We start from the raw sequence: 62,099 nt of genomic DNA on the forward strand, positions 1-62,099 counted from the left end.
TGGGGCGAGAGAAACCCTCGACCATATAATTTGGGAGTGCCCTTACTCCCCAGGCAGGGCGCAAAACATTAGCAGTAGGGAAGCCTGGGAAACCTTGTTGCGGAACTCGGACCCTGAGCTCCAACTCACCGCCGTCCAACTGGCAGAAGAGGCCGCCGGCGAAACGAACCCGGCCAGCATCGACTGCGACCATCCCGTGCGGCTGGGCCGCTCCTGAGTCCCCTCCCCCGTAAAGGGGGGTGAGGCAGAGCGGCCCAGGCGGTGTGGTCCTTATCTGTTGGACAATAAAAGTTTTCAACATTTCAACAACAACACTCAAATTATATAAAAATAAGCCCTGCTATAATTCATGTCAGCGAACGTTGTTGTCGTTCCTTTGACAGATTCAACTAATACAATGGGTCAGTTCACACAATTTAACACAACGAGAAAGATGGTTTGTCGTATTTCATGTTCATACAAGAAAAATGGCCGCGCATCATTTAGCATTTTGGGACAATTTTAGCTTGATTTTTACTAAGTGCAACAACAGCTCCTCAAAATAATTACCCAATTCATGTTAGAGAAGGAAATATTTTTCTTCCCAACGCAGTAATCGTTTCTGTATCCTGTCATATAAGTCTGCGCCCCAATGTGGATGAAACGCTTCCAACTAAGCCAGAGCGCTCTACAAAGTAAGTAGACAGGCCGCGAAGGGAAATATCAACTTGTAGCTCGCCGCGGTCGGAGCGGCTCTTGCGCTCCGCTATGCGTAACGAATTAGAAAATATTGGACAGACTTATAGCCAACCAATAAATGTCCAAACGAAAGAGAACATTCGAAAAGAAAATTATGAAGGAAAACAAAAAAAATGGCTGTGGCTTAGCTTGGTTAAGCCCGGTAATTGCGAAAGCAATATCCGTAGCTACGCCATGGTTCAGCTGGTAGTGTAGCTGGTGGTGGTGCTTGTGGTTAGACTTGTGGTGATGCATCGGTTATACAATCCTATGCAATCCAATCCAATCCAATGGAATCCAATCCAATTCATTCCATTCCGTTCCAATCGTATCCTATCCTATCCTATCCTATCCAATGCAATGCAATGCAATGCAATGCAATGCAATGCAGTGCAGTGCAGTGCAGTGCAGTGCAATGCAATGCAATGCAATCCAATCCAATCCAATCCAATCCAATCCAATCCAATCCAATCAAATCAAATCAAATCCGCTAGGCGCGCCGCGCGCGGCGGGCGCCCGAGTTTTTTTCGATAAGTCTGCCATGAGGAGTTAGGCAGCAGCTACCAAGCGCGGCCGCGCCTCGCGACGGCACAAGTTGGAGCCCTGCTCTTGCAGCTGTGACGTCACACCGCTAGGCGCACCGCGCGCGGCGGGCGCAGGAATTAGGCAGCAGCCACCACACGCGGCCTCGCCTCGCGCGGCACAAGTTGGGCCCCTGGTTTTTGCGGCAGATGGTATGACGTCATAGCAGAGGTCAAGCTAAAGGTCAATGGTAGCTACCGCGGCCTCGCCGCGCGAGGAGCTGAAAGTGAAAGTAGTATTGCTTTCGCAATAGAAGCAAATTGGGTTAGGTATAAGCAAAAAAAAATCAGAGCAAGACTAAATTCATTCTTCCTGTATTCTTTCTTCTGCAGTCCAGCTCACGCAAACCTATCTCTTTGTTTCCTCAAATAAATCAACGAACCCCAAAGCATGTTTTACTTTAGGAAAAATCATTCAAAATTATACACGACAATGCTCAATTACCTGCCTACTCGCCGCCGTGATTGAAGGGTCGAGAAAATAAGGAAATCCAGTCGTCGTATTTGTTCTTCCCCAATTTCTGACGAAGAGCAATGAAGTCGCAATTTCTTGAAGTATGAAAACCTTGCACATTACTTGCGACAGACTCTATGGGCATTTACTAACTGAGCATCGTCATGTCCCCAGAAAAACAGCGAATAAGAGTTAACCTGCTTTTATTCCCTTCATATGTGCCACCTCCACGTGCCAGTAAATAGAGATTAGTTTTCCGCCAAGAGAATGCCCTCCAGACTTTAGCATTAGAATATGCAGCTGCATTTATCTACTCCTCTGGGCAACTTTTGTGTACATTTCTTGAAAGTCTTCCTGAAGGCCTAGGAAATAATGTAGCGTTGTATGTGCCTGTAGGCAGTAGGTATAGTAGAGAAAAGTAAAAAAATCTGATGGCACTAGTCTGAGCCTTCAGACAAGGAAGGGAAAAATTTTTAAGGACTGCTCTATTGATCATCAAGAGAGAGAGAGAGAAAGGAATTTTAATGAGAGGAACAGGAGGAGAGGTCGGCCAGTGGTAACATGGCCCTGGTCTGCTACTCCACACTGGGGAAAGGGAAGGGAGGGAAGTGAAAGTTTGGATGAAGGTTGATGATAGCATAATACAATGAGTTTCATAGGCGATGTATAAACACACACACACACACACACACACACACACGCACGCACGCACGCACGCACACACGCACGTACGCACACACACACCTGCCAAGTCGCATGATATATTTGCAGCTGGCTGGTACGGTATACGTGTGTGTGCGCGCGCGCGCACACACACACACACACACACACACACACACACACACACACACACACACACTGGCTGGCACTCGCATTGCGGTTAGTAGACGAACGTGAAGTTCATGTCTTCAACACACACACCTAGACATGTTGTTAACACATACTGGAGTAGGGGCTCCATGAAAACAAAAATGTAAACCCTGTAAACTGTGTAAACCATGTAGGTAATGCACAGGCGATCGCAGACGGGCATACAGGCCTCTTCCACATAAAAACTTGAGCACGGTCTTTGTCACTCACCATCAATCAGAGTGTTTCGCCCTGGCGCCTAGAAGATTTTCTTCAGAGAGAGGGCGGCAGTCCAGTTGTCTCACGGTTGCTTCCAATGTTCTCCTCTCATCAGTGTAGTTCGGGCACTCACAAAAAAGGTGTCCAATTGTCTCTGGAGTGTGGCACTGTACTCAGTTGAGGTTAGTTTCTATTACGATCTCGTGAAAGTAGTTTTTGGTGTAGACAACGCCAAGCCGTTACCGGTGGAATAAAGACCCATGACGCCGCATTACCTTAGATGGCCGATGAAATTGTGAGCCGGCGTCATGCTTAGAGATGCGGTCCTGTTGATGGCTCGAATCGTTCCAGTGCAACGGCATTGCATTGATCATCAATGTTACTCGCAAATTAATAGCGCTGACCATCGAACGAAAACTAGGGCGCGATCAGAAGGTTTTGAATTTCGAACCAACATTTCACGCTCTGAAGTGCGCCGTAGGAGAGGATTTTAAGAAATTATGAGCGCTTAGGTTCTTTAACATACAAGAAAATTCCAGTATATAAGCATTATTGCTCCTCTTTTTATGGCAATGGAGCGCAGTGATCCTGAACGCAGTGCCGTCAGTGAGCACACAGGGTTTAGGCTCACTGCCACGGGCTGATTAGGTAATACCAAATGCGGTATACCACGCAGTGCGAAAACCATAAACAACACTTAAACGCTTTAAATGTAGACTGAGCGCATTCTGTAATGAAGACCAGTTTTCTCTTCGGACGCAGTTCGGGGGTTTTTAACATGGTCTTCTCCATAACTATTGACAAAATATTGTAAAATACGTACGACACCGCCGGCTGCGTTTTTATTTCTGCCGAGAAGCGACAAACGAAGATGGGTCTGAAGAGGCCTCCTGATTGGCACGTCGATCTAGTACATTCGTTTGCCGTGAAATATAACTCGAGCGTGGTAAGAGCATTCATAGCAAGCTTCAAATATTTCTGTATGATTAGTTGAACTACAGGATGCAGTTTAGCCAAAACTGCTGAGTGAGCGCCTGGCTCTTGTAAGAGTGTACATCATACATTATGTTGCTTGTACTAGCGCCGGGCACAAATTAATTTAGTGCGATCCCATTCGGCTTATAGCACGTTTTACAACCTCGAAGAAAGCCAGCACAGTGCACTGTTTTTAACAGACTCGATACTCCCTCGGCTCTATCATGGGTTGGAGGGAAGTAAGACAGGCGTAGAAGCAGGCGAAGTGAGACTGCAGGCGCTTTCTTTCCCGTAGCTTACCGACATTGGCGCCTAGCCTCCCTGCACACGAGACCAACATTCTGCTGGAATGTTTGCCTTTCGATCGAACTCCACCGCTTCGCTTTGACACACGAAACACAGGCCGGAAGGACCAACCTCTTTTATGTCGTGTGCTTCGAGAACCAGCTGAAGGCCAAGCACCCGCCCCCGACTGCTCCCAGTGCACCGAACAGTGAGCGTACAAAAGGTTCTGAACGGACATAACTGCCTACAGCGACGTAAGGCCTGAAAGGCACGGAAGCCAAAGCGAAGGCGAAAGGCGTAGAAACCCTCCGGGCTTTTTCTTTTTAGTTTTCCCTGAATTCCTCGCACGAAAAGATCGAAGAGCAGAAGTGAGCATCGCGGGAAGTCCGAAGCAAAACCGCAGGCGAGAAAAGATAGAAAGAAATGATAAAAAAATAGTCCTGCGAGACGTCGATATCGCCTGCAGCGCGCCTGCAGGAACGCCGTAAGGTAGGTTCGTAATCGATTTGCTCAGTTGCAAGACGACTTTTCTGCGGCTTCTTGCGTTTACTATATCTCTCTTTTTTTGCCGCATTGAACACATTAAGCAACCGGGTGAAAAGGATGTGCCCTTTGTGTTCCGTTCAGAATGTCCTGTTTTATTTATTTATTTTATTTATTTTAAGACACCCCTAAAGGCCCTCTTTCACGAGGGTATTACATAGGGGGTGGTAAAAATTACAAATTGTATACATAAAAAGAACATTTAACATGACTAACAGGGCAAAAAAGAAGCAAGACAAGTGCAATAACTGGTAGTCAGCAACAATCGAAATGTGCCGGAACAAGAAGACGCAAAAAAACAAAACAAAAAAATAAAAACATCGGAATAAACAGAACGAAAAGCGAAACTCAAACACATTACGGTGAACAGAACAGAACTAGAAGAAAACTACACATCGCTTTGATTTTTTAAAAGTTCATGAAATGATGTCGCGTTAGTTTCAGTTGCGATTGTGGAAGGCAGCCGGTTCCAATCAATAATGGTTTTGGGTATGAATGATTTGGCAAAACTTGAAGTGTGACATGTGATGCGTTTGATCTTGAAAGGATGGTCACGGCGTGGAAACACTGCTGTGGGTAAGTGAAAGAAATCGTCGTGAAGCAATGGATGATGGTAAATTTTGTGAAAAAGAGTTAATCGGGAGAGTTTACGACGATGGGAAAGGCTGTCAAGACCAACACGAGCTTTTAACGCCGTGACGCTAGTAAAACGTGAGTAGTCGGAATAAAGGAAACGAGCAGCACGGTTTTGCAGGGCATATATGTTATCTTTGATGTAGGCTTGATCTGGGTCCCATATGGCGGAAGCGCACTGAACTTTAGGTCGAATTAGTGTAATATATGGTCTGTTATGAAAGTAGTAGGACTCATTTTTTAAACAAAATTTATTCAAGAGAATAGTACAAACCATTACAATTTTTCAAGGTAGCACCCTTCCGCACCTACTCACTGCTGCTAATGAGGTTTACAATTTTCGTACGCCTCCAGGAACGCCTGGACCGGAATGCTGTTTAGCTCCCTCGTCACGGCCTGTTGAACCCCCTCTACCGATCCGTGATGTTTCCCCTCGAGCGTCGATTTTATTCTCGGGATTAGAAAAGAGTCTGGCAGGGCAAAGTCGAGGCTGTAGGGGGGCTGAGACAGCGTTGCCGCCTTGTGCGGGACAAAAAATCGGGGTCCTCATTCAGATGACGAAGAATATCCTACCGGTGGGCCTTTTCCTCCTCTGACAACACTCCCGGCACCAACTTCGCGCACGCTTTCCTCATGGGTAAGTTTTCTGTCACGATCCCAAAAACTTGGGTTTGAGGAATGCTCAAGTCATCAGGAATCATTTTGATAGATCACTGCTAAGTAAATGTTTCCCTCGCTACACATTTTCGTTGGTCTTCCTGGTCGAAGGGCGTCTGAAGCGGTCGTCTTCCTCCACTCTTTCCTTACATTCTCGGAAAAGCTTGTGCCTAACAAAAACACCTGATCTACCCATGGAAGCGTCACCGTAGGCCTCCTTAATCATGTTGTGAGTCTCTTCCCCGTTTTACCAAGATTTACTCAAAATTTGATCGCGTATCGCTGATGCAGTAAACGCTCGACGATTCTGCGTGACGAGACGTTTCGACAGGGGTTCACAGTACAAGCGACCTCCTCTTTTTAACGGCAAAGAGCCGACTGCCGATTATCCCCAGCGTTTCCAATATCCCCCTTCAACGATCCTGCACGCGCCGACCACCTCTCGTCCGCCCGTTCGCCCAGGAAAAAACCAGTCCTACTACTTTCAGAACAGACCATGTATAAGCAAGTTTACGCACGTGTGCCGGAGCATGTCGAAGGTTACGTTTTAAAAGGCCAAGAGAACGGTTAGCAGCTGCTAGAATGAAGTTAATATGATAGTTACAGGTTTAGTCTCATTGAAGGTAAACTCCTAGATACTTGTAAGTGGAAGTTGTTCTCTTTTATTTAGGCATTGGTGTGAATTCGTGGCGGCAGACGAGCGGTGAAACAAACGAAAAGCGGAGGTTTATTATGTAGAGAGCGATGTCTGCGATCTATTTATTTGCATAAAGCCTTTTTTGAAGGCGGATTTGCATGGTCGCGTTCTTTGAGGGAAAATGTGAAAAAGAAGGCATATTGCTTGCACATAAAACAGTAATTTAAGCACTGCGTTAGAGATTCAAGCTGTTGATATCGAGATTGCTTGCGTTTCATTCATCACGGAATCACAATTAAGCGCCGAACTTTTACCAATAAGCAAGCAGCTGCGCAATTACTTAAACACTAACTAGCAGTTCGCTTTTGCCCTCCCCTGTCCCGCGTCTCCCGTGTCTTGTGCTTTGTAGCAAAATTAAGCACAGAACTTTTACCGATAAGCAAGCGGCTGCGCGATGATTTCAACATTTTAAATGGTAGTGTGCCTTTCCCCTCCCCTCCCCAGTGAACTGTCTCTCGTTATCAAAGCTCTGATAAAATGAATAAAATGTGTATATTTGGAATGGGGATGCGAGTGATTGCTTATTAGTTAGTGTATAGGAAATGAATTTTGAAAAAAAAATAAAGCCAGGCAATATATTAGGCAGAACTAGAACACGTGCTCCAATTTTCTTTACGCGCTGGTTCATCGCTTATAAGCTACTTATTCTGTCTGTTAGAAAAAGAGGAGGAAGGGAACAAGCCTTCTTGACAGCACAACATTGATACAGCTTAGAAGTGGACGAAGAAGAAGTGCTCCGCCATCTCGCTTGTGACGAGGAAGAAGAAGTGTTTCGCCTGCTTGCTGGTGACCGCTCGGCAGACTGGAACAGTTCTTGTGTATCTAACGGTGTGCCGTGTAATATTCGTGACAAATCTGGTGGAGGTGCTGGGTTCGCTTCCAGACCCGCGTAGGCTACCGACCAATACGGATCTCATCCCAGTTCACCAGCGCCGCGGCCGCCGCCTCCGTGGAGCGTCCCCTGAATTTGGACTTCTTCCGGCTGCAACCAGGGCGACGCAACCCCGGCCTTCGGAGGCACCAGCTGCCATGGCAACTGAGACCACGCTCCAGGCGCACATCCTCTGTCATCAGCCACGAACACCCCCGTCGTTTCATGGCGACGTGTTCGAGGACGCCGAGGATTGGCTCGAGATCTTCGAACGGGTTGCCCGTTACAACGGCTGGAGTGACAACCGTAAGCTCCGCAATGTCTATTTTGCACTTGAAGGGTCGGCTCGGACATGGTTCGAAAACCATGAAGCTTCGTTTACGTCCTGGGAAGCTTTCTGCCGCAATCTTAAAGCCACCTTTCCGAATGCAGACCGTCGAAAGCGAGCAGAAGCTGCGTTACACTCGCGCAACCAGCGCCACAACGAGAGTGTATGCATGTACTGCGAGGACATGACTCGCCTTTTTAAGCGCGCGGATCCCAACATGACAGAAGACAAGAAGCTTCGCCACCTCATGCGGGGTGTCAAGCAAGAGCTCTTCGCAGGACTCGTGCTCAGCCCACCAAGCACTGTGGCAGAGTTCCTCACCGAGGCGGCAACTATGGAGAAGACGCTGGAACAGCGAGCCCGCCAGTACAATCGCGACGTCAACACCTTCGGGCCTGATCCCATCTCCATGCCTCCCGGAATCGACGCGGCCTTTCTACGCGAGCTGGTCCGATCTGTCGTCAGAGAGGAACTGCAGGCCTTCCGTACGCCGTCCGAGACGCCATCTTTCACGCCACTGAGCGAAGTCATCCGGGACGAGGTGCACCTGGCAGCACAACAGCACCAGATTTCCGAGGTTCCTCGCCAGCCTGATGCAAGGCCCACGTATGCGTCCTTCCTGCGCCAGGCCCCTGGGTACGACGTCACTGCCGCGACTCCAGCAGTGCTCTCGTCGAGCTCCCCTCGTGGTGACGCTCCGCCAGCCTATCAGCGACCGCGAAAGAGTGAAGTGTGGCGTGCCCCGGATCGTCGGCCCCTCTGCTATCACTGTGGCGAAGCGGGTCACCTCTACAGGGCATGGCCTTACCGCCGCGTGGGCCTGCGTGGTTTCGCGCCGGACGACCCGTGCCCTCAGAACGGGGAACGACCGCAGGAGATAGCATTCCATCTGTCGTCGCGCCAGAACCACATCACGTCAGGCCACCAGGAGGCTCGATCACCGTCGCCGAGACGCTACCGTTCTCCAAGCCCCCGTCAAGCCGCAGGCTACTCCGGACGCCGTTCTCCCAGTCCACGCCGGGAAAACTGATTCCAGCGGCCTCTGGAGGCAAGGCCGCTGATGCCGGGACTTGTGAAGATCCTCCTGCGCCACTACCACGCGACGATGTTTCTCCGGGAGCGAGTAGCGACAGCATCCGACGCGCTACCTCCGATTTGTGCGTCAAAATTGACGGAATCGACGTGACCGCTTTGCTGGATACTGGTGCCGACTATTCTGTTATGTGCCTGGCCCTTGCCTTACAACTGAAGAAAGTATTGACGGGGTGGTCGGGGCCTAGCATTCGCACTGCTGGGGGTCACCTGATTATCCCCGCCGGCAGGTGCACAGCTCGTGTCGATATCCGTGGTTTTGTGTACGTCGGCGAATTTGTAGTCCTCCGTGAGTGTTCGAGGGACTTGATCCTCGGTCTCGACTTTCTCCACACGAACGGTGCTGTCATTGACCTGCACGAAGCACGGGTCACGTTCTCGACTAAACGGGCCGTGGCGCGCACTGACACAGACGACTCACGCTTCACTGCTCTGCGACTTGTTGACGACGACGTAATGGTGCCACCCCAGTCCAGTGTGCTAGTTCTCGTAAGGAACGATTTATTCCACGACTGCGAAGGTGTCGCTGATAGCCACGTACCCCTGCTGCTCGAGAAGGGAGTAGCCGTCGCTCGCGGGCTCGTCCAACTACGAGACTGTTGTGCTAGTGTGCTCCTTACAAATTTTGCCAACGAGTTGCAGCACCTCGCCAAGGGCACGGCTGTCGCCTTCCTGTATGACTTCGCCGTGGTGCCTCAAGTGTGCGCCCTGGTGTCAAGCCCTCAAGACCAGGCTCCACCATGTCCTGTCGTTCCGTCCGTCAGAATCAATCCGGATTTGGCGCCTGAGCAGAAGGCTCTCCTCTCGGCGCTTATAACCGACTTCGCGGATTGTTTTGCCACAAGCTCTAGGGTCGGTCGTACGCCTGTCGCAAAGCATCGCATCATCACCGACGAGACTACACCACCCGTATGCCAGCGCCCATACCGCGTTTCTTCGACGGAACGCGAAGCCATTAAAAGGCAAGTGGACGAAATGCTCGCCGACGATGTCATTCAACCGTCGACAAGCCCATGGGCATCACCGGTGGTCCTCGTGAAAAAGAAAGACAACACCTTCAGATTTTGTGTTGATTACCGCAAACTGAACAACGTGACCAAAAAGGACGTTTACCCGCTACCCAGGATTGATGATGCACTCGACAGACTACGTGATGCCAGGTTCTTTTCCTCTTTAGATCTCAAAAGCGGCTACTGGCAGATAGAGGTGGACGAGCGAGACCGCGAGAAAACTGCTTTTGTGACGCCTGATGGTCTATATGAATTTAAGGTGCTCCCGTTTGGACTGTGCTCAGCGCCGGAAACTTTCCAGCGCATGATGGACACTGTCTTATCTGGGCTCAAGTGGCAGACGTGCCTCGTATACCTGGACGATGTCGTCATTTTCTCGCCCACCTTCGAGCAACACTTGGAGCGGCTGCGCACAGTGCTCCGGGCGCTCTAATGTGCGCAACTTACGATCAAGCCTGAGAAATGCTATTTCGGTTTTGAGGAGCTTCGTCTCCTCGGCCATGTTGTCAGCGCGCGCGGTGTTCTCCCAGATCCCGACAAGACCGCTGCTGTCTCCAGTTTCCCGCATCCCACTGACAAAAAGACTCTTCGACGTTTTTTGGGACTGTGCTCTTACTATCGACGATTCGTCCAAGATTTTTCCTAAATAGCTGAACCCTTAACAGCGCTGACCAGAGACGACACACCCTTCTTGTGGGGAAGCGACCAAGAGGATGCTTTCGTGGTGCTCCGACAACGCCTGCAACGTCCACCGATACTCGCCCATTTCGATGACGCCGCAGCAATCGACATACACTCTGATGCTAGCAACGTAGGCCTTGGGGCGGTCCTGGTACAGTGGCAGGATGGCGCCGAACGTGTCATCGCTTGCGCAAGCCGTACACTTTCGCGCTCGGAATGCAACTATTCAACGACTGAGAAAGAATGTCTTGCGGTAGTCTGGGCCATCAGTAAGTTCCGCCCATACCTTTACGGAAGACCCTTTCGCGTTGTCAGCGATCACCACTCGTTATGCTGGCTGGCCAGCCTAAAAGATCCATCTGGGTGGTTGGCGAGGTGGAGCCTCCGTTTGCAGGAGTACGACGTAACGGTCGTGTACAAGTCGGGGCGGAAGCACCAAGATGCGGATTGTTTATCACGCGCGCCAGTGGACCTGGCTTCCCCGGAAATCACTGAAGACTTCTCTTTCCTTGGTGCTGTTAGCGCAACCAATATGGCGCAGCTTCAAAGGGAGGACCCAGAGTTAGCGCCGCTCATCGCGTACCTGGAAGGCTGCGATGGTCCCCGCGTTCCTCGTGTTTTTCTTCGTGGGCTCAAATCTTTCACTCTGCAGAACGGCGTCCTCTACAAGCGCAACTTTGAGAGCAACACCGCAACATTTCTGCTCGTAGTCCCGTCCCAGTTGCGACCTGATATCTTGAGCGCTTGCCACGACGAACCATCTGCCGGCCACCTGGGGGTCAGTCGTACCTTAGCGAGGATTCGGCAGAGGTACTACTGGCCCAGATTACTTCCATCAGTGCGGACATACGTCAAAACCTGTCGCGACTGCCAGCGCCGTAAGTGTCCTCCCTTAAAACCTGCAGGATTTCTTCATCCCATAGCGCCTCCGAAGACGCTTTTCCAACAAGTGGGAATGGACCTACTCGGCCCTTTCCCGAAGTCATCCACTGGAAAACGTTGGATTCCTGTCGCGACGGATTATTTGACGTGGTACGCTGAGACAACGGCGCTTGCAAACGGAACTGCTGTCGAAGTAGCTATGTTTTTGTACACAACATCGTGCTGCGTCATGGGGCTCCGGCGGTAATCATTACTGACCGTGGAGCTGCTTTCACGGCCCGCTTGACTTAGGCAGTCCTAGATCTGACCCACACCAGCCATAGGCGTACAACAGCGTACCACCCACAGACAAATGGTTTGGTAGAGCGCCTTAACAGAACCCTGGCCGACATGCTCTCCATGTATGTGGATGTGGAGCATAAAACGTGGGACCAAATTCTCCCATACGTAACGTTCGCTTACAATACGGCCCTGCAGGAGACAACGCGGCTCACGCCCTTCCAGCTTGTCTTCGGTCATCCAGTTGTTACTTCTTTGGATGCCATGTTGCCCGTCGAACCTCAGTGTGACCTAGAGCCAGATCTTGACGTCGCCACTTTCGTTCAGCGGGCTGAAGAAGCACGTCAACTGGCCAGGCAGCGAATACACCGTCAACAGCACGTCGACGCTGACCGCTACAATCTGGGACGGCGATTTGTTACGTACGAACCAGGCGACCATGTGTGGGTTTGGACACCAGTTCGTCGCCGTGGGTTGCCCGAAAAATTACTGCGCCGATGCATCGGACCTTACCGAGTTCTCTGCCGCATTAGCGACGTGACGTACGAAGTTTCACCGACAACCCCAGGCCGCCCATCGCGCAGACCACCGCATCCGGATGTTGTGCACGTCGTTCGTATGAAGCCGTACTACGACCGTCCTGCTGATTGTACTTTGAGTGCCACCGGTTCTGTGTCGTGATAGCTGTGTTTAACTTTCCGTGACCAACCCATTTTCCCCTCTATGAAAGCGGCCCGCATCGAGGCGATGCTGCAGAGGAGGGAGCAATGATACAGCTTAGAAGTGGACGAAGAAGAAATGCTCCGCCATCTCGCTTGTGACGAGGAAGAAGTGTTTCGCCTGCTTGCTGGTGACCGCTCGGCAGACTGGAACAGTTCTTGTGTATCTAACGGTGTGCCGTGTAATATTCGTGACAATATAGACCAGATTTTTGAGCCTCTCCTGGGCGCGGCCATTTTGCACCGACTGGCGCGCCGCGGTGCGGGCGTTTCTTTGGGGACTGCGGGGCTGCGGCAGTTCCGCGGCCGCGCCTGCATATAGCCGCGCTTCGGGCGCTAAAAAAACATTGTCGAGCATACTTCCGCTGCGTGGCTGTGTTGCAGGAAGTATTTACGTTATCAAAGCGATAACATTGACGCGTTTTAATGACATTTAGTTTGACATTCAGGTTAATTGTGCCGGCGCTTAGAACGCGCTCGTGCTTATATCGAATTCCGTCTTGGTGCTCCACCGCAAAGAAACTTTTTATTCAATATCAAGAATTAGGTGTGCGGCTAGTATGCAGTTCCAATAGACCGATTTCACAAGCAGTTGCGCTACGCCACCGCCGCCGCGATGCACTCTGGGAGTTGTGGTACTCCGGCCGGCGGCCGCGTCGGCGCGGTGCGTGGCGCACGCGCAAGAAGCAGCCCTGTTTGCGTCGCCACACGATGTTTCTCTGCTTGAATGCCAGATTTGCGGCACTGTGGACACCTGAGGGGTGTCATGAGCTCCGACAACTGTGCGAAGCAGAGGGTCCCGGATTTTCTGTTTTGTAGAAGAGAAAAAGTACCCAAGACATTGCGTAGAAGCTGTTCACGAAAGGCAGGGGAAGAAGTCCTGTTCAGTGCATTTAGCCGTATTGTCCCTGTTGATCAGTGGACATTGAAAAATTTTCAAGTTCTGAAGCTCTATGAAATGTCTTCTACGCGCCGCTCAGCTTTGAGGCGGTCCCTTAAATTGTTAAAAAGAAGGCGATCGGATTTGCCTTCGTGCTGCGTCGTCAAGCCGTCCTTGCAGAGATTTCTGCCCGGTGCAAGGTTGTAAGGGAACAAGTGTGCTCAGATTTATTGTCATATTCAGGAACCCACAATGTTCTTTTGATACACATATTCACTCCTTATGTCTCGAGCTGCCATACTAGCGATAATGCTTTCTCTATTTCACGGAATGAGAAAGCGAGGCTATAAAACTGTAGAAATGTGAAATAATTCCAGTTCACTGGTCGTTGAGCATAAGTGGCATTCCAGTATCAGCCACATACCATTTATGCCGGGATATCATCCACATTTTGCCCGTTGTTTTCGAAAAAAACGGCCATCTACTGTACTCGTACTGCGAAAATAGCGAGAGTGAGTCGTACGGCAGACGCCCTGGCAGAAGATTATATTAACATAAATAAAAAAGTAATTAGTGTAGCAATAATCAAAATAAAACTGTTGGTCACGAAATTAAAAACCCCTAAACCCTAATTAAGCGTACTCAAAACCTCCCCGATTGGCTTATCTTTTTCTCATTTTGTACTGAACGCAAGCATTTGTCACATCTCCATTTATAAAAACGGCATAGCTTGCTCGAATGCTCATCTTTCCTGCTGGTGACCCGCCGAGCACGTCGTGAATACACTTATGTGTTTATGTGAATAAAAAAAACTATCGCATGGCCAGTTTTCAGCAAGGGCTATGACGAAAAAATAAACACAACAAACGCTGTGTGACACGTCTATAGCGAATGCCTAGATGAATACAGCGATTACTGGAACAGCTAAATGTGGTGGCAAGAAATGTAAATACTGTCCGAAGACGTTAATAAAATCGCGTGCATCGCTATGCGTTGAAATATTCTCCTGACAAAATTAACGAAAGCGGCGGTCAAGCGCATTTGCATCGTCACCTGCCGCATTTTCCAAAGCAAGGTTCTAGTAACAAGCGCAGCGTCGCCACCACGTTCACTCCACTTCAAGGGGGAACTGACCACCCTCTCTGCGCTGCTCCTACCGCGATCAGCATTGCACCCCTCGAAACTCCGCCGTGGAGCCTCTGTTTCCTTTGTAGAGCTCAACACAATAAACGAAACTGCGGAAAGTGCGGCCGGGTATAATGCTTGTCAAGGCGCAAAGTAATGTGGGCTGTCGTGCAGACGACACCACGAAGAACTACAACCAAGATGGCGGCTGGCTACTTCCGGTAAACGCGCGCATGCGCAGTAGGCTTTGTGAAATCGGTCTATTCTCATGCACTCTTATTCCTTCCTGCCGGCCATAAAGCCCCCCCCCCCCCCCCCCCCACTTCCACAAACGGCTTTCTTGTCGCCGCGCCAGTTTATGAACAAATTACCGCTGTGAGCTCAACTGAGTCGCAGCGCCAACAGAAAACAAATTTTGTCATGGTTTATGCAACCTTGTGCATAAAAACGTACTTTCGCTTAATTTATAAAAGCTTGAATAGATATGAGCAGCTAATCCAGCTTTCACTAATTCTGAGGCCCGAAGTCGCGTTATGTTATTCAGGAGCTCTCGCCGCGTGTGAGAGCGTTGCGTAGGCGTTTGGCTAAGTGTGGAAAATGTAATGAAATCGCGCATATTTTCCTATGAATAATGTAGATACCGCACCGCTGCGGTGGCTCAGTGGTTACGGCTCTCTGCTCTGGCCCAAAAGACGCGGGTTCGATCCCGGCCGCGGCGGCCGAATTTCGAAGGAGGCGAAATTCTAGAGGCCCGTGTACTGTGCGATGTCAGTGCACGTTAAAGAACCCCAGGTGGTCGAAATTTCCGGAGCCCTTCACTACGGCGTCCCTCATAGTCTGAGTCGCTTTGGAACGTAAAACCTTAATAAACCAAACCAAGCTAAGGTAGATACCAACAGCAGAAAGATACTATAGATAAACCTTTACCCCCCAGATACCTCTGACATGTGTGCGGAAAAAGCAGCTGGATTCGGTAGCGGTCGTGCTTACAATCCTGTGCATGAAATGTGTTTAATGGGAACAAGAGCAAGCTCAGCGCAAGGATGCCGAACACGTACTAGTGATCGAAAACACGCGCTCCGTCGGGACAACCTTCAGTCTGCAGCTCGCCTATCCAGTTACTATTCCACTGAGTCAAATCAATAGATCTATATTCTGATGCATAAAATTATCATAGATGATATCGCACATAAAAGGCGACAACAAACGACACGACAGCGCAGAAATCTGCTTCGAAGTGCCGGTTTCCAGTCGGTACACTACCTGGTCGACTACCCTCGGATGTCACGTTAACGAGTAACTGCGCGCAAGATAACCGCAGCACTGTCTGGAAGAGGGCAAATGTGAGTAGTGACGCACAACACACACCCTCATACGTTAGCTGATGGAGCACAAAACGGCAGAAGCGAACACGTAAACATGCGTTCTATGCGCGGCGCCGGCGCGACCCGCAGTCCCTCGGGCCGCGCGCGCCGACAGATGGCGACTGGCGTAGAGAGTAGGCGCGCGTCCGCAGCCTGCGTGCGAGGGTAAAAAAATCTGGTCTATAAAGAGAACAAGTGTCTAGGGGGGACCCTGAGTTGGCGTAGCCAATGTTTCAACAACAGCTATTTTGTGCGAAGCATATTAACGTAGGTTTCGGGCCTTCGCGCGACGCCCGGCGGTGGCCACCATTGACCCTGAAGTGGGGTCACGTGACATGACGTCACGTGATGACGTCACACCGGCTGCAGATGGGGCCTCATATCGCGCCGTCGGTCGCCTCCCGGCGGTGGCCACCATTGACCTTGAAGTGAGATCACGTGATGTGACGTCACGTGATGACGTCACACCGGCTGCAGGTGGGGCCTGATATCGCGCCGTCGGACGTCGCCCGGCGGAGGCCTCCACGCTTCGGTTCGCGCCGTCGCGCGCGACGCGGCGGCGGCGCCATCATCGCTGCATCACGTGATATGTGACGTCACGCCAGGGATGAAGCGGCGCGCGCCCGCCGTCGCGTCAGTCTCTGTGCCCGCAACCGCGCCAGCGTCTTTGCGCCGGGCGTGTATACGGTCAAGATGCCTCCAAGCGCTAAGGACGTTAATAATAGGATTGCAAAACGAAGGCTGCAGCGTGCTACGGAAATCGATGAAGAACGCGCAGAATAAATAACGTGCAAACCAAGAGTCATGCATTTACGGACCATAGGAGTGTGTCTGTCGGGCTGCAAAGAATAAAGTACGACGATTAACAAAAAACCACGTCTCCGTTACTTAGCCCTATCCACACTGAGGCAGCTGCTTAACATGCTTCGCATCCACTGGGCTTAACCTTGATAAGCCTCCAATTTTTTTGTTCCTGGTATCTTCACAAATTCATCCACTACTCAGCCTGCCGCAAAGAGGTAAACCAAGCGGATTAAGTGTCAAGTTCCTGACGATGATTTACGTTATTATTTGCGCCTCAAAATACAAAACAGAACTTTCTGTCATAACAACAAACATTCTATAATTTTTTTTTTGTTTGACACGCCGTAATAGAGGACAACGGTAAATTCGACCACCTGGGGTCCTTTAATGTCCACTCTCATCGCACATTACGCGGGCCTCTAGCTTTTCGCCTCCACTAAAATGGGACCACCGCGGCCAGCATCGATCCCGCGACTTTCGGGTGAGCAGCAGATCGCTGTAGCCGCTGAGCCACTGCGGGGACTGCAAGGTTTTTTGCCCTGAACTTGTTATAACAGAAATTGCGGTAATAAGATCAAAATTTTGTAGTTAATATGACAAAGGGATACTCAACTACAAACTACAGAAATCTACTGCACAATAACAACAGCAGTACAGCATAATAACAGTATCGCTACGACAGAAGAATACTAGAAAACAGAGAGGTCTCTAGATACGATGAAACCAAAAACGTGGTTAAACCGAGTAGACCTGCGAAAGCAGGTGTTCATTCTTCAAATGGAGGGGCCACTTAAACTCCGCCTTAGGGGTGTGGCACGATATCTTTAGTGTGTTAATGCCCATGTATGCTGAATTGGTAATTCCCTACGTAATATTCATAGATGGCGGCGAGTCCTCATATACCATACCAGCGCAGTGGCGCAGTGGTTAAGCGATGTTCCACGTATGCGCCACCATTTCTCAACTGCGAGCCATGTATTCCAGCCTCGGCATCTGGCGCCCCAACACCTTCCGATACGGTGGGCGCCGACAATTCTGAAGCTGTCTCTTGCAACTAGCGAGGAAAGACCACCCCGCAAAGCCGACGCCTCCTCGCGGCTTCACGCACGTCCCCCTTTTCGGCTATTTTGTTTCGTTGGCGGTCGTTCGGTCGTTATCAGGGTGGTAGTTAGGCCCATGGTTTTTCGGAGCTGCCTACACCCCGCCGGAAGAGACGCGAGCAGCAGGTCTGTGGTGTTGAGATTGGGCACTTTAGTGTACTAGAATACTCTTATTCTAGATCACTATAGTATTCTAGTTCACTATAGTGCGCACACACTGCTGCCCACCTATTCCGTAACCTCGCACGAGCTGAGCAGTCTCGTTCAACGCAACAAAGGGCTTTGTTCACTCGAACTTGGCGTTTGCACAGCCGCGCGACACGTTTCGCTAGGGAGTTAAACATGGCGCCACGGGGCGGATGCGGACGCCGTTTCCCCTCCCGCGACCTACGTTAAAGGCATGCGGAGTGTGTTTCGGAAATTATGCAGATCCAGTGGAACCACCCAGGCTTGTTGTCCAGCGCACATCGTCTCGCTGCCGTTTGCTGATGCGAAGCTGCCTGTAATCCAGTTTGGCGCATCCATCCGGGACAGCTGTGGCAAGACCAGTCAGCAGTTACCTACGGCTGCTGTTGCCCTGGCGACAACTTCAGAATCCTGGCCTGCAGTTTTCAACAGGCCTTCTTTTCGCGGGCCTGCGGACACGTAGTCCCCCGGGCCAAGCGAGTGGTCTCGGCGGATACCTTCACGCCGCCTTCAGAACACCGCGGAAGTGTACGTGGATGTTATCGGCGTGACTTCCGCTGCAACACCTGCCTCAAGCCCATGGACTAATAGACGCCTCCGGCCCTCCAGCCAAGGGTGTGGGCTGATCCTCCAGAGATCATGTTTAATCCCTGGTTAATCTCTTGGCACGTGAAAGCCCCCTGGGGGTCACGCTTCCAGGTTCAAGCGGATTAACCATGACGTCATGACAACCAGACTATGAAATCTTTTACCGGATGACTGTGGCTCTTCCCTTGCTGTCATGTCAAACATATGCCAAAATTATAATCCGACGCGAGTGCAACGTTTCGCAAGCATTTCCGACACTTTTGGAAACTACCCAGAACCATTGCATTGAAAATGCAACTTTGAAAAAATTAACTGCCCGCGGCCGGGAATCGAATCTGGGCCACCCGCATGAACGATTGCGAGAGCAACACAATTTCCCCTGCAGCATCGGCGTCGGTGGCTACAATAAAGAAAAAAAAAAATCGGCGTCGGTGGCTCAGTGGTAGAATACTCGCCTGCCACGCGGGTGTCCCGGTTTCGATTCCCGGCCGACGCAGAGAGGGTTTTGTTTTTTGCACTCCGTCCGCCTGCAATCCAATCGAACTGCTGCAACGAAAACTCAATTTAACAAAATCGCAACTGCTTCGGCCGGGAATCGAACCCGGGTCACCCGCGTGGCAGGCGAGTATTCTACCACTCAACCACCGATGCCGATGCTACAACGCATTTGCATTGCTCTCGCAGTTCTCGTATGCCATGAAAATTTAATAATGACATTTATATGCCAGCAATGATCACGACGGCGCAGAGGACCCGAAACGTCTTGAAGCGATGCCACGCGCACGCCAGATGGACGGTGCTACGCCTGCCACTAGAGGCAAGGGAGTGGAAGAGGAAATGCAGCAGCTGGCGCTACGGCTTCGACAACGAGAAGGTGGTGATAACTGCACACCTTCCGATACTTGCGAGAAGGCGTGGAGGGGGAAGATAGGTGGAGACATGACCGGTTTAAGTAATCATGGATGTAAGTAATAAAGCCGGTCGAGGGTGGAACAAAGCGCTACCTTGCAAGGAGCTGCAGAGGTGACAGAGGCGCTGCGATGTGCGTTTGATCTTTTTTCACCTTCCGCTCTTCAAGTACCCGAGTTAGAAGCAGGCCGTGGCGGCTGGGTTTCGGTGGAGGTGAAACGCAAGGCACCCGTTTGCTGAGCGAGGCCAGTGCACGTTCCCCAGGTGGCCGGAATTATTCTGGAACCCTCAGATATGGCACACTTTTTTTTACTTTGTGTTGAGGCACGGAATGTAAAAACAGGCGGCCACTTTGTTAAAGCAGGGAGCAGGGACCTACATACCACGATAATTGCGGAAGCCAGCTGCGAGTGGCGTAGGAGGGTTTGGGATTGGTCGCTATCCACATCGTATGGTCTGAAGGGGGTGACGTAGAGTACTCTGGAGCTAACAGGCTACACAGAGTTCCCACCCTGAAGCAATGCAAAAGAAGGCGATAACACCATGCTGACGCACAAACGTGACACCTCCAGCTTTCGCTGCACCCCGAACTGCCGAAACCGTGGCGTCGATTTTTACAGCGAAAGCTCTTACATGGAGCCCTTTCCGGTATACCGGCAGATTCATGACTAACAGCTATGACTGTCAACATCCGGTTATTGTGGAAACCATGGGCCAGTACGACGCGCGCACCGCCATGTGACTGTCAACATCCTGTCATGTGATCGCAGATTGGCAGTCAGGTGACGGTGCGCGCCTACACAATACTTAATACTTAGTACTTCATACTTAATACTCTATAAGGTACAAAAACAAAAGGTTGGTTGGTTGGTTTATTGTGGTTTAACATCCCAAAAACAAAAGGCCTCTGTGAATCAATTCGACACTATCAATATATTGATCCCTGTCAAGAAAACATCTCGCGGCACGTCAGCAGCACACGGACACTTGGAGAAACGTAAAGAGCGTTGTAGACAGTTTGACAGCGTGGAGAAGACAATCGCATATTGCACGCATGCAAATCATGGGGAAACTTAAACAGCGTTGTAGACAGTTTGACAGCGTGGGGAAGACAATCGCATAATGCACGCATGCAAATGATGCTAGCCATACAGTTCGGATTATACAGTGGCCAAGACGCAGCAATCTGAGGAAGCCAAAACGACACAAATGCGCAGAGCTGAGAGCAACATACACGACGTCATGTCCGCGTCCGAGCAGCGCGGCCACAAGTCAGCAATGACCAGAAAAAAAATGAAAACAGCACTAAAATTCGTCCAGCGTTGCTCTTGATCGTAACCCACGTTTGTGTAAACGGCCAATACGGTGGCCACGGCTGCAGCGCTGTGTACGCCCCAGATCGCCCGGACTAAGTCAGAACACAATTTCTTGCTGATTCAACCTAGAAATCACGACAATATAAGCGCTTTCTCAGCGGCATATACGTAGCCCTTGATTTACGCCTGGCCTCATCATTCAGCAAATCGGAAAGCGCGTGCCATTAGTGGTGTCAGCTCAGGGCAATTGCCCGAAATCTGCCCATTTTGAACGCAGCAGAACTTCCTCTTCGCTGGCACTGTCACAAGTTCTCAATGAAGGCTGTCCCGAGCACAATAATAGCTGAAGTGGTAACATTATTCTAACTAGAGATGAAGGTAAATTGTTTCAGGAGTGACTGCATGGTCATTAAAGCACAGCGTAGTCTATGATGCTCATCAAGTTCTATGCAGAAAATCAGGTGAAAACGAAACGGTATCTCATGAAACGTCATGGCATCCGGAATATGCAAGCTTTCCAGTGGAACTGGTCAACCGAAAAAATTGCACTTTTTCTGGGGATTCATCTTGGAAGGATTGGAACAGTCGAATGCTCTCGCGAATGCCGCAGAATTGCGCATGACGATGTTACAGTCTGACGAGAAGGCGCTCTGGAAGCCACGTACAGTGCAGGACATGTAACACATGGTCATGAAGAGGGCTTTGTCCGGCGAAATGTCCTTTCCGACGTAAACACCTTCGCCATTATCGGCTTCTTCCATTGCCGCGTACGCAATCTCCGCCGCCGGCAACTCCGGAAACACGCTTGCCAAACCGTGGAAGTTGAGGCAGCTGTCTCTCTCCTGGTACGCTTTTCTCGACTCTTCGGAGAAAATGCAGCCTACCTCCGTGCCGTTCGGAAGCCACCGGATGCCCTCTTTGTCCAGAGCCCTCACTAAGTTAAGAGCCAATAAGTACCCGAGGCCGCCGAAAAACATGGAGTTCGTGCCGCCACTGTAGTAAAGCGGAGGGTATATCATGTAGATTGGTACATCCAAGATGTCCAGAACGTAGTCAAGCCTGGGGTAGGTCGGCGGGAAGTTGGACGCCAGCTTCAAAGCATCCCAGTGCACCTGCGAGTCGTTTATGCGACGCACTCTCTCGCTGGCACGATGCATGACCCTGTGTGCCTGAATCCAGAGTTCGACGAACAGTTCCCCCGTGCTCGGGTAGTCATTGTAAATTTCCTCCAGCGCTTCGTTGTTCAGCAATTGCTCTTCGGGCCACGCTCGCATCTTAACCGACCTCAGCTTCTCTCTGGCGACGCGTTTGCTGTCGTCGTCAAGCCACGCTACGCTCTCCACCTTCTTGATGGCAACGGAGACCAGCCTCCGGAATCCGGCGCCAATGACTTGCCGGTCCTTCTCCCTGTTGTCGATGGCGACTTCGAGGGAGAGGACAAGCGCCTTGTATGTAGACTCGGTGTGGAAGCTGCAGAATTGGGAACGGTAGACGTCGACCTTGTGCTTGGCGCCGAAACGTCTCAGGAGCATCCGGGGCTCGCCAATGGGCGCGAACATCTGGACGAACGTCCATCCGAACAAGCTGACAAGTCGCGTTTGTTGGTAGTCGTCGAGGAAGCGCCCGACGGTCTTCAAGAGGTTCTCGTCGCTCAGGTTTACGTCGTCAGTGGCTGCCAGTTCTGGACTCAATGCAACATTTTCATGAAGAAGGTTCATCCAGCTACTCGAGTTTATTGGCTGCGAGTGGTTGCCAATGTCTCCGAGGCGGAATGCTGCCGGGGTCCTCATTCGAGTGAAGATCATTTCGCAAAGTTGGATCAGCACGGTGCCCTCCATGTTGCGTGTTTCCTCGATGGTATCCTGGAGGGAGGCATCGTCCACGGGAGCAGTGGTGTTGAGGCTGAGGTCTTTATAGTAGCCCATCCAATACGCAACATAGCTGCTACGGTCCTTCACAGTCTTATACTGATCCAAGAGGAACGGCAGCGACGGAGCGGGGCTGAACTCCAGCAGCCATTTCCCAAGCCGGGCGAGCACGCGGACTTCGAACCATAAGTGGACATGCCACTTGTAGGACAACGCCACCTGCATCTCCAGGGGGTTCGCGTCGGCTCGTGGTGGATCCGGCCAGCCGAGACCCATTTCCTGCATGAGTGCCAGGAACTGCGGCAGGTGGGCGCCGCCGTGGTCCCGTGCGTTCATGCAGGACTTGTACATGTCGAGGGCCTTGGCTGCCACTGGGAACTTCAGGGCGCCCTTGATGAGTAGTTCCCTGAAGATGATGAGCCGCGAGAAGGCCACGTCGTCGACGGGCGTCTTGACGTGCTCCCTGCGGTCCGTCGGGGCCGACCAGGAGGAGCACACGTAGGCGGAGAAGTCTTCGCACGGGTCAATGCTCCTGTTGAGATCTCTCGTTAGGAGTTGTACGTGCAAGCGGCAGGGCAGGCTGTCACAGTGCTTCCTCTCTGCTGGAGACGGGGTGTGACCCCCGAACACGAATGCGACGAGAGCCACGAGGAGCAAAACCGTGGCGGCGCAGGCGAACCCAGCGATGGCCATTTTTTTCTGAGGAGTGAGCTGCAAGTAAACGAGGCGAAAGTAGAACTTTGAAAAGGCTGCGTGAGTGCTTTCTAATGAAACCCGGTGAGCGTACCACAAGACGCGGGACACTGGACGAAAACTCAAGCAGCGCATATAATTGGCCCAGTATTGGAAATAGATTGGTTTACTCCGATCATTTAAAGGACCGGCCTGTGCCAAATAGATTTCTAATATTCGGCCGATTACGTGCGCTGCTGGTGAACGAGACGTATACGTTCCATGTGATCGAGTATCAGCATAGTGAATGCGTGCTAGCGTATACACGTATACTGTACCAGCCAGCCGCAAAGTATATAACATGCGACGTGACAGGTGCTTGTGTCTGTATGTGCATATTTACCCAATGCGCATGCGCAGAAACGTGCAGAGAAAGAATCCGGCTCGTACGGTATACGCATTTATATCTATGCTAGTGCGTCTCCAGTCCAATGAAATCAGAAAAGGAGATAAAGCCTGGAGGGGTGATTATGCTAACCCTTTGCGCCACATTCGTCGCTAAAGGCAAGAATGCTTGCACAGAAAGTGACGAACATATTAACGACTCACTTTTAACGAGCCTCGAAATCTGTTTTAAAGAGAACCTTGCCATGCTGATAATTAGCCTAACATCAGAAACACGGCATGGATACCCCGTGTAGCACCAACATCAAAACAAGGTCATAAAATTGTAATGAAGTTGCAGTACAGCGTTACACGGCCCACTGAAAGTTATTTTAAAGGGATACCGCATGAATTTTAGGCGCTCCAGTTTAGTTCTGCGATGAAATCTGGCGTTGCGAAGTCCATAAAAGACAACACCGTTTTTTTTTTTGCACAAAGCAAGCGGAAAGCATTTTGCCCCTTCATTTTTTCCTTTAACTGCTCCACTTAGCGATGGAGCATGCAAGCACTGCTCCTTGATGCTGTGACGTCACAATCTGTCTCCGCGTCCAGCCGGCCCGGCCGCTTCGGCGTCCCATCGCTTGTGGTAGAGCATCCGCCTCGCACTCGGGAGGAGCAAGGTTTGATCCCCAGTGCCGATAACCATTGGTCTGATATAAATGGGTGCATTATAACGGGATTTGAAGGTGATCACTTCAGGATTAACTTACTTGTTAATTTGTGATGAAGCGCTCTAACAGGACGTGTTTTCTCAACAAGGCTGCTACGAATACATTAGCCTAGCTAATCGAAGGATTCCTTTATCCTGCACCGTCACGTTTGCTGCGGACCAGGGGCGTAGCCAGGAGAGGGGGGCTAATGGGGCTTCAGCCTCCCCCCAACCCCGAAAATTTTCGAACTGTCACGCACGGCAGACCAAAACAAGCACCGGCACCGGAAGTCATTCTGGATTTTGTCACCTATAATGTCTTTTTAACCTTTTGAGGGTCGAATTATTTTGAAGAAAACTTTGCCAGGTGGTCAAATTACTTTATTGCGGATCTTGAATCTACAAAATGTATATAATCGAGAATAAATAGTAAAAAAAATTAGGAACAGTACTTTGATGACAGCATCACTCACAACTGGAAAATGTTCAATAGAACAGAATAGCAACGGTGATAAGCAAGCTAAGAGCAGCACCAATAAAGATAGAAATCAACTTTCGCCGCCTCGGTAAAACGGTGCCCACAGAGAGAAAACACGTTTCGCGCGACTCCGTTGCGATTCCGCGGCGGAATCGAAACCGCGTAAGCGCGTTGCCACAGAGGGCGAGAATACCTCGCGAACAACGGTGATAAGCAAGCTAAGAGCAGCGCCAATAAAGATAGAAATCAACTTCGGCAGCCCCTGCAAATAGTGCTGACAAAAAGAAAAAAATTTCGCGCGACTCCGTTGCGATCACACGGCAAAAACTACAAAAGGGGTGTTGCCGCAGTCTGTGCCGCCGCGCTAAAGCTAGTCATAAGTTCTGCTTATCTCCGTAAGAAGGCAGCACAAAATTCAAACACTTCTTGTAAGCCCTAAGAGGTGGCAGCACCCCCCAGTGAGCACGCATTGCTCTTTTGGCGCAACATTTCAAGCGGAAGATCGAAACCGTACTCGTACGGCAAAGACCTTGCGGGACAGAAAACCGCCGCCGTACATATACGGCAAAAACCTTCAAAGGGTTAAGACTAGAAAAGACATTTTGTCGTCAATATTGATAACTCGGGTTGGATTTCGTGGCCATGCCCATGCACCTAGAGTCACGTAACGCAAGCATCAGTCAGTATCATGCTCGAAATTACCATGCGAGTACGAAAATTTTGAGGACATGCCGATCTTGATTGACGTTGCTTATTGAAAGCCCTGGCCACGCGGCGTTTCCCAACATACACAGTCGGATATTGGTTATTGCAACTTGCGGCATCATTCGTTATTTTCGTTTGTCCTTCTCTTTCCTTTGTAGCAAACTGCTTTTATTTTTTCTTTGAACAAAAGGAATACCCTTCTTTGATTATGGGTGCAGAATAATTGTCGCTGTGTTGGCAGTTAAAAACTACGTACTTTGATATTGATTTCGGCATTGTTACTCTATTATTCTAACCATATGATGCTGTCGCGGCCGAAGCATGGCCCAAGTACATATCGCGACTTCAGCTATCATAGTTTTGTTCTTGCCTAGATCGTCTGTCATTCCGTGTGTAAAATTTACCATCTGTGATTGCGGAAGGTGTTTATTTGCCTTGTTTGACGCATTATACAGAGAGACTTTTGCTTAGATACGTAGATTTAATGGAGACTTACGTGTAATTAAATATCTTGTGAGGTTTTGTGTATACATACAGTGACTTTGTTTCCATTGACACTTTTTTGTCATTTATCAATTTGTATCTTCGCATTTCTAATACTCCATTTTAGCTTCGCACTTCTAATGCATATTGTTCTGAACTCCTCGTTTATACATGTTCATATTGTGGGGACTAAAATTTCGGTGCAATTACTCGCAATACATGACCGGCGACAGCTGCTGCTGCGCAGTAGACTGGAACCAAGGACAACGTCATTGAGATTTCTTCTTGGCCGTTGCATATGTACAAAAATGTAAAGGCTCTTGATCAACAATGATTCACAAGAATATTTGTCCTCTATAATTGTTCTGTAGGTGTTAGCAGCGCACACCAAACAAGGACGGACAGAAAAGGCAACGAATCTCAGCGCTGTTTCGTGGGCGCTGCTAACACCTACAGCATTGAAACCAGCTAGCCCAAGAAAAGACGATTCTGACCTATAAATGTTCATTTCATGGTCTTTACGTTTTTCATATCAGCGGCATGTACTGCTTTGCTGGTTCCGGAATGATATATATTTCTAGACTTCGTGCGATATTTTCGCTACGTATTAAATACGCAAAAGCGTGCAAGAATTGGCATCAGTTATGTCTACCACGGTTTTTAAGACATACGAATGCATTCTTTTATTTTAAAAATACATGTGTCACTTGTCTAGACAGTGCGCAGCGTTATCTAATAAACAATGGCAGTGCAGTTATTATTCTTGCGTTTGATCCCTCCACAATTTCTATGAGAAGGCCGCGCTGCAACGTGAGCACCCCCCCCCCCCCCCCCCCCCCCCCTCCTGAATAAAATTTCTGACTACGCCACTGCTGTGGACTACGTGCATGAACGTCAAACGAGAAAAAAAATTTCTGGGCCCGTTTTAGCAGCATCGAAAGCGAAAACCTTCAAATCGCGCTAAACTGCACAAGACTGCTGGGTGAAACGCATGAGAAAAGAATTTCGCACCAACCGTTGCGTACAGGTTAGTGATTCGTGTCGCCGTCAAAACAACTTAAATCCGCCTTTAGTAGTAAAAGCAACTTGTAAGCTCTAGCCCTCAATGTTTCAGAAAAGTTAGAAATAATGCATTGAGAAAAAGTATTTACTTAAAACAAAAATAAACACTGGTATAAAGTTTTAGTTTCATGGTGATAGCGACCGTCATAGTACCGGAAATCGAAATAAACCAACGCCCCGCCGCGGTGGCTCAGTGCTTACGGAGCTCGGCTGCTGGCCCGAAAGACGCAGGTTCGATTCCGGCCGCGGCGGCTGAATTTTGGTGGAGGCGAAATTCTAGAGGCCCGTGTACTGTGCGATGTCAGTGCACGTTAAAGAACCAGAGGTGGTCGAAATTTCTGGAGCCCTTCACTACGGCGTCCCTCATAGCCTCAGTCGCTTTGGGACATAAAAAACTAAAGAAACCAACGTTGCCAGGTTAGTGTAATTTCTTCGCAGAATAACGTCTGTCTATCAAGCACCTCAATGGCTGCCACTAACCACGGTTAGCGAAATTGCGGAAAGGACCGTGCACGCCTCCGGACAAAGCATGTTAACTGCGTTGTTGAAGCTAATTACTGTGTCCGCGCGTAAGGTAAATTACAGCACTAATGATTTTTAACTACTCAGGCTTTACCTATAAACGATTGGAGGGTACACTTAAGTAGCGCAATTAAGGGTATGATGCGATGGCTTAAGTTTTTGCCGCCTTTAAGCAGTGGCCCTGCGATGGCAGGTGTTGCTATCGGTCGCGTAAGAGTCTCTTACTATAACCTAAAGGGAAAGGTGGCGCCCCGTCTAGGGGTGTTTGCATGGAGCTCGCTCAAGACCACTTCGGCCACCATGATCGCTCTAAGCATCAAGGGTCGGCGAGCTACCGACTGCAGAAACACAAATTTTGACAAAAATAATGCGAAAATAAACGATGTTCGATCATCAAGAATGCTCTTACATTCAATGTTCCGTCTATAAATTGTAACAAACGAACAGATAAACATGTATATGCAAAAATTGCCCAAAATAAGAGATGGCTTGCTCTCCTATTGGGCATGTATTGCACACTAAAAATTGCGAGGACACTTTGGCGACAGGCGAAAGCCGAGGACCCTATGCCGTGATGACTTCCGGTGGATGTGACGTCACACCGTTCCCGTGACTATATCGACGTCCGCGCTATTTCGACGCAATTCCGACATTTATGCCTATAATTAACTACTTCTACAGTCATCAAACTTGCCTTGTAGGTTCATTTTGTCCTCCTCTATCTGAAGCAGTCATTCGTTTTTTTCCTGTAGTTTTTAGTTCCCGAGGTAACATGAGTTAAACGCTGCCAAAGGTGTGACACCCTCTTCTAACAGACGACAGTGTGAGCCACTAAAGGCCTTTGAGTTAGTATTTCGTGCTTAACAGGCACACTTTTAGAAACCGCCTTCTCTGGAAAGCGAACTGAGCACACAACGCACTAAACGCACTCGCCTTGGCCGAGAAGGCCCCAGCAGGATGTGCATAGCTGCCGGTGGACATCTCCGTCATGCCCTTCTTCCCTCTGGAAATCCAGCTCGTCTCCCTGGCATTTGTCAGGAAGGAACGACGGCCAGCCGGACCGCGCATCTCCTCCGCAGCGGCAGACCTCTTGAGGCCCGAGGCCGCCGGAGCGTCGGACGGTTTTGCCGACTGCTGCTGTGGCGCGTCGAGCGGTCTAGCCGCCGACACCTGCGGCCGATCTGGGTCGTTCGCCATGGCGTCGCTGGGGTCCGCGTGCGGCGGTAGCGGCGCACTGCCGTCGGTAGGAGAAAAAGTATGCGTGGACTTGCGCCTAAGGGAGTGGGCAGTGGCACCGCCCGTCAACGCTTGATGATGCGTAGCCGGTGGCGCTGCAGAAAAGGCAAGGAAGAAATGTTACCGCGCAACTGTGGTTTGTAGCGTAAAACAGCGATAGGAAAGAGTCGAAAGAGGGGGGAAGAAATTTCTGTCAGGAAATCGCTCTGGCCCCATTTTTTCACCAAGGAACGCTAAAGACACGCTGTATATGCAGAGAGAGGACCACACCCCATGCCCTGCCAAACTACCTTTCTTCTCCTTGACTCCTAGTATGATGTCATCAACCCGGGTTCGTTCTCTCACATACTCTGCCTTCTTCCTGTCTCTTTACGTTGCACGTATCGTCTTGCCTTTTATAGGTCGCTGCGTTGTCAATTTAAGTTGAACCCTGCTGGTTAGCCTCCGCGTTTCTGCCTCATAGGTAATTATCAGTAAGATCCAGCTGTTATATACATTTCTCTTGATAATAATGGTAAACCCCCATTCATCATCTGAGAGGAGCTGCCAAAAGCGCTCCACCCTCGATTCTTATTCTTCTAAAGCCAGATACAACTTAAGAACGAAGCGGCTTTTCCCCGTCACAGGACCCACTTCGAGCCATTGGCGTCGGCCGATTCTCATGAGCCTGCTAGCGTGACAATGGAGGGAGTGGGGTTACAGTGCAGGGGGAGAACTATACCCCGGTGATCACTGAAGCTCCAGTGTACATTCGCAGGACGTCTCGAACGTCCCCTAGACGTCCAAGGGTTCTTAAGTGCCCATTGGAACCCGTCCATGAAGGGACGGGACTATCACCTTTCATCTGCCACTATCTGCATTGCCGTGCTAGCAGGGCCATGAGAATCAGCCGGCGCCATTGGTTTGAAGGGGGCCCTTTGACGGAGAAAAGCCGCTTTGTTCTTCAGTTGTATCCGACTGCAGCTATTTCACTCTCGTGATCTGGAGCTTCGGTCACTACCTGCCCAAAGTAGGCGTGTTCCTTTACCCCTTCCAGGGGCTTGCTACCAATCGTAAACTTGCTCCCTTCGAAGACTGCTCAATATTACTAAATTCTAGAGGCCCGTGTACTGTGCGATAGCAGTGCACGCTAAAGAACCCCAGGTGGTTGAAATTTCCGAAGCCCTTCACTACGTCGTCTCTCATAGCCTGAGTCGCTTTGGGACGTTAAACCCCACAAAACCAACCAACCTTAGTTTCATAGAAATAAATTTTTGACCCACAGTTCTCCTTTGACTGTCTGAGTCGGTAATCATGGTTTGCATTTCTTTCCCTGACTGACTTACAACAAGGCAATGACAGTGCATCGCAGGTTACCAAGGCATTCTCCATGAACTCTTATCCTAAGTTGCTCCCAATCCAGACCTCTGAGTACCTTATGTAAACAGGCAATGAATAGCATTGGAGAGGTCGTGTCTCCCTGCTTTGCACTCTTCTTTATAGGAATTTTATTGCTGACTTCATGGACGACTGTGCCTGCCCTACAGCCCTATTGATGTCTTCCAGTATTTTTACATAAGCCTCTTCTACGCCCTAATTCCGTAATGCCTGCATGACAGCTGAGGTTTCGACTGAGTCAAATCACACTCTCTGGAACTGTTTTTTGAGTGGGTAGGGGGCATTTCTAGTTTCAAACGGGGCCAATTGTACTTTGGCTAGTAACCATGCAACCAATTAAAGGGATCGCATAGTGATGCTCCAAGTAAGTAGGACTATGTTTAGTTGACTGCTTAATCACCTAATTAGCCTAATTAACCCTTCTAGTCAGGCTGGGTAAATAAATAAAACCGAGTAGTCGACTTCGGGAATCGAACCCCGGTCTCCGGTGTGCGAGACGGGCGTGCTAACCACTCCGCCATGCCAGCCCGGTGGTTTGGAATGAACAAAGGCGCGTCTAGTCAATACGGTGTCTTCGTTCACTCCCATCTTCCTCCCTTCTTGTTACGGCGAGGATTACGTGTCCACACAGATATGCCAGACAGCTACATTTCCTTTCCTCAAAAACCAATTTACCGACGAGCAAGGCGTAGAACCCAACGGGCGATGGCGTTCTATGGACTCCCTGGCAGCGTTGCAAGACGCTGTCGCGTTTGACACTTAGAGGCGAAGCCTAACATCTTAACAACGCATCAGTGACACAAGTAGCACCACCGCGCTTAAGGCTTTCGCCTCACCGCACTTTAGGTTAACAAAGTGCCTCCCTGAATTTTTATTCCATCGCTTCATTTAATTGATCAATTATGCACCACAAATTTTCTTAATTAGCATCATCATCAAGCACTGGCTTTTCATTCTGCGCATTCTGACATCTTTTAACCTCCTAATAAGTACTTGAAGCTGGGCTTGTTGGTGCATATTCGTGAAAGACATGAGAGCGCAGAACGGCAGCACGGACGAGTAAGGGAACAGGACGAGCACTGCACTTTCAACAGGATTTATTCAAAGAAGAACGTTTATGTAGCCCTTGCCCTTATCCATGCTCTTGATAGCAGACATTCACCTCTCACAGATATGCACCAAGAAACAGCATTTCACTGTGGCGAAGAACAACGGACGTGTCACTAATGCAACTATCACCTCGCTTCTTGATATAGAAGGCTTCCTCAAGCTCACGTTCTGTCCTATGTCGGCTTTTCAATAGCACTTTGCAATCGGATAGTCGAGGCTTGCAGGCTATACGCTTCTCTTTAGAGCAGGCTTGGCAGTGGCCTGGAATATGGCCTCTCTTGTTTAATGAATTCTTGTGTTCAAGCAGGCGCTCATTAAGACAACGTCCGGCTTGTCCAACGTACACCTTGCCGCATGTAAGCGGGAACTCGTAGACTACTCCTTTCTTTCAGCCAACATGTGGCATTCGGTGTTTGATGGTCCACTCTTGTACTTTTTTTCTTCCTATGCGTGAACACATTCCGGCGAGTTTTCGCGGTGCTGAAAATACCACATCGACGCCATACTTATTGGCCAACTTCTTGAGGTTATGAGAAGTTTGGTGTACGTAAGGTACAACTTCCGGCCTTGCCTGCTTTTTATCTTCAGGTCGGTTGTTTTCCTTGCTGCCCTTCAGCTTTTTCAGCAAGGACTGCGCCACGGAGAGAACCAGGCTCGTCCTGTTCCCTTACTCGTCCGTGTTGCCGTTTTGCGCTCTCATGTCTTTCACGAATTTGAACATCCTTCTTTCAATATTTTCATTTCTTAAGCTAAGCGACGGATTACAATGATTTCATTAAATCATCATCGCAGATCACGCACCAATCAATCATTCAATAACTAGAACTACAAGTTACCATGATACGATTCTTTTTACGCATCCTCCGAGTATTTCCGACACGCCATGCCGACTACACTACGACGCCGACGGCTCTTCGACCGAACGAGCTGCATACGCTATCGCGTAATGCACGGCACGGAAGGCACGGACCATCACCCTTTGTTACCAGTTTTTTTTAATGCGAAAGTATTTCTAGGTTATGTCAGCGGGGTCGTGTCACCAAAACGTGCCCGCAAAACACGTCTGCAGCAGTTGTGACGCCCTCAGAAGAGGTATAGTGGTGGTAATCGAAAAAGGATTATGCGAGGATGCTACACAAAAAAATTATGCCGATGGGAGGATTAGCTACTTAATTAAGAGCCAAAAATGTCGGAAAAAACGTCGAAATAGCGCGGACGTCGATATAGCCAGTGGACGGGAAAACAGCCTTGGGCGACAAGATAGTGCAAAATTAGGCAAAGGAGTGAAAATTAAGTTTCAAATGCATTGAAATGTATTTGACGAGGTATAACTAATCGAATAAAAAGTTTCAATGACATAGAGTAATTAGTCAATGAATTATCAGCAAACACATTGGAAAGTTGAATAGATAAGACTCTGATATAGTAAGTGGACGGGAAAGCAACCACGGTTCCATATTTGAAAAACCATAATGGCTGATTGAGATAAAAGAAGGTACAATCAGAGTAAATAAATCGATCTTTAAAGCACAATATAATTACGTTAACTGGGAAGTTAAATAACAAACAAAAATGATAAAGAGAGGCAGAAAGAGGCGACGAGTGCCGAGGAGGCGTAAATCATTTCGCGTTCTATGAATGCGAAATGATTCTCTCTTATCTCTCTTATTTTTGTAGCGAGAGCTACACTACGCCAGCGCTTCGAGCCTTCAGCGTGGCACCCCTTGAGGTCCCTGGACTTGAGCCGGTTGGTCACGTGATGCGGAGTAGCTGCTGCTGGCGGCGGCGCGGTGCGCCGACGAAACCTAGCTGCAACAGCTGTGCGCATGCGCCGTTTCGAGGGGGGGGGGGGGGGGGGCGGGGAGTGGAGATGGGGAGGGGTGTCGCAGCTGTATAAGTAGGCGGCTCGACGGAGCTCTCCCGTCGCTCCAGGTTTAACCAGAGCTAAACCACAGCCAATTTTTTTGTTGTATCCGGCTATATCCTTCCCCGAGGGCTGCAGTGTGGGAAAATTAAATGTGCTCACCCGTTACTTTGTCCACCTTATTGTCCGCTCCCTCGTGGGGCCGTTCCTCCGCCACCGGCTTCTCTTCTGTACCGCCCGCCGGTTCATTGAGCTGCTCCTTCGAAAGCGTCTGCTTCCCCTTGGAGCCCTTCTTGGAACGCCCTACTTGGCAGACAGATGTGTGCAAAAATATATTAAAATAAATTGTGATTTTTTTGCAAAACCTACTTTCCGTAACTATTGCCTCTGCACCTTATTTGTGCGCATTGACCTATTGCGGCATACGCAGGTGATTACGCCACAAATTTTCCATTAACACCACAACACGCATCTTCCTGCGCTTTCATCGGTTTCGGGTACTGTTCGCTTAATTCAGTTGTGTTACAACGAGCCCCTCGTGTCCCTACATCCGTCTGCTCAATAATGCCATTCCAAAAAAAAAAAGAAAAGAAATTATCAACGAACAGTTGTGTCTTGAGCAGTTAAGGAGGGACGCGGCTTTCAGTAAAAAAAAATTCTGTACTTGTTCATGTATTTTGAAATCATTTTCGAGCATATTAGGATTAAACGTACTACTAGTCACGCAAAATTTCACTGCTAAATCCCCGCAAAATCGTTTTCGAAAATATATTTTCGTTCTGCATCTTGTGAAAAGGCTACAAAGTTTAGAAAATATGGGAGATGGCTGGTTCAACATTCGATCCGTTCCTACTGACGTGCTGCAGGCCAAGACATTCTTAGAATTTTTCGTCGCTGAACCCAAATCTCGGCTTAGAACTTTTTGGGATGCTTGAATTTTTGGAAGGATAAAGAAAAGGGGTGAAAATTGATAAAACAGTCGTAAAAAGAATTTGCAGGGTTTTAACCCTGTTATACCTAGTGAGACGAGCGAAATACTCGGCGAGCAATGTCAGCGAGGTGATCGAACGCCGCCTGGTTTCTCTACTATATGGATCTGTACTGAGCCGTTCTCTGACTAGATCCGGCCTCCATGGCGTCGCAGAGCGCGCTGGAGTGAGTACTGGCAGCGAGCGCAGCTGCATCACGTGTTAGGAGAGGAGGAGTCACGCGATCAGCTGAGTGGCGAGACTGGGCGCGGAGGCAGCCAGCGCAGCTGTGGCGAGTCACGTGGTATGACGTCAGGCCACTCCTCAGGCTTAGAGGTCACGGCGCAACGTGCATGGCCTTCAAAGCTGTGGCTCAGAAAGCAACAGCTTTCGCTTTTAATATGCTCCACAATAGGATTATCAAGGCAGAAAACCGTAACACCCATTCATCAAACGGTCGAAGGTGAAGATTTATTAAGGAATTTAAACAAAATTCCGAGCGTATACAGCGAGAGGTCCCATGGTACAAGACCGCGGGTGGGACCTTCCATGAAAATAAATTTCAGTAAGCAACAAAATAGAAAATACAGAACACCTTAAATAGTGACGCAGAGAATAAATATAGGTAGATAGTGTAATATGAGTTACTGAAATATTTAAATACAAACAATATAAGGCAGGATAATGTACAATAAAACACTCACAGAAGCCTCGATACATTGGATCAATAAAAAAATCACACATTAAGAAGGAAAAGCTTTAATTTGACCTTGAACAAAGAAATCATAGTTTGTTTGATGTCTAAGTTCAAAGAGTTCCAAAATGATATGGATGAAAAATGAAGGCATCGTTTCCCGCAGTTAGTTCTGTCCTTCATGCTCTTCATTGCGATTCCCCGCAATGAAGAGCCATCGCAGAACATGAAACAATTTGTTAGAGTATACATATCTATCGATTTCAGTAAAGAGACTTCGGGACAGCATTAAAGCGAGACATGCCTACGGACAGAACTTGAAAAATAAACTTTTTATTCCTTTTTTCGAATTTCAAAGCGGCGTCCTCTCTCGTAAACTGCTCCTGCTTTTTTAACAACGACAGTGTTGTCAGTAAGGGGTCCCGGTGTCTCGGACATCCTTCCCCGACGACTGCAGCGTGGAAAAAGTCAAATGTGCTCACCCGTTACTTTTTCGGTCTTGGTGTCCGTCGCCTCGTGGGGCCGTTCTTCCGCCACCGGCTTCTCTTCGGATCCGCTCGCAGAGGCATTGAGCTGCTCTTTCGACGGCGCCGGCTTCTTCCCCTTGGAGCTCTTCTTGGAATGCTCCCGCTCGCCGCCATGGAACGACGCCTTCCGAACGGGGCTCGCGTCTTGTCCGTCGGGCGTGTGTTTCTTCTTTCCAGTCATCTCGCAAGGTTGCACTGCATGACGATCACGGATAATTGAAATGTTTTTCACAAGTAAAAGCGTGGCACAGGGCTGCACATTAACAACTGGGGTTCCTGAAAACGGCCTATTAGAGATGCGCGCGAAGGGCACTCTATGGGTAGTCAAGTCACGTGTGTTCACATGTTGAACTGAATTGTCGGTTGGATATGTGATTGTTTATTTGCTTCATGAATGAGATCCCCTATTGTTTATTTGCTTCATGAATGAGATCCCCTAAATATGCGCTCTTCTGGTACACCACTATCTATCGCCTGTTTGCCTGCCTTGCCTTGCCTCGTCCTGTCCGGTCCTGTCCTGTCATGTCCTGCCCTGCCCCATCCTGTCCTGTCCTGCCCTGCATGGTGACCAATTTCCCATCCAAGGAAAAAAGGCTGGATGGCTAGGGGCATACTGCCAATGTTATGTTCCGTTTTTGAGATCTCTTCTTGGTATAACTTAATGCGTTGTACTATCGCATGCTGCTCAGTGAGCCCCGACAACGGCCAGAACCCAATAGGCACTAAAACTCCCACGGACGTCTTGTGGACGTTAAGGACGTCCATGGGACGTCCAACAGAATTTCAGTGCCCATTAGCAACTGGCGGAGGCGGCTACTTGGAAGGAGACAAAGTGCGGTGGAAGCTCGCAAGCTCAGAAAACACATATACCAAAGGGGCTCCATGAGAGGTATACTCCTATGTATTATTGCAGTGGTATTGTCCGCGCTGTTCTCGTCCAGCAGTCGCCGGCCTGAGTGCAAATTCTCGTTCTAGGAATGGAAGGCAGAAAACTGCGCACCAAGCTCTCTCAGACGTGCGTCCACTGCCGCCATTTTTTGCCGATTAGCGCCGAGCACCCTTTGCCGCTCTTTCGGAACCCAGTTGAAACAAAAATGACAATCGTGGCCAAAAGCGTTTTCTCGTTCTCTCGTAACGACAAACGGCGAGCGGCCAAGTGCTCACCTCTCAATAGTTTCAGATGTAGACTCCCACAGTCAAGACACAAACTTCGGGACTTTAGTGGTCTTGCGACTGCCAATACTCACGCGGCCGAAGGACGGCAGCAGCATTTCAGCAGAGCATCGGCTAGTCCCCCTAGCACTGGCTATTGACCCTAGCATTGGCACAGTCGGAGCGCCACCTGAGTACTACTGGCCGGTGCCTCTTGTAGAGTGGGCACTGGTACTGCCGAATAACCCCGGGAAAAACACTTGTTGGGTAAAACATCCCGAAGCGATCGGGACATGGGCTATGGGAGACGCCACAGTTAAGGGCTCCGCAGTAATTGCGAACTCAACTACATCTCATTAAGTAGGTCACTGCCTCCACTACCAGCATTCTGCCTCGAAATGCTAATTAGCGTACACACCCACACACATAGACGACAGGCATGGAGCTGAGCTGCTGCACTCAATGGCGTTCTCTGGCCTTCTAACTGCCCCCCATGCCTGTTGGCCAGAAAAAGTCGTCCGCTCACCGCCGATGTCTCGCTCCTACAGCCCGCGAAGGGACGTTGCCAGGCCGGAACAGGGCAGCACGAATAGTGATGGGCCAGGCGGGCTGCTCAGAGTGACTGCACCGCAGGACAGCATATCTTCTTCTGCTTCGCCTCGTGAGCACCCGCTCGCATATCCATAGCGCGTTCTCGGTGAGCAGACCGCGCTTGGCTGCCACTTCTTTATTCTCACATTCAGTTGGGCGTTGGGTGCAGAAACAAATGGCATTAAAAAAATTCACCAAGAGTTCCCTCCGATCGCCGATACCAAGATGCAAAGCGTTGATATGATGGGTGTTTAATTCAAGAAATAATAGGAAAACTTGTCCAGTGCCTCTACATACTACTACTACGATATACGGGAGCTTAACAGCTCTCGCTTTAAGTACACCTGACCATGCACCCCCTCGCGTGCCACCACAGCAGTGCTCCTAAACGAGCCGTTAATTACGAGCCTCGCTTCAATAGCCGAACTGTATGCGGCCGAAGTGACAGGGCAGTGACGGTGATGCATGCAGGCGCTGCAGGCAGCTCGAAATTCACGTCCTTTCTGTAGTGTACAAGAGCAAAGAAAGAAGAAGGAGACGAAACAAAGATCTCTGAGAGAGACAAGAAAGGAAAAGCATGGCAAGTTAACCAGGAGTTCTGCCCGAGTTGAGTAACCTACACAAAGGAAGGCGAGAAAAAGAAAAAGAAAGAGCTGCTAGGGAATGTAAACCACTACACCTTGGCCAATCCCCCCAAGTGGGTATGTGCCATTATAAAGAGGTGAAGAAGAATAAAAAGAAGGAATAGCAATTTCTGTCGCGCAAAACCCACCAGTGGCAGCACCTGCCATAGCAGGGCAGTGGCGCGTCCCTCAACTGTTGCACCATTACACAAGGAGGGGTATGAGAACTCCCAAGGGACATACGAATGTAAAGTTTAGAATGACCAATTCCGCATATATGGGCTTTACCTCATTAACGCTATCTCTTCATATCGTGAAGACGGAGCATAAGTCTCCACTCCAATTTTTTGCATGCTTTGTCCACAAGAAGAAAGAATTTCAATCTTCACAAGTGATCCTTGTCCCATTTTCATTCTTAGGGAGTTGGCAGAAAGCTACAAGGTATCCTTCAGTCTTCCTTTCCTCTCTCCGCTGAACACACTTATTTCCCGCCTTCCAATTTTTTTATCCAACATTTGTGCGATTTGTTTCTGTCTTGCTATGAAAATAAGGTACCCATTATTTCCTGTGTGTTACCCGCATAATTGCCCGCATGGTCACAAAATAGGTATACACATTTATTTCCACATATTAAGTAGAAAAAGGTACAAATATAACAGTGAAAATGCAGAAAGGGCATCGCTATCGTTCTTCACAGCCCCTAATGACAGTACTGAGGGCACCAGAAAAAAAATTAGAAGAAAAAGTACCACTGTCATTCTTCGCGGCAAACTAATGCTGGAAAGCGCTACCCTTGTTGCAAATTATTCTATAAAAGGTTTGAATAGCCGCCGCATATTCTCTGAAACAAAAGAAAATCAGTAAAAGGCGTGTACAGAATCATTCCACAACACACCCTCAACTACCTTCATTACTTGCTCTCTAGCCCATGTAACCTCATTTACGATAGCGTTTGTTATAAATATATAGCACCATCCTCAAACATGTCATCCTCGTACTGGTGCTTTCGAATTTTTTTTACGGTGCTATCAAATTACACAAAACACAAAAGAACATGCCTAGAAAGATGCCGCACAGAAACGCAAGTAAGCGCTGTAAGTGTCCATGTCTGTGGCATTGCGCACTGTGCACTCCATTACAATAAATCAACTAGCCTGCACTAGTACCAGCTACTGAACGGGTTCCCACACTTAGCTGTAGATACTGTATCCCTCAACATAGAGTTTTCACCGGAACAGCGCGCACTAAGACACGGACAAAAAGGGAGACACGACACACACGAGCGCTGACTTTCAACTGGTGTTTATTGTTTGGAACGAGGCATATATACACAGTTCCAACAACACAAGGAAACAACCATCCACTAGCACACGAATTTTAAGTAAACACAGTGACCAATTAACACGCGAAATAATCGAAGCAGCGCACATCGCCTGGTCTAAAGACGTATGCGTCAGTAGCCCCTCTTTATCGATCAGTTCAAAAGAATTGGCATTTTTAGTGAAGGGAAAATGATAATGTTGTTATCGTCCTTGTTCAGTGTGACATGCATGAATTGACTATGAATCTATGAATGGATGGTTGTTTTCCTTGTGTTGTTGGAACTGTGTATATATGCCTCGTTCCAAACAATAAACACCAGTTGAAAGTCAGCGCTCGTGTGTGTCGTGTCTCCCTTCTTGTCCGTGTCTTAGTGCGCGCTGTTCCGGTGAAAATGAGTTACCAACTTGCCCAAGCATCTGTTTCAACATAGAGCATACTGCAAAAATTGCGCCGAGAAAACGACGACAAAGCAAAGACAAGACGACGAGCGCTCGTCCTTGTCTTGTCTTTGCTTTCTCCTCGTTTTTTCTGCGCAATTTTTTCTGTATGCATATCAACCAACTTGCCCAACTTTCTGCTCTCCTAAGCATAAAGAAACAATCAAAATAATGCCAATACTCTGCACCCTCTTGTTCCCATTTGTGCTGTTCGTAAGAGCAGTCCAAGCTCTGCGAACTAAAAACTGACGTTCATTTCACGGACTAATGACCCGAGGGCCAAGACAAAAATTTGGGGAAAGAGTTTTCATAGATACGAACAGGTCTGGGCACGATGTGCTTTCCAGGAGTGGTAGAACGCTGGTGGCGCAAAATTTTGCAGCACACTTTTCCAAAGCAATGCACTTTTTGTCGACAGAGGTGCGAAATTCCACTTGAAGCTTATTTTGTGTTGGAAACTCCGGTGATATCAGTACAGAAGACACTGCACACAAAGTTCTTGGAATGTAGGCGTTTGTAACGAAAAAAAAATATCAAGCAGTGCATGTAGAAAGTAATCCCACAGCGTACTTGAACCTGTGAGTCTGTGACTGGTTAGACTATGCGTGAGCAAATGCCGACAGTCATAACAGTCACGTGTCATTGGGAAAAAAATGGCACAGCGTTAATAATAGTCAATTTTCTGTGTGAGAGAAATAAAATAAAAACTTAATATATTATTAATGTGCAAATAGAAAGCTAATTTGTGAGCACGGAGAGCTGCTCTGCCTTTTATATTATTTTATGTGTGTGTTTTCTTCCCTTTTGAGACTGTCCGCCGCTGTAAACAGAGGCAGAGGTCAATAAGCTCTAGTTGTAAGTTCAACATTGTGTCTGTGCCTATTCTCGTCGCCGTCGTATGCGCTGCACCGATAATGTCTAACCAACACGCCCAAACGTCTGCCTTATCTATTTACGACATGTCGCATATGGGCCACATGCCGCATAGTATCCGTTAATCTGTTACGCAAGGCGCAAGGGCGTTTACGAATTTAGTGGATTACCAAGATTGCGCTGTCCTATTACGCTAGCAGACCGCCAACGATTTTTGGTATTTTTGACAATTTACGGGAACTGAGAGATTGCTTTGCTTGCAAGTTTCTCGAAAGCGCATGTATTTTGGCGCGATGTAGCCAAAATTTGTTAGGACACACCACCAAGGGTAACGCGTTTTCGAGATTCTAAAAACTCTATGGGTATTATTTACAGTGGACTACACGCTTCTCAATAAACACGGAGCCTAACAGTAATAGTTAAAAAGTGAACTATAGGATATTAGTTAACCAGCCTGCTAGTTAGCACGTCTCAGATGCATTCTCCGGTACTACATGTCGTTGCGATCCAGTGGCCCTTCCACTTTAAGTAATATTATTTCATTCAATTATGAAAGGAATTAAGCAGCATGGAAGAAGGAAATACCAGGGCCTCCACTCCCCCCCCCCTCATTCTAGTAGTTTTTACACACCCTCCCACATTTTGTCTTCTTTTAATTTTTTTTCTGTCCCCTGGTAGTTCCATCGCCCATGCTGCTTAAATAATTTATCCTTGTTCTGCACGTCAACGCAGCCAGTCATACCATGCTCCCTGACACAGCTGGACACATCGTTTCAAGCCCACCTTTTCACTCTCTCCCACACTCCACAGCCACGTATTCTTTTCTGCGGAGCTGACCTCTTTCTTTTCACAGTTTTGCATGACAACCGGTTAATCCTCTCCAGCATGTGAACAATATTCAGGCTCCCAAACCTGCCCCATAGCAGCCTCGGCCAAGCATTCAGTGGCAGGAATACCACGTTTTGGTCGAAATACGGTCACCCACTATCTAGACAGTGTGGAAGTCTCCATGCTTTCGAAGGCTGCCAGTTTGCCCGCAGCCCCATCGCCTTGTCGAGACGGGTTCCTCGATGCAAGAGATCATTCTTCAAGAAAGCGAACGGGCAAACGCTCGTAATCTCATTTTTCAGTTTACCAGGAAACTTTTTCGACCGTCAGTAATAAAGGACGAGTCTACCAGCACACACTGGCCTATTCGTAGCACTCTCGGCGGGAGCGGGCCCGGGCCGGGCACCGGGCCGAGCTAGGCAGGCCGGGCTCGGGCTGTGCTCGGCCATTGAGCTTTCTGCCCGAATCGGCCTTTGACCTCTTCCAGACTGAGCACTCTGGAGCTATCACAATAAGTTTAGTACTGACTCTTTAGGACCATGGACTGAACCAACTGAACCAGAGCATTTATTTAGTCGCCATTGCCGAATGCTATTCCATAGGCCACTGCCGTTGGTGGCGCCGAGCTATATGGGACACAGGTTACTATAGGCGCTCCTTATCGCATGGTCATGTCAAGGACTGAGCACGGCGTTGATGCGTCAGTGACAATTGGGTGGTAAAGAACTGTCTTCCTAGCAGAAACAAGGAACAAAACACCAAAGCACTGAAACGGTTCAAGGAAAAAAACGCTTCCGATTATTAAGGTACAAAAATAAATAGGCCCGTATGAATCAATTCCTCGACACTGCCAATACATCGATCCCTGTCAAGAAAACATCTGGCTGGACGTCAGAAGCACATGGACACTTGGGGAAACGTAAACAGCGTTGTAGACAGTTTGAGAGCGTGAAGAAGACAATCGCGTATTGCATGCATAGAAATGATGCTAGGCAGACAGCTCGGATAATACAGTAGCCAAGATGCAGCAAATTGAGGAAACCACAACGCCACAAATCCTCAGAGCTGGCAGCAACATATACGACGTCATGTACGCGTCCCAGCTGCACGGGCACAAAGCAGCAATGGCCATACAGCCCTGAAATTGATCAAGCGTTGCTCTTGAGCGTAAACCACATTTGTGTAAACGGCTAATACGTTGGCCACGCCTATAGCACTGTGTACGCCACAGATCGCCCGGACTAAGTCAGTACACAATTTCTTGCTGATTCAACCTAGAAAGCCCAGCAGTATAAGCGCTTTCGAGGTGGCATATACGTAACACTTGAACTATGCCTGGCCTCATGAACCAGCAAATCGGAAAGCGCGTGCCATTAGGGACGTCAGTTCTGCGCATTTGCCCTAAATCTGCCTATTTTGAGCGAAGCAGAACGTGCTCTTCGCTGGCACTGTCCTCCAGATCGTTAACGAGAACAATAAGCAAACTATATCACAAGTTCTCAATGAAGGCTGTCCCGGGAGCACAATAATAGATAAAGAGGTCACATTAGTTAAACTAGAGATGAAAGTAAACTTTAAGGAGTGAGTGCATGGTCATTGAACCACACGGTAGTCAATGATGGTCATCAAGTTCTATGCAGAAAATCAGGTGAATACGGAACGGCACCTCATGAAATGTCACGGCATCCGGAATATGCAAGCTTTCCAGTGGAACCGGTCAACCAAAAAAAATGCACTTTTTCTGAGGATTCATCTAGGAACCATTGGAACATTCGAACGCTCTCGCGAATGCCGCAGAATTGCGCACGACGAGGTTACAGTCTGACGTGAAGGCGCTGTGGAAGCCAGGTACAGTGCAGGACATGTAACACATGGTCATGAAGAGGGCTGTGTCCGGCGAAATGTCCTTTCCGACGTAAACACCTTCGCCGTTGTCGGCTTCTTCCATTGCCGCGTACGCAATCTCCGCCGCCGGCAACTCCGGAAACACGCTCGCCAAACCGTACAAGTTGAGGCAGCTGTCTCTCTCCTGGTAGGCTTTTCTCGCCTCTTCGGAGAAAATGCAGTCTACCTCCGTGCCGTTCGGAAGCCAGCGGACGCCCTCTTTGTCCAGAGCCCTCACTAAGTTAAGCGCCAATAAGTACCCGAGGCCGCCGAAAAACATGGAGTTCGGGCCGCCACTGTAGTAGAGCGGAGGGTAGATCATGTAGGTGGGTACATCTAGCGTGCCCAGAACGTAGTCGAGCCTAGGGTAAGACGGCGGAAAGTTGGGTGCAAGCTTCACAGCGTCCCAGTAGACCTGCGAGTCATTGATGCGACGCACTCTCTGGCTGGCACGGTGCATGACCCTGTGTGCCTGAATCCAGAGTTCGACGAACAGTTCCCCCGTACTCGGGTAGTCCTGGTAAATTTCCTCCAGCGCTTCGTTGTTCACCAGTTGCTCTTCGGGCCACGCTCGCATCTTCACCGACCTCAGCTTCTCGCTGGCGATGCGTTTGCTGTCGGCGTCCAGCCACGCTACGCCCTCCACCTTCTTGATGGCAACGGAGACCAGCCTCTGGAATCCAGCGCCAATGATTTCCCGGTCCCTCTCCCTGTTGTCGGTGGCGACTTCGAGGGAAAGTACAAGCGCCTTGTACGTAGACTCGGTATGGAAGCTGCAGAAATGGGAACGGTAGACGTCGACCTTGTGCCTGGCGCCGAAACGTCTAAGGAGCATCCGGGGCTCGCCAATGGGCGCGAACATCTGGACGAACGTCCAACCGAACAGGCTGACAACTCGTGGTCGTTGGTAGTCGTTGAGGAAGCCCCCAACGATCTTCAGGAGGTTCTCGTCGCTGAGATTTACGTCGTCAGCGGCTGCCAGTTCTGGACTTAGCGCTACGTTTTCCCGAAGAAGGGTTATCCAGGTATCCGTGTTGATTGGCTGGGAGTGGTTGCCAATGTCTTCAAGGCGGAATGTAGCCGGGGTCCTCATTCGAGTAAAGATCATTTCGCAAAGCTGGATCAGCACGGTGCCCTCCATGTTGCGTGTTTCCTCGATGGTATCCTGGAGGGAGGCATCGTTCACTGGAGCAGTGGTGTTGTGCGTGAGGTCTCCGTAGTAGCCCATCCAATACGCAGTGTAGCTGCTACGGTCCTTGACAGATTCGTACTGGTTCAGGAGGAACGGCAGCGACGGAGCGGGGCTGAACGCCAGCAGCCATTTTCCAAGCCGGGCGAGCACGCGGACTTCGAACCACAAGTGGACCTGCCACCTATAGGACAACGCCACCAGCATCTCCAGGGGTTTCGCGTCGGCTCGCGGTGGCTCCGGCCAGCCGAGACCCATTTCCCGCATGAGTGCCAGGAACTGCGGCAGGTAGGCGCCGCCGTGGTCCCGCGCGTTCATGCAGGACTTGTACATGTCTAGTGCGTTGGCTGCCACTGGGAACTTCAGGGCGCCCTTGATGAGCAGTTCGCTGAAGATGGTGAGCCGCGAGAAGGCCATGTCGTCGACGGGCGTCTTGACATGTTCCCTGCGGTCCGTCGGGGGCGACCAGGAGGAGCACACGTAGGCGGAAAAGTCGTCGCACGGATCGATGCTTCTGTTGAGATCTCTCGTTAGGAGTTGCACGTGCAAGCGGCAGGGCAGGCTGTCACAGTGCTTCCTCTCTGCTGGAGACGGCGTGTGACCCCTGAACACAAAGGTGACGAGGGCCGCGAGCAGGAACACTGTGGCGCCGCAAGCAATCCCAGCGATGGCTATTTTTTTCCGACGAGTGGGCTGCAAGAAAACGGTGAAATAGAAGGGGCCTTTGAAAAGGCTGCGTGCGCTCTTTGTAGTGAAATACGGCGAACGTACGACAAGACTCGGGACACAGGACGAAAACCCAAGCGGCACGTATAATTGGCCCAATATTGGAAATAGGTGGGTTTATTTTTGCAATACATTTCCAATATTGGGCCGATTTGCTGCGCTGCTTTGGAACGAGGCGTATACGTTCCATGCGACCGAGTTGCAGCATAGCGCACGCGTGCTAGCGTATACACGTATACCATACCAGCCAGCCGCAAATATGTCATGCGACGTGGCAGGTGTGTGTGCGTGCGTGCGCGCGCGCGTGTGTGTAGTGGTTTATGGTTTATGTTGTTAAACGTCCAAAAACGACTAAGGCTATGAGAGACGCCGTAGTGGAGGGCTCCGGAACATATGTATTAGAGAGACGTTCCCTTAAATATATACGCAATTTTAAAATTTTAAATGAAAACGTGTGTGTGTGTGCGTGTGCGTGCGTGCGTGTGTGTGTGTGTGTGTGTGTGTGTGTGTGTGTGTGCGCGCGCGCGTGTGCGTGCGTGTGTGTGTGTGTGTGTGCGTGTGCGTGTGCGTGTGCGTGTGTCTAGCCAATGCGCATGTGCAGAAAAGTTCAGAGAAAGAATCCGGCTCGTACGGTATACGCATCTATATGTACGCAAGTGCGCCTCCAGTCTGATGAAATCAGAAAAAAGAATACACCATAGAGGGGTGATTGTGCTAACCATTTGAGCTACATTCACCGCTAAAGCCAAGAATGCTTGCACAGAAAGTGACGCACATATTAACGACTTACTTTTAACGAGCGTCACAATCTCTTTTAAGGAGAATCCTTTCGTGCTCATAGTCTGCCTAACCTCAAAAACACGGCAAGAATACCCCGTGCAGCATCAACATCAAAACAAAGTTATAAAATTGTAATGAAGTTGCAGTACATCGTTACATGTCACACGGAGAGTTATTTTAAAGGGATACTGCATGAATTTTAGGCGCTCTAGTTTAGTCGTGCCATGAAAGCTAACGTTGTGAAGTCCATAAAAAACAGCACCGTTTTTCCCACAAACCAAGCGGAAAGCATTTTTCCCCTCATTCTTTCCTTGAATTGGTCCACCTGGCGGTGTCGCCTCAAACTACAGCTCCTTGATCCTGTGACGTCACAAGCCAGCCGGCTGTCTCCGCGTCCAGCCAGCTGGCCGCTTCGGCGTCCCGTCGCTTGTGTAGAGCATCCGCCTTACATTCGGGAGGTGCAGGGTTTGATCCCCAGTACCAATAACAACCGTTATATATAAATGGGCGCATTATAACGGTATTTGAAGGTGATCACTTCAGGATGAACTTACTCGTGATAGACCGCTCTAACAGAACTTATTTTCTCAACAAGGCTGCTACGAATACATTATACGTAGCTAGCTGAAGGATTCCTTTATCCTGCCCAGTTAAGTTTGCTTCTACGTGCATGAGCGTCAAACCAGAAAAAGTTTGTCGGCCCGTTTTATGTGGAACGAATGCGAAAACCTTCAACTCGCGTTAACTGCACAAGTCTTCTAGGTGAAACGCATGAGAAAAGGATCTCGGACCAGCCGTTGCGTTGACAGGAAAGTGATTCGTGCCGCGGTAAAAACAACTTAAATCCGCCTCTAGCGGTAAAGGCCACTTATAGGCTCTGGCCCTCAATGTTTCAGAAACATTTAAAAAAGAAATACATTGAGAAAAAGTATTTACTTTAATAACAAAAATCAACATTGTTATAAAGTTTCAGTTTCATGGTAATAGCGACCTTCATAGTACCGGAAATCGTGCGATGTAAAGGAACCAATGTTGCCAGGTTAGTACCCTGTAATTTCTTCGCTGAATAACGTCTGGCTATTAAGCGCCTTGCAGGCTGACACTAACCACGGTAAGCGAAATTGCGGTAAGGACGTCCACGGGTCCAGACACAGCCTGTCAACTGCGTTGTTGAAGCTAATTACTGTGCCTGCGCGTAAGATGAATTACAGCAGAAATGATTTTCAACAACTACTCAGGCTGAACCTATAAAAAATTAGAGGGGACCCTTAAGTTGCGCAATTTAGGGTATGATGCAATAACTTAAATAGTTGCACCTTTTAAGCGGTGGCCCTACGATGACGAGGTGTTGGTATCGGTGGCATAGAGTTACTGATTATTACCTAGAGGGAAAGCTGGCGCCACGTCTATGGGAGCTTGCATGGAACTTTTTCAAGACCCCGTCAGCAACCATGGGCGCTCTAAGCATCATGTGCCGATGAGCTACAGACTGCAGAAGCACAACATTTGGCAAAAACATAATGCAAAAATGAACGCTGCCCGATAATCAAGAATGCCATAACATTCATTATCCCGTCTGCAAATTCGAACAAACGAGCAGATGTACATCTAAATGCAAGGTTTGCACAAAATAAGAGACGACTTGCTCTCCTATTGGCCATGAATTGCACATTAGAGAAACTAAACAATTGCGAGGACACTTTGGCAACTAAAGTGTTGAGAGGCGAAAGCCGAGGACCCTATACTGTGACGATTCCCGGTGAATGTGACGTCATACCGTTCCCGCGGCTGTATTGACGTCCGCGCTATTTCGACATTTTTGCAACTAATTAATCGGCAGTCATCAAACTTCACTGCTAGGATCAATTTGTACTCCTCTATCTGAAGCGACCATTCGCTTTCTCATCTTTTTTAGCTCCCGGGTTAACACGGGTCAAACGCTGCCAAAGTTGCGACGCCCTCTGCTAACGGAGTAAAGATCAGGTTCTTCTATCTTCCTTGCACCAGAGATGCCCCGCCAGAGACGGTTTGTTTAACTCGAAGACTGAAAGGTTCCTTCGCACCAGGGGTGCCCCGTCCGAGACGTTCTTGTGAGGAGTTTAGACGCAGGGATAAAGGAATACTTGAAGTTTATGTACAGATATTTACAGCGTATAGAAGTTTAGACACTCGAGACAAATTAAATGGCAAAAGGACAAACAACAAAAAGGTGGAACTGGCTAACACTAGGGGAGGCCCCTACTCGGCATAGCCGACCGAAGATGCATAGCATCTCACCTTAGCGCAGAACCCCGCTTCCGGCTCCGGGGCCCGGTTCTAAAGCCCTAAAGGCCCGGCCCATATTCCGTGGCTTCCAATCATGTTAATTGTTCACATGATTGGTTTATCGAGAGCCTGGCCAGCCCTCCAGCTTCCGTAAGGTGAAGAACCCTCTCCACCACAAAATAAAAATAAAAACAAACACAAATACACAATCGTGCCAGCACGTGCGCGAATCGGGACCGCGGGGCGGGGGTCACCCGTACTTCCCGGCGCGTTCGCGAGCGCCGCGTTCCAAGAAAGGAGACGCTTCGCTTTGAGCGCCCCCAGCCGCGTTTCGTTGACCCCGCGTACACTGCCGATCCCTTACAAACGGGTAACAGTATGAGCCATTGAAGGCTTTCGCCTTAATATTCCGTGCTTAACAGGCACACTGTCAGAAACCGCCCCCGCTGGAAAACGAACTGAGCGCACAACGCACTCACACCAGCCTTGGCCGAGAAGGGCCCAACAGGATGTCCATAGCTGCCGGTGGACATCTCCGTCATGCCCTTCCTCCCTCTGGAGATCCAGCTCGTCTCCCTGGCATTTGTCAGGAAGGAACGACGGCCAGCCGGACTGCGCATCTCCTCCGCACCGGCAGACCTCTTGAGGTCCGAAGCCGCCGGAGCGTCAGACTGTTTTCTCGGGGACGGTGTCGACTGCTGCTGTGGCGCGTCCCGCAGTCTAGCCTCCGACACCTGCGGCTTATCTGGGTCGTTCGCCATGCTGTCGCTGGGGTCCGCGTGCGGCGGTAGCGTCGTATTACCGTCGGTAGGAGAAAGAGTATGCGTGGACTGGCGTCTAAGGGAGTGGGCAGTGGCACCGCCCAACGGCGGTTGATGCTGTGTCGCCGTTGTCGCTGCAGAAAAATCAAGGACGAAATGTTACCGGAAATCTGAGGTTTGTAGCCTAAAACAGCGATAGAACAGAGTTTCTATCGCGAAAACAAGTTTCTGTCCACTGGCCTCTATTTTTGTAGCGATAGCTAGTCTATGCCAGCCGCTTCGCCTCTTCAGCATGGTAGCACTTTCGCTGTGGTTGCACCCTGGCCGTGGTCGCACCGGCCTTGAGCCGTTGCCTAGCAACCGCCGCGGTGGACACCCGAATCTCACCGTACAGGGAGGAAGTGGGAGTGAAAGAAGAAAGAGGACATTAATGAAAAAAATGAAAATTGTATTTTAAGAAAGGAAATTACGCAGAAACTGTCTCGCATATCTCGGTGGACACCCATCATCCGTTTGTAGAGGAAAGGAAGAACTGGATTGAATGAAGAAACAGAAAGAGGGGTGTAATGAAGAAAATGAATTTGAGGAACGGAAATTACGCAGTAGCTGTGAATCCACGCCAAGGGACGAAGATGAAAGAGGAACGCCCAGCGAAACGCGGCGGCGAAAGACCAATTCGACTCGGCGAGCTCCACTCGGCCAGCTGTAGCTATCGCGTCACTCCAGGTTTAACCCGAGCTAAGGAGAAAGAAAGAGAGAGAGAAACTTTATTTACAGAGGAATTCGGGGCACGCCCCAGGGTCCCCGCACGACCCCACTGCACTGAAGTGTTTATGTTCCTGAGGTCCATAACACTGGCAGCACGGCCGGTGGCGATGGTCTGCACGGCCGGGTCCTCCGAGCGGGACCTAGACAACCTCAAAACCGGAGCTAAACAACAGCCAGTTTTTTAAAGGAAAGCTAGAGACATGATGTATGTGCAGGGAGAAGACCGCGCTCAATGCCCTGACCAAGCCCATTTCTGCTCCTTGACTTCGACTAGGGTGTCATCAACCCGCGTTTGTTCCCTCACCCACTCTGACCTCTTCCGATCTCTTAACGTTACACCTATCATTGTTCTTTCCTCGAATTTTGATGGAGGCGACACTTTAGAGGCCCGTGTACTGTGCGATGTCAGTGCACGTAAAAGAACCCCAGATGGTCAAAATTTCCGGAGCGCTCCCCCACGGCGTCCCTCATAGCCTGAGTCGCTTTGAGACGTTAAACCCCAATAAACCAAAACCAATAAACCAATTGTTTTTTTCATAGGTCGTTGCGTTCTTCTTAAGCTGAACCCTCTTTGTTAGCCTCCACGCTTCTGTCCCATAGGTGAGTACCGGTAAGATGCAGCTGTTGTATACTTTTCTCTTGGGGGATATTGGTAAACTGCCATTCATGATCTGAGAGGAGCTGCCAAATGCGCTCCACCCCATTCTTATTCTTCAACAGCCAGATACAACTCAAGAAAGAAGAAGGAAGCCAACTAGTTCATTCCTACTGTACTTTACATTAATATCCTAGAATTTAGGCGTCTCTCAGAAATCTGACCTGTGCACACACAGTTAGAGGCAAAGAAGGCGCTTCCCCCTCTGAAAAAATTTCGAGGATGGTGGGGGGGTCGCCCCTCTTCTACGGTAGCTGAGTCAAATGCCTTCTCGTAATCTATGAAGGCTATATATAGGGGCTAGTTGTATCCTGCGGATTTCTCTATCACGTGATTGATAGCGTGAATATGGTCTATCGTCGAGTATCCTTTACGAAAGCCTACCAGATCATTTGGTTGATTGAAGTTTAGGGTTGTCCTGACTATTTCCGAATACCTTAGTAAATGCCTTGTAGGCCACGGACAGTAAGCTGATCGGTCTGTAATTCTTCAGGTCCTTGACGTCTCTTTTCATATGGATTGAGATAATGTTGGCATTGTTCCAAGCTTCCGGCAGGCTCGAGATCGTATAAGGCATTGCGTATACATTGTGGCTAGATTTTATAGCGCAATCGACCCATCACCCTTCAAGAGATATGCTGTTACTTGATCGTCACGAGCTGCTTTCCCGCTCTGCATTGTTCCCATTCTTTCTTTACTTCCTCTTTCGCTACTGTTGGGATGTCCCATTGCTGTGAGATACTTCCTGCTTAATTTACGTCTTGATTACATTGACTATTGCATATTGATTAGTTTTGACAACTCTGCTAGCTCTATTTTCTCTGTTGGGTTAGAGCCTTTCATACTTTGGCGTTAAAGCTTTTGTGAGCGCCTGCCAATATTCTGTGTAACCATCCGACCGTCTACTTCTACTGCGCACTCTGTAATGAGAGCTGTTAGATTATCGTTCACTGCTTGAACATCAAAGTCGTCGTCCTCGGTTGAATACGAATATATGTTGTGCAGCGAGATCCTGATTTCGTTTCCTGCTGTGACTGGCCAGCTGAGTAAAAATCGCAGAAGGCACCACTCCTCTTTATGGGTACTACGTGATACCGTAGTGGGTTAGACTTTCATGAGCAGCTTGAGACATATGAAGCCATTTTTCATTTTTCAATTGTTTCAGTTAATTAATTGATCAATTACACAATCCGAATTTTCTTAGTTACCATCATCATCAAGCACTGATTTCTTCTTCTGAGCCTTCTGACACGTCTGAACCCCTTTTTTCCAATATTTTTTCATTTCTTTATTAATCGATTAACTGCAATGATTTCATTAAATTATCTCCGAACACACACCAATCACATCTCAATCACTAGAGCCTCAAAGTGCCATGGTACAGTTCTTTTTACACAACCCCCGCGTATTTCCGACACGTGATACCGCCTATAACTACGCCGACGGGCTGTTCGACCGAACGAGCTGTATACGCTATCGACTAATACAGGAAGGCGAGGATCATGACCCATGGTTATCAGCTGTTTTCTTTCTTTAATGCGAAAGTATTTCTAGCCTATGTCGGCAGGGTCGTGCCAACAAAACGTGCCCGCAAAACGTGTCCGCAGCAGTTCTGATGTTCTCAGAAGAGGTAGCATCAAAGGAGTGGTTGTAATCGAAAAAGGGCTATGTGAGGATGCTGCGCAAAAGAAGTAGATTGGATGATTAGCAAATTAATTAGAGCCAAAAATTTCGAAAAAAAACATCGAAATAGCGCGGACGTCGATATAGTGAGTGGACAGGAAAGAAGCCGCGGGCGGTAAGAAAGTGCAAAAATAGGCAAAGGAGTGAAATTAAAGTTTGAAATGCATTGACATGTATTTGATGAGTGATAACTAACTGAACAAGAAGTTATTGACATAGAATAATTTTTGAATTAATTATCAGCAAAACGATTGGACGGGGCTTAGTAAGTGAACGAGAAAGTAACCACGGCGCCAAATTCAAGAAACCAAAATGGCTTGAGATAAAAGAAGGTATAATCAGCATAAATAAATCGATATTTAATTAAAGCACAAATAATTATGCTAACCGAGTAGTTAAATAACAAAAAAAGAAAAAGATAATGAGCGGCAAAAAGAGACAACGAGTGCCGAGGAGGCGTCAGTCATTTCGCATTCTCCCAATGCGGGTCGCCTCAGTGATCTCTAATTTTTGTAGCGAGAGCTACACTACGCCAGCTCTTCGAGCCTTCAGCATGGCACCCCTTGAGCTCCGTGGCGGCGCCCTGGCCTTGAGCCGGTTGGTCACGTGGTGCAGAGCAGCTGCTGCTGCCGGCAGTGCGGGGCACCGACTAAATCGAGCTGCATCAGCTGTGCGCATGCGCAGTGAGGAGTGGGGGGAGAGGGTGGAGAAGAGGAAAGTTGTCGCAGCTGCACAAGTAGGCGGATCGGTGGAGCTCTCGCGTCACTCCATGTTTAACCAGAGCTAAACCACAGCCAATTTTTTTAAGTTGTATCCTGAATACTATATAATATTAAACTGCGACTGCTTTTTAACAAACTCGGAGCTTTCGGTAAGGAGTTCTGGTGTCGCCAACATCCTTCCCCGATGGCGGCAGTGTGGGAAAGTTAAATGTGCTCACCCGTTACTTTGTCCACCTTATTGTCCGCTGCCTCGTGAGGCTGGTCTTCCGCCTCCGGCTTCTCTTCTGATCCGCTCGCCGGTGCATTGAGCGGCTCTTTCGAAGGCATCCGCTTCCCATTGGAGCTCTTCCTGGAACGACCTTCATTGCACATGAGTAACAAGAAATTGAAACAAATTGTGAATTTTTCTGCAAAATTTAGTTTTTGCAACTTTACTTCTACACATTATTTGCGAGCACTGATCTATAGCGGCATACGCAGGTGATTACGCCACTAAATTTCCACTGATTAACGCAGGTGATTACGCCACTAAATTTCCACTGATTAACACAAGAAATTAAAAATAACACACATTTTCTTGCGGTCACTTAAGACTGCTCGCTTATTTCAAGTGTGCCACAACGAGCCCCTCGTGTCCCTACATCCGTCTGCTCGATAGTGCCATTCAAATAAAAGAAAAATTATTAACGAACAGTTTACTTTCTCGAATCGTTAAAGGGGGACGCGGCTTCTCAGCCAAAAATTGTCTATTTCTTAATATATTTTGAGGTGTTTTGCCGCAAATTAGATATAAATTTATTACTTGTGGCTTCGGCGCTTCCGTTTCTTTGTATGTTCAGATTATGCTGAATAAAGATTATTATTATTATTACTATATTACTCTCAAAAGTTCACTGCTAAATCTCCATAAAATGGTTTCCTAATCTATAATTTCTCTCTGAATCCTGTGAAAAGGTTACAAGAGTTTAGAAATTGCGACAGAAGGCTGATTCAATGTTCATAACGTTCCTACTGACATGCTGCAGGCTAAGACATTCTTAGAATTTTTCGTCGCAAAATATAAATCTCGGTGGGGTGCTTGAATTTTTGGAAGGATAAAGAAAGGGGGTGAAAATTGATAAAACAGCCAGCCATCGCAGCGGTTTAACTCTGTTATACCTATGGTAGAGAGAGGGTGTGGTAGATGGTCCTTGGCGATCACAAAATGAACAAGGGAGGTGAAAACCTCAGGTTGCTTGAGCCTAGTGAGACGAGCGAAATACTCGGTGAACAATGCCGGCAGGGTGATCAGACGCAGGCTGGTTTCTGTACTGAGCCGTTCTTGAACAAGGCCCGACATCCATGGCGTCGCGGAGGGCACCGGAGTGTGTCCTGGAAGAGAGCGCCGCTGCCGCGCTTGTATACTATGAGTTACGTCGTTAGGAGAGGGGGAGACGTGATCAGGCGAGCGGCGATACCCGCCGCGGCGGTAGTGTACTAGCGGCAGCGGCGACGGCCGGCACAGCTGTGGCTAGTCACGTGATGTGACGTCAGGCCACTCCTCCGGTTTAGAGGTCACGGCGCAACGTTCATGACCTTCAAAGTTCCGGCTCAGAAAGTAAGAGCTTTCGATCTTATTTTCTGCGCAATGTTCCGCAATGTGAGCATCTAGGCAGAAAACCATAACTCACATTGTTCTCCAGAATGAGGAGCCACCGCGGCTCACGAAACATTTTTTTAGAGCACTTCCCTATTGATTTAAGTAGAGAGACATCGGGATGGCATAAAAACAACAACACATACCTACGGATACAACTTGAAAAACAATCTTTTCGTCCCTTCTCTCGGATCTCAAAGCAGCGTCCTCCCTTGTAAACTGTTGCTGTTTTGAACAACCCAAGTGTTGTCGGTAAGGAGCTCCGGTGTCGCGGACATCCTTACCCAACGATTGCAGTCTCGAAGAAGTTAAATTTGCTCACCGGTTACTTTGTCGGTCTTGGTGCCCATTGCCTCGTGGGGTCGTCCTTCCTCCACCGGCTTCTCTTCGGATCCGCTCACCGGGGCATTGAGCTGCTCTTTCGAAGCCGCCGGCTTCTTCCTCTTGGAGCTCTTCTTGGAATGCTGCCGCTCGCCGCCATGGACGGAAGCTTTCCTGACGGGGCTCGCGTCTTGTCCGTCGGGCGTGTGTTTCTTCTTTCCGGTCATCTCGCAAGGTTGCACTGTATGGCGGTCACGGATAATTTAAATGTCTTTGACAAGTAACAGCACGACCGAGGGCTGCACATTAAGAACTGGGGTTCCTGATGACGGCCCGTTACATGACACAAACGATGAGCACTCTATGGGTAATCAAGGCACGTGTGTTTACATGATGGACTGATTTGTCTGTTGGATATGTGATTATTTGCTTCATGAATGAGATCCCCTTAATATGCGTTCTTCTGGTACATCGCTAACTGTCCAATACCTGCCGTGCCCTGCCGCGCCCTGCCGCGCCCTCTCCTGTCCTATCCTGCATGGTGATCAATTTCCAATCCAACGAAAAAAGGCTGGATGGCTCGGGCCATACTGCCAAAGTTATGTCCAATTTTTGAGATCTCTTCGTGATATGACGTAGTGCGTGGTACCTGCGCATGATGCTCAGTGAGTCCCAAAAATTGGCTGCAGTTTCATCAATTGCCATCTCGAGTTGAATTGCGGAAACAACGGCGCGGCAATCACAACGGCGGCGGCATCTCAGGGGGGCACTTTGACTGTGTAAAGTACGAGGAAGCGAAAGCCCCTTTGACCCCTTTGAAAGCCCCTTCGCACCCCTTTGACTGCCTGTATAGCACTGGTGACGTCACCCCTGGATGACGTCACACATAATTAAGCACTAATTGGTAAGTGACGACAAATTACTAATTAATGGCTAATTCATGATTAATTACAAAATATTATTTAACTGCTATTAATGACGCTTAAGCATCGGCTCTAGGAGTGGAACGCGACAGCGTGTTGTACCGCTGCCAGGGAGACCGCGGAACGCCACCACCCCTTGAGCGCGATGCCTTGCACTTTGAACGCAACGCTTTTTACGGGAAGGAAATGGTGCAGTAATTCTGTGTCATCTCAGTGGACGCCTGCATCGCACCATACAGGAAGGGAGGAAGTGAGAGTGAAAGAAAAAAATTACCGACGATTAAGTTACTTCCTAATGCGAAATTTGAGCGCAGCAAATAAGCTGTTTCACCTTTTCGATAGATTGAGGCAAAGAAATCGAACAACACATGTATGCGCTATCACAGAGTTTTTTTTTATTTTTCACACGTATTCCTTTAACAAAGATTCCACTAACAGTTCTTGACAGTCATGAAGGAAGCTTTGTGGTCGGAGAAATAGATTGATATATGTTCGACTTGGTACACCAATGCTTGATTCTCAAAGACGAGATCTATACAAGTGCCTCGCGAGGTTGTCACAGCCGTGGGACGCGTTACGAGCGAGAGGAACGGGATGTTCTCCCGCATAAGTGTTAGGAAATTGCTGTTTGTCTTTATGTCAACATTAAAGTTCCCCACTACTAACATCGGTGTGGATCGATGGACGGTTAATGCGAGTTGCAGGAAGTGCACGACGTCTTTCGTGAGTGCGGTAGGGGCGAAGTGGGCAGCTACTACCAGCAAGCCGTTGGGCAACTTTGCGGCGCACAGTTCGCCAACTTCATGTGACGTGCCAAACATTTCGACTGGTATTGCAGAGAGACCTGTGCGCAAGTAGATAGCGACTCCCGCCGCTCTGTTGTGGTCTCTGCGAGCACCACAGCAGTATAGGAAATCTATGACTTCGAGAGGCTCTTCGGGATCCATCCAGGTTTCAGCAAAGCAAAGTACAGAGGAATGGCGCAGAATGTGATCGTGGTGTACGTCCTTGGCATGTGCGGCAAGGGAGCGCACGTTAAGAATGTGGTTGTGAATGATGAATCAAGTGCTGCCAGCGAATGACGCGTCCATTGGCTGTCTGCGTGTGTTACTGATGTGTGGTTAACATGTTAAGCTTCGCCTGTAAGAGTGGAACGCGACAGCGTCTTGCAACGCTGCCAGGGAGTCCACAGAACGCCATCGCCAATTCGGCTGTATGCCTTGTTGGACGGTAAATTTATTTTTTGAGGAAAGGAAATGTATCTCTCTCGCATATCTGGGTGGACACCTGCACCTCGCCGTAAGGGAAAGGGGGAAGATGGGAGTGAACGAAGACGCCGTATTAGCTAGACGCGCCTTTGTTCATTCCAAACCATTCAGCTGGCATTACGGAGTGGCTAGCGTGCTCGTATCGCACTCCGGAGACCCTGGTTCGATTCCCCAACTCGACCAATTTCGTTCTCGGTTTTATTGATTTATGCGGTCTAACTAGAAAGGTTAATTAGGCTATTTCATATTTATATTATTGTATTTCTATCCATCGTGTTCTGTCATTAACCTGTCAATTGTTGGAACTGTCTAGGATGTTCGACACAACGTATATGAAACGAGCAACGTCTTACTGAGTGGGGAAGTGCGTGGTGGTGGAGGGAACTCGGCTTCGTACTTATCTGTTTTTTTTTCAGCAGCGTCTCCTTCCGCGGACGCTGTTGTCGCTGCGGCGCGCGTCTTTCTTTTCTCTTCTGACCTCTTCATTCTCCTCTATATCAATTAGGCTAATTGATTAATTAAGCAATTAACTAAACTCAGTCCAACTTAGTTGCAGCATCACTATACGATCCCTTTGATTGGTTGCATGGTTACTAGCCAAAGTACAATTGGCCCCATTTGAAATTCGCGTACTGTGACGTCACGAGCATTTCGACCAATTGAAAAGCGTGACATTGGGAGCGGAGCTGGTTACGAGGCCGACGCCGACGACGACGCGAATCCCAGGAACGGACGCCAAAGAGCTGCGCTCTAAAAAGAGAAGGAGGGGCCGTAATCAAGAAAATGAAAATTCTCTTTAAGGAAATGAAATTACGCAGTAACTGTCTCACATATCTCGGTGGACACCCGTCATCCGTTTGTAGAGAAAGGAAGGAAGTGGAGTGAATGAAAAGAGAGTAAGAGGGGCCGTCAAGAGGAGAATGAAAATTGTATTTGAGGAAAGGAAATTACGCAGTAACTGTCGCACACTCGCTCTTCGCACATGCGCTGCTGGGGCTCTCCGGGGCTCCGCGAAATCGCTCACACCTAGTGTTGTCTTGCTTCTGCAACAAACGGCCAGATGTGGCGGAGGCGGTAACTTGGAAAGCGACAAAGGCTGGTGGAAGTTCGCAAGCTCAGAAGAGACATATGTGAAAGGGACTCCATGAGTGGCAATCAAATGTATTATTGCAGTGGTATTGTCCGCGGTGGTCTCGTCCAGTAGTCGCGTGCCTGAGTGCAACTTCTCCTCGTTCTAGGAACGGAAGACAGAAAATTGCCAACCAAGCTCCCACACATGCCTCCACTGTCGCCATTTTTTGCTGATTAGCGCTGAGGACTTTTTGCAGCTCCTTCGGAACCCAGTTAAAAAAAATGACAATCGTGGCCAAAATACGACAAACTGTTTTGTCGTAACGAAACAGGCGAGCTGATAAGTGTGCGCCTCTCAATACTTCCAGATGTAGACTCCCACGGCCAAGACACAAACTTTGGGACTTTAGTGGTCTTGCGACTGCCAGAACTCAAGCCGCTGAAGGACGGCAGCAGCTTTTCAGCAGAGCATTGGCTAGTAACGCGAGCATTGGCATAATCGGAGCGCCACCTCAGTACCACTGGCCAGTGCATCTTGTATAGGGGGCACTGCAGGATAACTCCAGGAAAAGCACCTTTGGGGTATAACGCCCCGAAGGGATCGACGCATGGGCTATGGGAGACGCCACAGTGAAAGGCTCCGCAGTAATTGCGAACTGAAGTGCACCTTATTAAATAAGTAGGCCGCTGCCTCCACTGCCACCATTCTGCCGCGAAATGCTAATTAGCGTACACACCCACACACATAGACGACAGGCATGGAGCTGAGCTGGTGCACTCAATGGCATTCTCCCGACTTCTAACTGCCCCCATGCCTGTCGGCCAGAAAAAGTCGCCTGCTCACCGCCAATGTGTGGCTCCTACAGCCCGAGAAGGTGCGATGCCAGGCCGGAACAGGGCAGGACGAAAAGCGATGGGGCAGCCGGGTTGTACACCGTGACTGCACCGCAGGACAGGATATCTTCTTCTGCTTCGCCGCGAGAGCACCCGCTCGCATATCCATAGCGCGTGCTCAGCGCGCAGACCGCGCTTGGCTGCTGCTTCTTTATACTCACATGGCGGTTGAGCGTTCGGTGCAGAAATAAATGACACTAAAAATTTCGTCAAGAAATCCCTCCGATCGCTGATAACGAGATGCAAAGCATGCATATAACAGATGTTCCGTTCAACATATAAGTGACTTTTATGCTTTATGGGGGTTTAACGTCCCAAAGCGACTCAGGCTATGAGGGACGCCGTAGTGGACGGACACCGGATAATTTCGACCACCTGGTGTTCTTTAACCTGCACTGACATCGCACAGCACACGGGCCTCTAGAATTTCATCTCCATCGAAATCCGACCGCCGCGGCCGGAATCGAACCCGCGTCTTTCGGGTCAGTAGCCGAGCGCCATAACCACTGAGCCACCGCGACGGTGCCTCAGCCTGTTTGAACTAAACGCTTCATAGTCCTAGAATATTTGGTGCCATATTCAAAGAGATTTTATTATTAATCCTGCTGCATTCATCACAACGATATCACCTATCGCACAGTGAAACATGCTCATGGGGGGTGTCGTTCTCACGCGGCTCCACAGAATGCCAGCTCTAGAAACAGAGGGTAGCCAAGTTAGACAAAAAGGTGCAAAAAAACTGCTGGTAAGATAGCGCAGATTGAGCCACAGTGTAATGGAGTTGCTTATGCCCATAGTGACGTTCGCGGTGCTGTACATTGTTTGCCACATCCGGTTCGCGTTAGTGAAATGCCCATTACGTTCTTTTTGTTGTGCCCTCTGCACAACTGCAGAGAAGGGGGTCAGTCACACTCGCTACTCAGCGGAATAAGGGGGCGCCGGATAGCGGAGGATTACGGGAAAGGTCAAACTACCCCCAGGGACAGATACATTAGGTCGCATCCTGTTGTGCACGTGCTTGCGGCGAGGCGGATCCGCGTCACAGTGCGTGGCTTTTGTACCATGTCTGCAGCGGCGTGCGTTGACAGCTTGAAGCGCGGTCAACAGGATATTGCCACGCTAACTGCAGGCATGAAGAGCGACGATGCGGAAGTGATGAGTTCAAGTGGCTTTCCTTGAACTTGGGTCAACTGGACGTTGGAAAAGTGAGAGTGTTCGCGAAGCTCGCAGCAGGAAAGCATAAGCCTCCAAAATCGTGATGGTAGGAAGTGTACATATGTGTACAGCGTTTGTCGCGATGAGTTACCTGCTTTCCCCAATCATTTATTGGTTGCTTTGTCCTTTCCGAATTGTTGATTGGTGATGTTTTCCTTTCCCCAATAATTTATTGGGTGGATGTTTGTGCAGTTACCTGCATGGTTATTCTCCCCACCGAGGGCGGGGCGAGGACATAGGGTTTAAAAACAGCTGTTTCGGCAGGACTGAGGGCTGGTTTCGTGACGTATAACTACGAGTCAGGCAAGTGTAAATATGTTTTCTCCTTGCTTGTATCTTGCTTTGTGTAATTAATTGTTATTACAAGTTAACCTCTCCAGAAGTGTCCTCTAGCAATGTGATTGAGCAATTCGAATCTGCCAGACGTCAAGCATCCTTCAAAAATCATCATCAACCCAATTTCTCTCTACAAGATCTAGAGGAGACTTCAACTCCCATATTTTGTGGAAATAGCTGCGCACGGTAATGATTCTTGCGATCATAATCACAGCAGGACGAGGAATTCCTGGCTTTACGGGCTGCCCTATAGGCGTGGACGGTGTACTATCGGGCCAGCAGAACGAAGTTTTTAACTAATGTGTAGCAGTATTATAAAGCTTGAGAGTGAGGCGCACGCGCTAAGCCGCACTAATTGGGCGGCCGCACTTCAAATCATCTCAAATTTGTCGTGTACTCTGGCACTGACCTCTGGAGAACAGCAAGACCGACTGGCTGTAAAATGGGACCCGTGAAACATTTCCCGCTTCGTCCTAGAGGCGGCGGGGGCACAAACCTTACATCGTTTCTGGGGACAATAATGTGCCGAATACGACCGTTACTCCAGTGGCCCAGAGCGCATGGTGGAGAGCCTAATTAGTGAGCTGTTGTTTAGACTTTCAGGTCAGGGTCTCTGCAAACAGTCCTGCTTGGTGTGGTATTTTGTTCGTTCCTTTTTATTTACAAAAACATGAAATTTAAGATCCGCAGATATAAAAAGAGGTAGTGAATTGAAATGTAGTGTGCATTTATTAGCATTTTCTTCGAAATGAGAAAGTTGGTTCTTTATCTGCAACCTTTTAGAGAGTTTTGCGTGCTGTGTTGGCCATGTAGACGAATAGTTTACGCACAGCTTATGGGGGGAGGGTGGAGGAGGCTTTGCATAATTATTATGCGAAGCATATTAACGTAGGTTTCGGGCCTTCGCGCGACGCCCGGCGGTGGCCACCATTGACCTTGCAGTGAGATCACATGATGTGACGCCACGTGATGACGTCACACCGGCTGCAGATGGGGCCTCATATCGCGCCGTCGGACGTCGCCCGGCGGAGGCCTCCACGCTTCGGTTCGCGCCGTCGCGCGCGACGCGGCGGCGGCGCCACCATCGCTGCATCACGTGATATGTGACGTCACGCCAGGGATGTGGCGGCGCGCGCCCGCCGTCGCGTCAGTCTCTGTGCCCGCAACCGCGCCAGCGTTCTTGCGCCGGGCGTGTATGCGGTCAAGATGCCTCCAAACGCTAAGAACGTTAATAATAAGAATGCAAAACGAAGGCTGCTTCGCATCCACTGGCCTTAACCTTGATAAGCCTACAACTTTTTTCTAGCATGCTTCAAACATTCTATGTTTTAACGAAGGGCCAGATGAAAGTTCCGTAGACCTTCAAAATTTATAATATAATTATTTTAATTCGTTGAAACAAAATTGGCTCTTGTTTTGACTCTCTAAATGACCCGCTAAACATACACTAATGTTTCACATTAGTGCATGTTTAGCGGAGCTAATAATTAAAAAAATTCGGCGTTGTGCGGTCAGAAACCAGGCAATTTACTCTTATGATGAGCAGGCTTTCTGACAAAGAAAAGACGCAGCATCTCGGTTTAAACTCAACCCCTCCCCCCCCCCCCCCCGCCTTCTTTTTACGAAAGGGGAATTTTGAAGGTAAAAGCAACTTCACACAATAATATTTTATGCTGTTTAGTTCTCAAATATATCAGCCAAGTGGTCAACATTTTTTCTTAAAGCTGCAATCTTAGCCTTCCTAAATGGCACAGAAATTTTGCGAAACGCAC

At 49.0% G+C, this 62,099-nt stretch overlaps 1 protein-coding gene and 1 pseudogene across 2 annotated transcripts; both read right to left on the reverse strand.

The window, feature by feature from the left end:
* Window positions 1-21,274: 21,274 nt before the first annotated feature.
* Window positions 21,275-28,752, reverse strand: LOC149346575 (endothelin-converting enzyme 1-like). Its single transcript, XM_089585420.1, has 2 exons — window positions 28,555-28,752; window positions 21,275-23,323 (listed from the first exon to the last, which is right to left on the reverse strand). The coding sequence occupies exons 1-2, from the start codon at window positions 28,693-28,695 to the stop codon at window positions 21,275-21,277; spliced, it is 2,190 nt and encodes a 729-aa protein (XP_089441546.1). The 5' UTR covers window positions 28,696-28,752.
* Window positions 28,753-42,745: 13,993 nt separating this feature from the next.
* On the reverse strand, window positions 42,746-52,963 carry LOC149346576 (endothelin-converting enzyme 1-like; annotated as a pseudogene). Its single transcript, XR_016292096.1, has 3 exons — window positions 52,882-52,963; window positions 48,554-48,969; window positions 42,746-44,996 (listed from the first exon to the last, which is right to left on the reverse strand). The product of XR_016292096.1 is annotated as an endothelin-converting enzyme 1-like (transcript).
* Window positions 52,964-62,099: the final 9,136 nt, after the last annotated feature.

The sequence above is a fragment of the Amblyomma mixtum genome, chromosome 4, assembly GCF_055824585.1.
Source record: "Amblyomma mixtum isolate Tamu chromosome 4, ASM5582458v1, whole genome shotgun sequence".
NCBI classification, from domain to species: Eukaryota; Metazoa; Arthropoda; class Arachnida; order Ixodida; family Ixodidae; genus Amblyomma; species Amblyomma mixtum.

Bases quoted from the DNA above. Each gene is read 5' to 3' on its own strand.
- LOC149346575 (XM_089585420.1), bottom strand. From the start codon at position 28,695: ATGCGCGGTCCGGCTGGCCGTCGTTCCTTCCTGACAAATGCCAGGGAG. The intron at 23,324-28,554 runs GCGTTTAGTGCG...GTTTACTTGCAG, and splicing joins CCTTCTCGGCCAAGGCGAGT to CTCACTCCTCAGAAAAAAAT.